This window comes from Globicephala melas, chromosome 4 (assembly GCF_963455315.2).
Source record: "Globicephala melas chromosome 4, mGloMel1.2, whole genome shotgun sequence".
Lineage (NCBI taxonomy): Eukaryota > Metazoa > Chordata > Mammalia > Artiodactyla > Delphinidae > Globicephala > Globicephala melas.
The window spans coordinates 39917883-39989971 of NC_083317.1; positions in this window are offsets into that span (position 1 = coordinate 39917883).

Genomic DNA, 72089 nt, shown 5'->3' on the forward strand with positions numbered 1-72089 from the left:
CAAAGAGAAGGGCTGAGCCTTGGTCTCAAATTATCATACTATATCCAAGCAAAGATTATACTCCCTCAGATGAGAGCGTTAACAGTTAACATTGTGAGAAATCCTCAGATTTTGGATAGTTTTGAAAGTACAGTCAATAGGATTTTCTAAGAGATTCTATGTGGGTTGAGAAAAAGAGAGGAATCAAAAGTGGCTCCATAGATTCACCTGACCAACTGGACATCTGGAGTTACCATCTACTGAGATGCAAGTGGAACACATATGAGAAAGAGTCTGGGAGTTTGAGGCATTTGTTAGACTTCCAAACAAAACTATCAGGTAGTCACTTGGATATATGAGCCTGAAGTTGGGGTGAAAAGTCTGAGTTGAAGGTATACATTTGGGAATTATTGGAAAATATCTGATAGTGAAAGCCTTGGGGCTTGATGATCAAAAGAATGAATGTAGGTAGAAAAGAGAAGGGCTGAGCCTTGGAATCCTCAAAAATTAAGGGACAGAGCAAAGTGGAGATACCAGGAAAGGAGAATGAGAAAGAACAGCCAGTGGAGTGGGAGGACCATTATCTATTTCATCTGGATTACTTTAACAACATCCCTCCACTTTCACACTCTCTCCCTTCCAATCCATATTCCCCAGAGCAGCAAGTGAATTTCTTTGTAAATCACCCTATAACACTGCCTTGCTTTAAATCCTTCTGTGGCTTCTTTTTGTACTTACAAGAATTGGTCTTATATTGCCAAAGTATTCAAAAGCATTGGGAGTCAGTAAACTTTAGCCTGAATGGTTTCTTTTGGCTCTCCTGATTCTGAACTTTGATGATTCTGATATTGAATGATCTGGAGTCTTTCTGCTTTCTTGTCCTGCATACTGCATGGCTCACTTCATATTCGGAGCTCTGTATTCTGAACACCAGCACTATAACTGACAGTTGCTTTAAGTGTAGCTCCACAGAAAAGAACTGAGTCCCTTTGAGTGACAGACTCAATTCCTTTTGGTACACCTCCTAGGTGTTAGTCACTCTTCTGTGTTGTGTGAAGAAGACCTCTTCAAAATGGTCTACTAGCTCTCTTTCTATATCATAGCACTTAAAATTGATTGAATATTTATTGACTTATTGAGCACAGAAAATCATAAGCTAGTTTTCCAAATCAAGTTACCTAAGGTTGGTAGATTACTAACACCTTTTTCAATAGTGCTTTGTAATTAAAATTGTTTCTCCACGACATTATTTATTGCCTTAAGTACTGTTATCAGTTAGACAAATAACCCTGTTTTGGACAATAAAGTCAACATAAAGAAATATGTGTGCTTCTTCCTTTCTAGGAATTTATGTTTACTACTTTACTACTCTTCCTTCTTTTTATATTGTCTCATTTGCAGTTTGAAAAATGTCAAATCAATATTTTATTGAATTCCAGATATATGGTTAGTATGAGATACCAATTTAATTCTTTAACATAAGACTCCTTTGTTTGAGCTGAATGTGCTCACAGATGGTAACATGACTAGAAATGTCTTTTTGAACAGAAAAAAAAAAATACTATCTTAGCAATGATAGTGCCCTTAAAAATGATGTAGGACTTAGAGATGCCTGTCGCTTAATGAAAATTGTGTAATGACTGCTCTGTGAAATGCCTTAGCAGTCAACAGAAGATACCGCTTTATATTTTGCTTACAGCCTTTTCCTTTTCTTTTAAAAATTTCTTTTTTATTTGTTTGTTTGCATATAGATCACTAATAGTAGTGAGTTCCCTTACACAGCTATTGTTTTTGTTTTCCTTCTGAAAATTGTATATCTTCAAGTAACCCGGGGATGCAGCACAATTTTGTCCTGGCCCTTCAGCAAGTCTGACTTCAATATTACATGCTCTCTCCTTCTTCAGTATTCTCTCAGGCAATTACTGAAAAATCCATTTTCCATTTGCTTTACATCTTTTTTATACTTTTATTTGCTGTCACGTATTATTCACTTTTCAGAAGTGTCTTCACTTTACGAAGACAAACAACCACTGTTGCCTAACTCCGTGCTTTGCCATTTTGTTTAGAGCATCCTCAAGGAATTTAAATAGATTAATCTGTCTTAAAAAAAAAAAAAAGCATAACAGATTTCACTGCACGCCAGATCTCCTGGTAAACAATCAGATACTCTCTTATTTCACTTTGAAAAAAAGGGCAAAGAAATGGATCTTTTCTGTGCTCTGATACCTCCAGGTTATCTGCGACTATAGTGCTTGATGGGCCTCTGATAGTTATGGAGCATTAGCTGCTCCATTTAGGAATAGCTCATGTTTACAAATCCACTTAGCGACTAAATTTAGCTCATTTTTTATTGGTTTAAAGGTAAATTATTTCTCTTAACAATGAAATGCCTTTTTAGGATGCTCTTTTCTCTCAAGGGGATACCTTTTATATTTATATAAGACTCTTCATGTTTCTAATGCTTTTTTAAAATATAAATTTCAATGAAGTTGTTATATTAAAAGTCACTTCATCACTTTATTTAAGTACACATTCAGCTGTTCAAACAAATGCTTCTTTGAATGATTCTCTGTCACTTTTCCCAGTACACTGAAAATGCAAAATGAACCTGCTATACCCAAAATTGGCTGTTTTTTATGTATATATATTATGACATATGCATGTATATGTGTATTTTTGCTTCACACTTAGATTTCTGAGTCTTCTTTGACTGATGCTTTTTTTCTTTTCTTTTAATCGAAGTGTAGTTGACTCACAATGTTGTGTTAGTTTCTGGTGTACAGCAAAGTGATTCAGTATATATGTGTATATATATATATATATAGTAAATAGATAGATGATAGATTCTTTTTCATATTCCTTTCCATTATGGTTTATTACAGGATATTGAATATAGCTCCCTGTGCTATACAGTAGGACCTTCTTGTTTATCTATTTTATATAATGTACAGTAATTTGTATCTGTTAATCCAAACTCCTAATTTATCTGTCCCCTACCCGCCTTCTCCTTTTGTAACCATAAGTTTGTTTTCTATGTCTGTGAATCTGTTTCTGTTTTGTAAATAAGTTCATTTGTATCATATTTTAGGTCCCACAAATAAGTGATATCATATGGTATTATGTCTTTGTCTGACTTACTTAGTATGATAATCTCTAGGTCCATTCATTTTGCTGCAAATGGCATTATTTCATTCTTTTTTATGGCCAAGTAGTATTCCACTGTGTATGTGTGTGTGTGTGTGTGTGTGTGTGTGTATCTCACATCTTTATCTTCATGCTTTCTTTAGATTCAATAATCAATCAATCAATCAATCATCCAACTCCTGCCTGGTGGTTATTTCTTCAGACTTTCTGAGACCTATTTCTTTTTTTCCAAACTCAAATCTAGTCCTTATATTACGACCTTATACCTAATTGCCTACAGTTCATTCTTATTTCACAGAGATGCCCAGCTAGATTTACTAAACAACTTCTCTGATCATAAATGGTCACTGGCCACCCACAAGCTATAGGATAAAGTTAATCTTTGCAAGGAAAGTCCCTGTATCTCCTCGGATTTGAAGTTCCACTATTTCAGAGTAAAAATTCACAACTCCTACCAGGCTTGAATCTTCACTGACTTTCCATATGTTTTCCTTTCCATATTCAAATCCTTAGTATTTATGCTTTTTCTCCACCGCTCTTGAAATTTTGTAATGTTTATTTTAAAATAAAAAACTTTTATCAGAGTAGTACACTACAAAAATAAAATATTGCTAAAGAACGTATAATGTGAAAATAGCAACATCTTGCACTTTTTTACTTCATCTAAAATACTGCTTACCAGCATCACCCATTCTCAACTTCTATGGCTACTTTCCCTTTTATGTGTGCATTGATGGACCTTGGCAAAAGCATTTTAGGCATTATCTTCTGAGTTTTCATCTTAATAAGTGATTACTTGGCTCTCCTCTCTTCCCCAATATATTTTTCCTACTCTTGAGTCAGGAATAAATTCTATGCATCCTTTATGTGTACCTTTTAATTTTTTTCCCTAGAGCTAATGATTGTTTCATTTTTCATTTGACATTTTTAGTGTACCCTTTATTAGTTGTCCAAGCCTCAAAAAGCCCTCCACCTGCCTATCTAAAGTTTTATTCATAAGCTCCACCTTCCCAACTCCATTTCTCTTCTTGGACTCATCATTCCTAGGGCCTTCTTTTCTTTATTCCAGTCAGACAGGTTATTTTTTAGGGCTGCTCCACTGCCATCATCTGAATACTCTCTTTGCCCCTATGGTAGACTGTTTACTTGCCAAATCCCAAATTTTATATCCTCATTTTACAGTCCACACTGTCCAATAAATTCTTAATAAAGGGAAGATTAAAAAATAAACATTTTTGAGTCATCACCTGTCTGGAATTTGCATTACTCTATCTTTATACTTGATTGATTGACAGGTATAGAATTCTAAATTGAAAATAATTTGACTTAGACTTTTAAAATAATTCCTCTATCATTGTATTCTTGCTTTCATTTTGGTTGGTGAGACATTCATTGCTATTTGGACTAATAAGCTGATGTATACATTTTTTTCCTCTCTAGAAGGTCTAAGAGTTCTTTTTTAATCCTTGTATTCTAAATTATCCTATGATTTTCCTTGGCTCATGTCTACTTCTCCCCATTTATTGTTCTAGACATAATTTAGCTCACTAAATATAGAGTCTTGTGTCCTTTAGTACCAAGCAATATTCTTATACTTTTATTTTTCTTCTCTATGTTCTCTGTCCTCATTTTCCCTGACATTATCCTTTATCCTGCCACTTAGGAAGCTGCTGGATCTCCTGAACTGATCATATAAATGTACTGCTTTTGTTTCCTATTTTTAAAATCATCCTTTTATTCTCTTTTTAGGATATGTCCTTTAGTTATTTTCCAACAATAATGATGAAATTGTTTTTATCTGTCTCTTAAATTTCCAAGAGTTTTTGTTTATCATCTTATTGTTATCTGCTCATTCCTTATTTATAGCATTTTTGTTTCATAGATACAATATCTCACTTTATCTCTTGGCATCCTGTATTATTCCCTCTGTCTCTTACTGGTCTTTGCTTTGCTCTCTCATTCACGTTTGAGGTTTTTAAAAGAATTATTTCATGATCCTTGAAGATCCAATCATAGTTACTAATTTAATAAATATTTATTGAGCCCCTACTATGTGTCAAGAAACTCTATTCTATGAGACATTGATTAAATAAAAGACAAACCAAAGCAATGCCCTAGGATTTTTTGTTGTTGTTAAAAAGCTAATTGAGGATTCTGGCTTCCGGTAATTGTGGAATTCCTGTCATTAACCTAACCCTCCAAAAATAATGAATAATACTATTTAACCCTGAAAATAATATAAAGAAATACTGAAAACGTTGGAGAACCACCAAAATCAGGCAGAAACAGGAGAGAATCTGATCTTGGAAACAAGGGAGACACAGTGGGAGAGATTTTTACCCAGGTAATCTCACCAGCACCAGCTGATAAAGTTTAAACAGAAAGCTAAACTTTTATTGAACAGATTGTGCAGAGTATAAGGTTCAGAGGGATTGAGTGGGATTGAGAGATGCCAGAATGACTGAAAATTGAAGGACACAATCCTAGAGAGAGAGAGAGAGAGAAAGAGAGAGAAAACCCAAGGAGTCCTGAAATCTAAATACATATAAAATTTCCTCAAATTCTTTGTTAACTCCAAAATTTTTTGCTTGTGCAAAAAAAAACTCCAAGGATCCCAGTAGGAAGCTACAGCTATAAGGCAGACAGTGATTAGGAGAGATTTTAGCTAACCTCTCTTTGTCACCCATATTCACTTTGTTGTACAGCAGAAACTAACACAACATTGGGTGACAGAGTTTTGAGTTCAAGTCCTGCCAAATTAGAGAGACTCAGTAAATACTTTGTTTCCACTGACACCCCAGAAAAGACACACTTTAAAATCAGAGGAGTGGCAAAATGCATGCAAATGAATCACCTGTGTTGCACACTTATTTTTTTTCTGTCCTTGTATAAAAGCAGCCTCACTTCCTCCTACCAATCGGTTCATTTACCTCTGACATTATGGTGACTTCTTTTTTTTTTTCACACCTTTATTGGAGTATAAATGCTTTACAATGTTGTGTTAGTTTCTGCTGTATATTAAAGTGAATCAACTATATGTATACATATGTCCCCATATCCCCTCCCTCTTGAGCCTCCCTACCACCCTCCGTATCCCATCCCTCTAGGTCATCACAAAGCACTGAGCTGATCTCCCTGTGCTATGCAGCAGCTTCCCACTGGCCATCCATTTTACATTTGGTAGTGTATATATGTCAATGCTACTCTCTCTCTTCATCCCAGCTTACCCTCCTCCACCGGGCCCTCAAGTCCATTCTCTACGTCTGCATCTTTATTCCTGCCCTGTTACTAGGTTCATCGGTACCACTTTTTAAAATTCCATACACATGCGTTAGCATACGGTATTTGTTTTTCTCTTTCTGACTTACTTCATTCTGTATGACAGACTCTAGGTCCATCCACCTCACTACAAATAACTCAATTTTGTTCATTTTTATGGGTGAGCAATATTCCATTGTATATATGTGCCACATCTTCTTTATCCAATCATCTGTTAATGGACATTTAGGTTGCTTCCATGTCCTGGTTATTGTAAATAGTGCTGCAATGAACATTGTAGTACATGTCTCTTTCTGAATTATAGTTTTCTCAGGGTAGATGCCCAGTAGTGGGATTGCTAGGTCATACGGTAGTTCTATTTTTAGTTTTTAAAGGAACCTCCATACTGTTCTCCATAGTGGCTGTATCAATTTACGTTCCCACCAATAGTGCAAGAGGGTTCCCTTTTCTCCACACCCTCTCCAGCATTTATTGTTTGTACATTTTTTGATGATGGCCATTCTGACCGGTGTGAGGTGACACCTCACTGTGGTTTTGATTTGCATTTCTCTAATGATTAGTAACATTGAGCACCTTTTCATGCATTTGTTGGCCATCTGTATGTCTTCTTTGGAGAAATGTTTATTTTGGTCTTCCACCCATTTTTGGATTGTGTTGGTTTTTTTTGTGATATTGAGCTGCATGAGCTGCTTGCATATTATTGAGATTAATCCTTTGTCAGTTGCTTCGTTTGCAAATATTTTCTCCCATTCTGAGGGAGAAAATCACAGTAAGATTTATGTGATTTATGTCATAGAATGTTCTCCCTATGTTTGCCTCTAAGATTTTTACAGTGTCCGCCTTACATTTAGGTCTTTAATCCATTTTGAGTTTATTTTTGTGTATGGTGTTAGGGAGTGTTCTAATTTCATTCTTTTACATGTAGCTGTCCAGTTTTCCCAGCACCACTTATTGAAGAGGCTGTCTTTTCTCCATTGTATATTCTTGCCTCCTTTGTCAAAGATAAGGTGACCATATGTGCGTGGGTTTATCTCTGGGGTTTCTATCTTGTTCCATTGTTCTATATTTCTGTTTTTGTACCATACTGTCTTGATTACTGGAGCTTTATAGTATAGTCTGAAGTCAAGGAGCTTGATTCCTCTAGATCTGTTTTTCTTTCTCAAGATTGCTTTGGCTATTCAGGGTCCTTTGTGTTTCCATACAGATTGTAAAATTTCTTGTTCTAGTTCTGTGAAAAATGCCATCGGTAATTTGATAGGGATTGCATTGAACCTGTAGATTGCTTAATTTCTCTTTCCAATTTTTTGTTGTTAGTGTACAGGAATACAAGAGATTTCTGTGCATTGATTTTGTAACCTGCAACCTTACCAAATTCATTGATTAGTTCTAGTAGTTTTCTAGTGGCATCTTTAGGATTTTCTTTGTATAGTATCACGTCATTGGCAAACAGTGACAGTTTTACTTCTTCTTTTCAAATTTGTATTCCTTTTATTTCTTTTTCTTCTCTGACTGCTGTGGTTAGGACTTCCAAAACTACGTTAAATAACAGCGGTGAGAGTGGACATCCTTGTCTTGTTCCTGATCTTAGAGGAAATGCTTCCAGTTTTTCACCATTGAGAATGATGTTTGCTGTGGGTTTGTTGTATATGATTTTGATTTTGTTGAGGTAGGTTCCCTCTATGCCCACTTTCTGGAGAGTTTTTATCATAAATCGGTGTTGAATTTTGTCAAAAGCTTTTTCTGCATCTATTGAGATGATCATATGGTTTTTATTCTTTAATTTGTTAATATGGTTTATCACATTGATTATTTTGCATATATTGAAGAATCCTTGCATCTGTGGGATAAATCCCACTTGATCATGGTGTGTGATCCTTTTAATGTGTTGTTGGATTCTGTTTGCTAGTATTTTGTTGAGGATTTTTGCATCTATGTTCATCGGTGACATTGGTCTATAATTTTCTTTTTTTGTGATATCGTATTCTAGTTTTGGTATCGGGGTGATGGTGGCTTCATAGAATGAATTTGGGAGTTTTTCTCCCTCTGCAATTTTTTGGAAGAGTTTGAGAAGGATAGGTGTTAACTCTTCTCTAAATGTTTGATAGAATTTGCCTGTGAAGCCAACTAGTCCTGGACTTTTGTTTGTTGGAAGATTTTTAATCACACTTTGAATTTCATTACTTATGTTTGGTCTGTTCCTATTTTCTATTTCTTCCTGGTTCAGTCTTGGAAGGTTGTACTTTTCCTAGAATTTGTCCATTTCTTCCAGGTTGTCCATTTTATTGGCATATAGTTGCTTGTAGTAGTCTCTTATGATCTTTTGTATTTCTGCAGTGTCAGTTGTAATCTCTCCTTCTTCGTTTCTAATTTTATTGATTTGAGTCCTGTCCCTTTTTTTCTTGATGAGTCTGGCTAAAGGTTTATCCATATTGTTTATCTTCTCAAAGAACCAGCTTTTAGTTTTATTGATCTTTTCTATTGTTTTGTTTCTATTTCATTTATTTCTGCTCTGATTTTTTTTTTTTTTTTTTTTTTTTTGCAGTACGCGGGCCTCTCACTGCTGTGGCCTCTCCCGTCACAGAGCACAGGCTCCGGATGTGCAGGCTCAGCGGCCATGGCTCATGGGCCCAGCCGTTCCGTGGCATGTGGGATTTTCCCGGACCGGGGCATGAACCCGTATCCCCTGCATCGGCAGGCGGACTCTCAACCACTGCGCACCAGGGAAGCCCTCTGCTCTGATCTTTCCTTCTTCTAATTTTGGGATTCTTTTGTTCTTTTTTTTCTAGTTGATTTAGGTGTGAGGTTAGATTGTTTATTTGAGATTTTTCTTGTTTCTTGAGGTGAACTTGAGTTGCTATAAACTCCCCTCTTAGAACTGCTTTTGCTGCATCCCATAGGTTTTGTATCATCGTGTTTTCATTGCCATTTGTTTCTAGGTATTTTTTTATTTCCTGTTTGCTTTCTTCAGTGATCTCTTGGTTATCTAGCAGCACACCATTTAGCCTCCATGTATGTGTATTTTTTACTGCTTTTTTCCTGTAATTGATTTCTAATCTCATAGTGTGTGGTCATAAAACATGCTTGATATGATTTCAATTTTCTTAAATTTACCAAGGTTTGATTTGTGACACAAAATGTGATCTATCCTGGATAACATTCTGTGTGCACTTGAGAAGAAAGTGTGTTCTTCCACTTTCAGGTGGAATGTCCTAAAAACATCAATTAAGTCTATCTGGTCTATTGTGTCATTTAAAGCTTGTGTTTCCTAATTTATTTTCTGTCTGGTTGATCTGTCCATTGGTGTAAGTGGGATGTTAAAGTCCCCCACTATAATTGTGTTACTTTAGATTTCTCCTTTTATGACTGTTAGCATTTGCCTTATGTATTAAGGTGCTCCTATGTTGGGTGCATAAATATTTATAATTGTTATGTTTTCTTCTTGGATTGATCCCTTGATCATTATGTAGTGTCCTTCCTTATCTCTTGTAACAGTCTTTATTTTAAAGTCTAGTTTATCTGATACGGGTATTGCTACTCCAGCTTTCTTGTGATTTCTGTTTGCATGGAATATCTTTTTCCATCCCCTCACTTTCAGTCTGTATGTGTCCCTAGGTCTGAAGTGTGTTTCTTGTAGACAGCATATATAAGGGTCATGTTTTTGTATCCATTCAGCTAGTCTGTGTCTTTTTGTTGGAGCGTTTAATCCATGTACATTCAAGGTGACTATCGATATGTATGTTCCTATTACCATTTTCTAATTGAGTTGGGTTAGTTTTTGTGGGTCTTTTTATTCTCTTGTGTTTCCCAGTTAGAGAAGTTCCTTTAGCATTTGTTGTAAAGATGGTTTTGTGGTGCGAATTCTCTTAGCTTTTGCTTGTCTGTAAAGGTTTTAATTTCTCCGTCGAATCTGAATGAGATCTTTGTTGGGTAGAGTAATCTTGGTTGTAGGTTCTTCCCTTTCATTACTTTAAATATGTCCTGCCACTGCCTTCTGGCTTGCAGAGTTTCTGCTGAAAGATCAGCTGTTAACCATGGGGATTCCCTTGTGCGTTATTTGTTGCTCTTCCCTTGCTTCTGCTTTTAATATTTTTTCTTGTATTTAATTTTTGATAGTTTGATTAATATGTGTCTCGGCTTGTTACTCTTTGGGTTTATCTTCTATGGGACTCTCTGCACTTCCTGGACTTGATTGACTATTTCCTTTCCCATGTTAGGGAAGTTTTCAACTATAATCTCTTCAAATATTTTCTCAGACCCTTTCTTTTACTCTTCTTCTTCTTGGACCACTGTAATTCGAATGTTGGTACATTTAATGTTGTCCCAGGACCTATGAGACTGTTCCCAATTCTTTTCATTCTTTTTTCTTTATTGTGTTCCCTGGCAGTTATTTCCACCATTTTATCTTCCAGCTCACTTTTCCATTCTTCTGCCTCAGTTATTTTGCTATTGATTCCTTCTAGAGCATTTTTAATTTCAGTTATCGTGTTGTTCATCACTGTTTGTTTGCTGTTTAGTTCTTCTAGATCCATGTTAAATGTTTCTTGTATTTTCTCCATTCTGTCTCTGAGATTTTGGATCATCTTTACTATCATTACTCTGAACTTTTTTTCAGGTAGGTTGCCTATTTCATCTTCATTTATTTGGTCTTGTAGGTTTTTACTTTGCTCCTTTGTCTGTAACATATTTTTTGTAGTTTCATTTTTTTTCTTTTTTGAAGGGTGGGGCTGCATTCCTGTCTTACTGGTTGTTTGGCCTGGGGTGTCCAGCACTGGAGTTTGCAGGCAGTTCGATAAAGCCAGGTCTTCATGCCAAGATGAGGACCTCTGGGAGGCCTCACTCTGATTAATGTTCCCTGGGGTCTGAGATTCTCTGTTAGTCCGGCAGTTTGGACTCACAGCTCCCACCACAGGAGCTCGGGCCCAACCTCCAGCCTGGGAACAAAGATCCCACAAGCCATGTAGTTTGGCAAAAGAAAAAGAAAATGAAGAAAGAAAGAAAAAAAAGGAGGAGTACAATAAAAAAGAATACAAAACAAAATAAAATTAGAAAGATAAAAAATATATTACGAAAAATAAAAATATAATTGAAACAACTGCATCAAGGTAAAATAATACCTCACAACTCCCTTCCCTCACCCTGTATTTAAAAACTTTTCCCTGGGGCTTCCCTGGTGGCGCAGTGGTTGAGAACCTGCCTGCTAATGCAGGGGACATGGGTTCGAGCCCTGGTCTGGGAGGATCCCACATGCCGCGGAGCAACTAGGCCCGTGAGCCACAACTACTGAGCCCACGCATCTGGAGCCTGTGCTCCGCAACAAGAGAGGCCGCAACAGTGAGAGGCCCACGCACCGCGATGAAGACTGGCCCCTGCTGGCCACAACTAGAGAAAGCCCTTGCACAGAAACGAAGACCCAACACAGCAAAAATTAATTAATTAATTAATACACTCCTACCCCCAACATCTTCTTAAAAAAAAAAAAAAACTTTTCCCTGAAATCCTTCAGAGAGTTTGAGCATTTTAAGCACTAGCTACCTGGACTCCTTGCTTGGGGCCCTGCATTAAATGCTGCACTTTCCTTCACCACAACCAAGTGCCAGTAGATTGGCTTTACTGTTCATGGGCAAGCAGACCCATGTTTGGTTCAGTAACACAACCTTTCAAACAACTTAACCTGATTTATAGTCCATGACATCAAATCAGTTGATTATTTGAATCTCTTGGGGCCAGATGCATTTTGGGATCCAGAATTATTTACATTTTTAGAAAAGCTACTTAGTACACATAATATTCAGGTCCACTATCTTATACCAAGATCTATCTAATTTACTAAGATCTATCTAAAACTATCTTTTATAATTATCCAAAAAACTTTGAAAACTGAAATTTTGGTAATCTGGGAGCCAAAGCTATTTTGGTAGCAGAATCTGACTTGACCTGACACATGATTTGTGCCTCAGCTTCCTCTTAGCCATAGGTGATGCTGCAATTCACTGATGTTTTAGTTTATGGTTTTGTAATAAATGACACCATGAAAAGTGTGAAATAGCAAAAGATGCCCCTGTAGGTAACAGAGAAATAGAAAAGGAGGCATCTGCCAATAGTTAGAGGCCAGAAAGTGAGGATATCGCAGAAACTTCAAAACAAGCACACAGTTGAAGACTTTAAAGGATTTCCTGATACAATTAAAAAGACTAAATTAAACCTTATTAGTTCACCAAATATGCATCAGTGAAAGTGCAATTAAGCTAGAGAAAGCTCAGCATTAGAGAAATGCTGATCATTAACAATGATGTGCCTGCTGTGCATTCCTTCAAGGGAAAATTATGGGATGGGAATATTGCTGAAATAGTTACAGTGAAGCAGGAGGATAATTGAGAAGATGATGCTGACTTTGTGGAAAATATTTCTCTGGATATGGTGAAACCATGTTATCAGTTAATTGCTGGCCTTGAGCAAAACTCAAGAGGTCAGATCAGTTGAATCAATTAAAGAAAAGCTGCTCGGAAAGATATCCATGTTAATAGCCCAGATGACATTGAAAGAGGGCTGTACAAAGCTATGGTCCTTGAAAATATGCTATGAAAGAAGTCAATCACAAAAGACCACATACTATATTATTCCATTCATATGAAAATCAAGAATAGAGAAATCTACAGAGACAGAAATTAGATTAATGGTTGCTTAGGTGAGATGGGAATTTAGGGATGATAACTAAAGTGTTCAAAGTTTCTTTCTGACATGATGAAAATGTTCTAAAATGGACTGTGGTGATGATTGCACATATCTGTGAATAGAGAAAAATTCACATTGAATTGTACATTTTAAATGAGTGATTTGTATAGTCGTGAATATCTAAACAAATCTGTTAAGAAAAAAAAGGGCTGAATCATAGTTCATCTCTGAAGAATCCCTTCTTTGACATCTCCTCAGAGGTCCAGTTGCCACAAAATGATAATAAAAGTAGCATGCACTTTCTCCAAGATTCTCAAACTAACAAATTTAATAGTCATTTTTAGTATATATAGATCCAGCAATTTAGCTGAGCTTGAAATTTTATGTGCTTGAAGTTTGGTTTTATTTTAAAAAACCAAAATCATTTAGAGACTATTTACCCCCATTATGTAATTTACCATTTAATTTACTTTTTATTACTATATAAATAAACTGAGATACTATTAATAGTCTTTAATTATACCACTTAGAGTGAATATTCATACATTGTGCTTTAGCAATTCAGATAATGATTGGAGGGTGCCTCTCTAGACTGTGGGTTTTATATAATAGACTGTATACATGTATATAGCTCTAATAAGATTCTCAGTTTTGAAAGAATATCTGGCTCCAGCTTGTGTAAAAGACTGTATGCCTGTGGTATACAACATACCCATAGAGTTCTAGGACACAAGACTCTAACCAGTAGCTCTATAAATAACTTCACTTCAAGTCATATTTTGCCAACAAATGAGTTAGTACCAAATTATTTTTTTAAATGTTTTTCAGAACTTTTAAATTTCAGAAATGCAGAAAAAGAATTATTGATTGCTGCTTTGAACAGAGTGGTAGTTTATATAAATGCTTTCCAATAAATATCTCTATGTTTACAATTTTATATTTTCTAGTAGTCATATTAAGAACAAAAAGAAAAACAGGTGAAATTAAATTTAATAATAGTTTTATTTAACCCAGTATATTAAGAACATGTAATCAATACAAAAATTGTTGAGACATTTTATATTCTTTTTTTATCTTGTGTCTTTTAAATCTGGTGTATTTTTTTACCCTTACAGGGCAACTCAATTTAGACTAGCCACATTTCAAAATCTCAAGAGCGACATATGGCTAGTAGCTACCCTATTGGACAGTGCAGATCTACGTAACTAAATGTGTATGTAGTGTAGTGTGGTGTCTGCATTGGTGAAAAACCTCAAGTCCTACAAAATCACACACTAAAAATAACAGGGCTAATGGAAAACATAAGGATGGAACATGTCACTCAAAACCTATGCAACTTTGGTAAAGTGAACCATAGTAAGTCAGTAATTTGGACCTGGAAAAATAACATGAAATGTTTGGACAGATAGCTCAGATTCCAGAGCAAATTTTGAAAGTGTAGAGTGGTCATACTGGCAATATTTTATATACAGTAGAGAGGGTGTTGTCAAGACAGTATGACTGGAAGTATGTTGTTAGCTATAGGCATTGTTTCTTTGTTTTGTGGGCTGGGGGTTGTAGATATGCTCATTTGCAGTTTTTTGGAGTTTTGGGTTTTTTTTAAATCATTAATGGATGTTGAATTCTGTCAACTGCTTTTCCTGCATCAAATAAAATGATCATATGATTCCTTTAACTAAATTGATTGCTTTTGAATGATGAACCAGCCTTACATTTTAGGGATAAATCCCATGTTATCTTGTATTTATCTTTTAATACATTGCTGAATTCAATTTACTAGCATTTTGTTGAGGAATTTTTCTTCTATGTCCATGAAAAGTATTGGTCTCTTGTTTTCATTTCTTGTAATGTCTTTGTCTGGGTTTGATATGTGAGTGATGTAGACTGCATAAAAATTTTTATTTTCTGAGAGAGAGATTTTGTAAGATTGGTATTATTCCTCCATAAATTTTTGGCAAAAATCACCATTGAAGATATCAGGATTTGCAGGGGCTAGGGTGTGAGGGAAATGGGGAGCTGTTGCTCACAAGATACAAACTTTCACTTATCAGATGAATAAGTTCTGGGGATCTAACGTATAGAGAGTATTGTGACTATGGTTAACACTACTGTATTATATACTTGAAAGTTGCTAAGAGAGTAGACTTTAAATGTTCTTACCACACACACACACACACGCACACATACAATTGCGATTTTGAGGTGATGGATGTGTTGACTAACTTTACTGTGGTAATAGTTTTACAATAAATATGTGTATCAAATATCATATTATACACCTAAAATTTACACAGTTATATGTTAATAATGTCTTAATAAAACTAAAAAAAAAAAAAATCAGGGCCTGAAGTGTTCTTTGATGGAATGGTCATCTGTTTCTTCTTAAGGGAACTTTGATAGTTTATATCTTTCTAGAAATTATTCCATTTTATCTAAGTTATACATCCACATTATTTATCTCAGATAGTATCGAGCTTATGTTTGTTTCTTAAATTTTCTCTTTAAAATTACAGAGAAAGGAAATTTTTTTGTAGAATATCTGGTGCATATCAATGTATACGATGATAATTAAGATACATATTTCTCTTCACTGTGTTGACCTGAAACAAATAAACTGCCAGATATTTCTACAGCAAAGATGGGTTTATTCAGGATCAGCCAGGAAATGTAATTCAGGGTGTGGAACCATGGCGACCCACAAGCAAGTCCCCACACAGAAAGGGAAGGAGAACACTTTTGTAGAGAGGAAAATAAATTTGGGAAGAAGGGCTTAATAAACAAAGAGTTCATGGCTTTTTACTTGGCTGAGTCTTTGCCAGGAAAGAAGAGGCGTCTTTCTTCTCCCTGTTGGGCTCTGCTACGGTCACAGGGTATGGGAGCTCCCCCTTCTGGTCTTCCAACTCTAATTAAATGAGGTTTCCGTTTATTAACTTTTTACAAGTGTACAAATATTTTTTCATAATTAATCTTATTTAACAGGTTACATTAGTTAAATATGGTTTTATGTCAAATTATAAAGTATCCTGTTATTGCTATTTATTTTCTTCCTTTTTTTCCTTTAAATTGCGAATTCAGGTTTGTGTAACAATTTTCTCACCAAACATATGCATAACTTAAAAAACATCTATTTTAATTCCTTATTATGCCATCCAGGATAAAAGTATTAATATAAGATTTTTTAAAAATACCTTGGTTAGAAGTGATTATGGGTGTATCACTTACATTCTGATACAAATATATCAAGAGGGTGGATTATAATTTTCACTTTTATTCTCTCCTTAAAATTTAAGTTACCATTTGGAGTCTTTATATCATCATCTCTGCTACCATTATATATTCAAATACATTTTGTTATAAACTGTAGGCTTGCATTAATATTGTTCATCCATAGTAAATTTCAGCATTGAGCAATATATGCCACAACTTCACTGATTTAGATTGTTTGGAAAGTTATTAATTTATTCAGCAAATTTTATTGATCAACTTTATGTTAGCCTGGTGGCAAGAATTCATTGGTGATCCAAAGCAGTCAAGGTTTTCCTAACTATACAGCACTTAACAGTCTGTTAGTGGAGTCAACCACTAACAGAGTCAATTCACATCAATAAATGTATAGTAAATAGTGGAGTCAATTCACATCAATAAAGGTACAGTAACTATTTTGAAAAATCCTATGAAAGAGACAAATATATTGCCATAAGGCCCCATAACAGGAGGATTTCACCTGGTCAGAGAATTTAGAGGGGGCTTTTCTAAAGAAGTGACACTAGAATGAGATATAAGGAGTGATGAGAATTTAAATGGATAAAGAAGGGATGTAATTTCCAGGTGGGAAAACCAGCCTATGCTAAGGATCTCTGTCTAAGGGAAACTATGTCATGTTAAGGGGCCGTGATGGCTTGTTTAGTTGAAATATTGTCATAAGAGGAAGCAGAGTAAGATGTCAGTAGGGTCCAAACTCCTTGATCATAACAAGGAGTCTTGCCTTTATTTATTTATTTATTTATTTATTTATTTATTTATTTATTTATTGCGGTACGCGGGCCTCTCACTGTTGTGGCCTCTCCTGTTGCGGAGCACAGGCTCTGGAAGTGCAGGCTCAGCGGCCATGGCTCACGGGCCCAGCCACTCTGCAGCACATGGGATCTTCCCAGACCGGGGCATGAACCCGCGTCCCCTGCATCGGCAGGCGGACTCTCAACCACTGCGCCACCAGGGAAGCCCTTGCCTTTATTCTTAGCACTGTGAGGCTGGAGCTCCCCAGCCCCTAACAATGAGAAGCCATTAATTTAGGTTATAACATAATCAGATTTTTGAGAAGTTTACTTTGGACATTGTGTGGGGAACAGGCAAAGACGGGAGTAAGTGCCGGAATGCCAATGTAGCAGAAGAGTGAGGATGGTAGGTTGGCCTGAATAAGGAATGGGGTTGGGAGATAGAAATGGAAGGATTTGAAAGATATTCTGCAGGGAATGTCCATCACTTTGAAATTGGTAGAATATATATGTTGAGATACAGGAAGTGTCATAAGTGGTTTCTAGATTTCTTACTTATGGATTGGATGAAAAGAGTGGTTGCATAAACTGAGATAGGGAAAAATGAAGGAAAACAAGATTTCAGGTAGAGGAGGGGTATGAACAAGATCTTGAACGTGAGGCCTTTGAGATGTCCCAACGGACAAAGCAAATAGGCAGTAAGATACACATCTGGATTTCAGATTTAGAAGAATATGGTCTGAAAATATGAATTTATTAATGTATAGAAATTACTTAGGTTTTATATATTTTAGACAATTGTTGAATAAAGAAAAGGATCTAATATTTATTGACTAACATATGTGAGAAAAAACTGGGTTTCATGTCTCATTCAATTCCTGCAAGTCTGTGAGGTAGATATTATAACCTATACTGTAGAGATGAAGACATCAAGTCTCAGAGAATTTACTTTACCTAAAGGTACACAGAAATGACATGACAGTTGAGATTAGAAGCCAGGTCTTTTACTCCAGATAATTTCCTTTCAGTTAAGACCTCCTCAAATTAATATATCAACTTAAACATTACCAATAACTTGAACCTTAGGGGATCTGCTTTAAGAAATACACGAACATGGTATATAATTAGGATATCAATTATTTTGGTTTTTTCCCCACATATTTACCTTTTGGAGGGGGAATGAGAACATTTAAGTTCTATTCTCTTAGCAAATTTCAATCATAAAATACAGTTTTATATAACTATAGTCTCCATGTTTTACATTAGGTTCTTTGAACTTACTCATCTTATAACTGAAAGTTTGTATCCTTTTAGCAACCTCTGCTTATTTACCCCAGTCCCCAGCCCCTGACAACCACGTTCTCTGTTCTCTGTTTTTACGAATTTGACTGTTTTTGTTTTGTTTTGTTCTGTTTTTCATTCCACATATAAGTGATACCATGTGGTATTTGTCTTCCTCTGTCTGATTTAGTTCACTTAGAATAATGACCTTCAGATTCATCTATTTTGTCACAAATAACAGAATTTCCTTCTTTTTTAAGGCTGAATAATATTCTGTTGTGTGTGTGTGTGTGTTTATGTATCACATTTTCTTTATCCATTCATCTATTGACAGACACTTAGGTTGTTTTCATACCTTGGCTTCTGTAAATAATTCTGCTATGAACCTGGAATACAGATATCACTTTGAGATAATGATTTTGTTTCTTTTGGATATATACCCATAAGTGGAGAGGCTGGAGCATACAGTAGTTCTATTTTTATTTTCTTGAGGAATTTCCATATTGTTTTCCATGGTGGCTACACCATTATACATTCCCACCAACAATGTACAAATTGTTCCCTTTTCTTCAAATCCTTGCCAGCGTCTGTTATCTGCCTTTTCGATAATAGATATCCTAACAGTTGCGAAGTGGTCTCACTGTGGTTTTGGTTTGCATTTTTCTAAGGATAAGTGATGTTGGGCAGCTTTTCATGTACCTGTTGTCCAGCCATTTGTATGTCTTCTTTGACAAAATGTATATTTAAGGCCTTTACCTATTTTTAGAGTGTTATTTGGTTCTTTGTTATTGAGCTATGTGAGTTTCTTGTATGTTTTGGATATTAACCTCATATCGGATATGTAGTTTTCAAATATTTTCTCCCATTCCATAGGTTGTCATTTTCATTTTCTTGATGATTTCTTTTGTTGTGCAGAATCTTTTAAGTCACACATTTATTTTTGCTTTCATTGCCATTGCTTTGGTTGTCAAATCCAAAAAAAGTCATTGCCAAGACAATACCAACTGTTTGTATATAAATACTGAAATATTCGTGTGTACCTAAATATTTTTTCTTAATTACTTCAAATACCCTGTATTCCATTTTTACTTGCACAATTTATGAAAAAAGAGTGTGCTAAGAAAAGATACACTTAATTCCAATCTCTATTCAAATGTTCATGCATTGTGAACCAATGGCCTTCATATTAATGGAACATTGGATAGAGCCACTTATATGGTAACATTTACGTTGAGTTTTTATAGTTATTTGAAATGGATGTCTCAGCTGACATTTTATTTACAAGATGGATACTGACACAGATTCATATGTCAGTGTGGCACCTTGTCTTATGTTTGAAAAACCTGCAGCTTATATTTTCTCTTATGATACTAGTGTCTCTTTAACTGAAAAAGAAAAAATAATAATAATCCAACTGACATAACATTTCTCCAGACTCAATAAGCCTCATTTGTGAGAAGATGTTTTCATAGGGAAGGTGTTTTGTTTCAGTTTGATGTCTTTTTTATTTTCTTTTTTCTACAGTTTTTATATGTTGTCCTACCTTATGGAACAGAAAGCAAAGATTTAGGTAAATTTATTCTGATAAAGGACTATGCTTTCTGCTCATCAATTGTTACGATGTGCTATGCTCACCTTATCTTTATAGCTCCAAGTCTTTATTTGTATTGGTCCTTATCTCCATTTTTTGTGTATTATGTCTAGAAAACTTTTAATCTCACATTCAACCTAAGATCTTTTTCATTGTTACCTGGTATAAATTTCAAGCAAGAAACTACTAAAAGAAAAGTTACAAAAGCATTTAGAGTAAGTTATTTTTCTCTTGAATTTGTGTCAATAATTCCTTATGTAATGATCCTTTTTAATAAAATTTAATGAATGTGCTATTTTGACTATTGAACAAAAATGAAAACGACAATGTACAACAGTTTCTTTTGCTTTTTTTAACTTCTGAAAGTAGAAAGTTTCTTATTGGAATATAAGATATGTTTCAAATTTACTGATAACAGCAGTCATTGAAGTGAAAATAGATGCATGGTGTCTCAGAATCTATTATGAGGACCTGGGAAGACATTTGAAAATATGGGCAAAAGAAATTTAAAAATCAGGGGGTTGGTATTTTGTCTTGAGACTTCAAGGATCCAGAATTGAGTTTATCATACTCCTTGAAATAGGCAGCCTGCCATTAGCTGCCTATATAAGACCTCTGTTTTATTGTCTAATTTTCCCCAACTTATCACTCACCTTTACATTTTAAAGACCTATATGCATTGTTAGGGGAATTCCCTGGTGGTCCAGTGGTTAGGACTCTGTGCTTTCACTGCAGAGGGTGCGGGTTCAATCCCTCATTGGGGAAATAAGATCCCACAAGCCATGTGGCATGGCCAAAAAAAAAAAAAAGATAAAAGATCTATATGCGTTGTTATATTTAAGTCTAGTCTGTTGTTTCTGAGAGCTGCGATCTTCCACCATATATATATATGTAGGTGTGTATATACATATATATTACATATGTATATACAATAGATATGGTATGTATATATCACAATTTACATATTCATTCCCTTAGTGATGGATATTTAGGCCTAATTCCCACCAACATTGTTTAGGTTGTAAAAAAAAATTGCAATAAATATCCTTGATGATATTTACTTGTAGACCTGTGTGAACAGTCCTTTAGGGTACACATTCAAACATGGGATTGTTCTGTTGTAGAGTATATAAATATTGAATTTCACTAAACACTGAAAGTTTGCTGTGCTAAAAAGTTACAACAGTTTTTACTTCTACAAGCTGAGCCTGATGTTCTATTTTTCTTTAAATTATAGATTCCAACTGGTACCTCACTATTGTATATATTTGCATTTCCCTAATGTCGAGCATCTGTTCATATATTTATTTGACATTTAATAGTTCTCTTTTGTGAACAGCTTATTAACAGTGGCCCATTTTTATTGAATTTCCCATTGTTTCTTTGCTAAATTGCAGAGATTCCTTCAGTTTTCTAGATATCATAATCCCTTATCAACAATGTCATTGCAAATATCTTCGATGTCTCCCATCAGTCAACTTTTTTGTCTTTCACTGAACACATAATAATTATATACATCAATATTTTTCATTTAATGTTTGCACTTTATCAGTGTTAAGAAATCAACTATATTACAAGGTCACAAAAATTCATATATTTATTCTTCCTTTTATTTTATAAATTTAACTTTAAAATTTTGAACTTTAATCCACTTGAAATTTATTTACTTATTCATTTTTGGTGTGAGTTTTTTATTTGTTTTTTTCATATAGTGAGCTAAGTCTCCTAACATCATTTACTAAACAACATATCTTTTCTCCATTGATTGGTAATGACATCCTATAACATTTATGCACTAGTCTGTTACTAGGTTCTATATTCCGTTTTCTTTCTATTAGTTTATTCTGTGGCTATCCTAAAATACTTTAAAATATTATGTATTTATAATATTTTATATCATTTTCTAGTTTTTAAATATGGTTTTGACACTCAGAAATTATGTTCTTCCTATATATAATTTAAAATTAGTGCACTAAAAATTTTTATATTTTTCCCCAAAAAGGTCTTGGGAATTATTTATTTATAGGATAGTTATTAATATTTTTAATGGTACCTTTATTTTCTTATCTCTTGATATTCCATACAAATGTGGAGGTATGATTTTTATTTGCATAAATTTATACTGCATTTTGCAATCTTGGTTATATTTTTTAGTTATAGTTGCTTGATTTTTTTGGCTTTCTGGGTTTTAATAACATTGATTTTATGGTGTATAACTAATAATTACTTAAATCTTCCATGACACACATGAATAATTAAATAGATACATATTTATTACAGAAAGTAGCTCTTTTTTAAAAAAAAAGCTCAGGGCTTCCCTGGTGGCGCAGTGGTTGAGAGTCTGCCCACCGATGCAGGGGACACGTGTTCGTGCCCCGGTCCAGGAAGATCCCACATGCCACGGAGCGGCTGGGCCCGTGAGCCATGGCCACTGAGCCTGCGCGTCCGGAGCCTGTGCTCCGCAACGGGAGAGGCCACAACAATGAGAGGCCCGCGCACCGCAAAAAACATAAAAAAATAAAAATAAAAAAAGCTCAGTTTTCTGATTTAATTAAGGGTAAGATTATTTCTTGATAACTTTGTGTATATAAGGTCAAAGTAGGTTTGATTGATTACCCATTAAGTTTCAGAGTCTAACTCTGTAATACACTGGTATGTATTTTCACAAAGAAACAAAGATAACTCTGACATTCAATTATGAAATTATTTCCAAAAATTATTATTCTGTGAAACTCTTTGAAAACATGAAACACAGAATGTAGCACCTTTACTACTAAATATCCCTGGTGAAAAAGGCCTGAGCTACAGATAGAAATTTTGGTATTATCAGCTTATAAATAGATAGTATTTAAAGCCATGACACTGAATGTGGTCACTGATGATGCACTGAGATAGAGAAAAGATTCAAAGACAAAGCCCTTGGGCACTGGACCTTCAGAATCCTGGGAGAGGAGATTCAATTCACAAATGGGGGTGGGGGAGCTGGGGAAGAGCAGCCAGTGATAGGAATAAGACCAGGTGAGCGGGGAGTACTAGAGCCAAGTGAGAAGGTGGGAGTGACCAGGTGTCAGTGTTGAGAGGTCACAAAAGATGAGGACATAGAACTGACCACTGAATTTTTCAACATTTAGGTCATTGGTGATAAAAACAATTTCAGTGGATTGTTGGGGACAAAGCTTGATTGGAGTCGTTCAAGAGAGCCCAGAAAGACAGCTATCAGAGATAGCCAGTACAGACAACTTTTTCTAGCAGCTTTGGTTAAAAATAGTGAAATACAGAAAAGAGAACACACTGAGAGCCAAGATTCCTGGTTTTAAACCCTGCCTCTACCACCTGTTAGCTGTGTGATGTTGCATAAATTTTTTGTTCTATCTCTGCCTTGGTTTTCTCATCTGTAAAATAAGTTTTTCTTATAAGATTATCAGGGAACCAAATGTATTAAAAAATTAAAATATGTAAAGCTCTTACAGCTGTGTCTGACATATAGTTAATGCTATGTAATTTTCAACTACTATTATTATTTAATAAAAGCAGAGAAAGGGAACAAGCAAGATGTGGGTAAGAGGAAGGGGTGTTTAAAAATCTATTTGAATGCTGAGGGGAATGGTTGTATAGCAAAGAAAAGCTGATGATGCAGGAGAGAGGAGAAAGTTGCTCGAGTACTGTCCTTGAGTGGGCTGGAAAGAACAGCATCTAATATTTAAGTGAAGTGTTTGGTTTGTTTATAATACAGAGATTTTATCCAATCCAATATACCCTAGACAGGGGAGGTAGAGTACATGGGGACACTGGATGTAGGTGAGTGTTAGAATGGCAGGAACTTGTGTGTATCCTCCTCTGATTGTTCTATTTTCTCAGTGAGATAGGAAGCAAAGTCATTACCTGTGCATGGGAGGAAGTGTTGGATATTTTCCTTCATGTTTGTATCACTGTGCTTACTGTGTTTCAGAATTAATTAAAGTTTATCAATAGGTCGAAATGTATTTCCTCCTCCACCCAAACAATGAAATTTTGAGCTGCATAGCACAGGGAGATCAGCTCCGTGCTTTTCGACCACCTAGAGGGGTGGGATGGGGGGTGGGAGACGCAAGAGGGAGGAGGTATAGGGATATATGTATACATATAGCTGATTCACTTTGTTATAAAGCAGAAACTAACACACCATTGTAAAGCAATCATACTCCAATAAAGATGTTAAAAAAAAAAAAAAAGAAAGAAATAGAAAGTTTTTCCTTGCTTCCTTGTAGTCTCAGCTGGGAGGTGAGTCAGAGCCAATTAATAAGTGAAAAAGGCAAGGACAAATAAAAATCCACGGATTGTGCCAGGGGTTGATTTTGCCAGCTCAGCATGTCTCTCACTTCCTTCAGCTGTTCAGCTGCTGATTATTTTCATGATGCATTTCCTTTTTCATAAAAGCCTCTATTTTTTCCCCTCTGTGTTGCTTTATTTTGGCTTGTCTTTTATTCCTTCTAAAATTCAGACTGGACACAAATATCAGTTCAATTATTCTAAACATATATATAGATATAAAAGGAAACAGACAAAATGAGAAATCTTAGTTTTTGTCTTGGGGGTTATTTCAGGTTGGAATCCATTTGAACTAGTACAGAAGTTTTCATTTCATAGAAAATCAATAAGAAAAAAGTCCTTGTCAAAAGATGGAAGTACACTAAGTATGTTAACTGCTGATAGTTTTGTGGAAATTTTGGAGCGGATGATTATATTTAGTTTTTTTCAAAGTAGTGTGTCACTTTTTCAAGTTTACACGTTGGTATAAATATTGTGAGTAGTTTCAACACACTGATCAATTTTATTGTAACAAAATCTGTAAAATCTACTACACATTTGGAAATCATTAATAAAAATATGAATAGAGTAAGTTAATCAGTGGTATATACAACTTTTTACATTGTTAAGGAAGTGAGAAATTTAAAACATTAAAAATTGGAAGGAGTCAGACAAGGAAACTAAAATGAATGAGAAAGAACAAAGATCACTTTTAGACTATTGCCTTTGATGAGAGCCAGTGAGACAATGTACTGGATTCCATGGAAAATCCGGTTAGGGAAAAAAAATATATCTTAATTTCTTTCTCTCTTAAGTTCAGCAATGCTCCTTGCTTCTGGAATAAAATTCCAGAGGGAGCAGTCATGTCACAGTATGCCCCCACTCTCGGTCCATAGGAGACTGAAACAATAAGACTGGGGCCAGTGTACCCCTTCCTTGGGAATACTGGATTGGAAACTAGGTAAGGCACCCTAAATCAAACTTTGTGTTACTGGCATCATAAGATTTAAAGCTCCAGAGATGTTCAGAGCCAAATATGTACCATGTAGATTAGAGCATAGTGAAAAAAAGGCAATCTAAAGAAAAACTGACGTTTGGAGAGACTTCTTTTTGGAGGCATTTAGCAGCCTTAATTCCAGTTATTCCTGGAATTAAGGAAAGTCCATGTGCATTTCTTTCCTTGGGCCATGTGATATATTTAATCATTCTTACATTATATTCTTTTTACTTCCCTAGACTCTTCCTAGTTTGGTTTTGCCCCTTACAAACAGTCAAGTGCTCTCTAATATATCCATCCTCAAGGAGATAAAAGTAAGCCAAGAAGACAGAAATAACTTTGATCTAAGTGATTTGGCGACTAGTAGGCAATCATTTTGTTCTGCTCTGCCTGAGGAAATTAGGAAAGGATGGAGAGAAGACAGAATTTACTGAATGTTCTCAATTAGAGTTTCAATCGATTAACAAACAAGCAAGAAAATTATGACATGATCCCTTTCCTTAAGGATCTAACAATTGAGTTGGTAGAAAATTTAAACATAATAACATAATTAAACAAAATATGAAAACAAAATATGTTTATGATTACACGTGTGGTTCAAACTGATACGAGTTTGAAGAAGGGAGAGATGATTCAGCATAATCAGGGAAGCCCCATGGAAGGCATGGACCCTCAAAATACCTTGAAGGACTTTTAGAATTCAGTTCATTCATCCAGACCATTTTCTGGATAATCACTACTATACAAGAAATGGTTAACAATATTAATGATATAATAATGAACAAGATAAGGAGCTTACCCTGGGAAAGCTCTGGTAGAGATACATCTGGAAACAAATTTAAAACTTGGAAAAAAATGAGTCACAACTCTTAGGTTAAAGAATGCTTCTTTTCATCAATATGCAAAGTAATCACAAACATACTTATTCAATATAGACTCAGAATTTTCTTTTCTATTCACAACCTCTCTCATCTCATTTCAGGCTATCATATTTAACTGAGGATGGCTAAAATGGGACTCTCAACTTTTCCACTGGCTCTTTCCATAATGACTTGACATTTTGGTTGTGTGTTTACTTTCTTTGTGTGAGAGCAAGTAAAAACCTGGTTTCTAGGGCAAAGTTTCTTTTAAAAATATCCAGAACTGCTATTTGAGTTTGTAGGCATTCTCTCCCATTATTCTATTTAAGAACGTTTTGTTTTTAAGAAAAAGAGATGTTCTTGGTTTGTTGCAAAGTTTCTGTTATCACAATATTTGTTGAGTGGGCAGCTCCTCCAGCATGACCAATCAAATCCCCACTTACAGAATTTAGTTGGAGGAAGAGATGATCTCATGAGAATCAAAAACAGGGGTGAATTAGGGTCAACACAGTGGAACTGGAATTATTCTGAATTTAAAACGATATGTCAATCTACTGTTACCTATGATTTTCTGTGTTTACTTCTCCCACATTGAGTTGCTGGCTTCCTCACCTTCTCTACAACATAGTTTCTTCTTCCTCTTGATGTAACAAACTCTTATAACTTGAGCTAACTTATCAACCCTCATAAACTAGGCTAACTTATGAATTTTCATAACTTGAGGTAACTCATGAGTTGTCATAGTCTACTTCATGGATTCTGCATTCTTCTAGCTTTAGCTACTATGCCGTCTGCCCAGATCTTACTTCCTCCTGCTAAATTCTGAAAGTGAGGATTTGATTTGCCACCCTGGAGCAACAGTTCATTTCTATTTTAATTACTATGCCCGGGAGAACTATGAGTTTCCAAGCCTTACTCATTAACGTGGGCTTGGCTGGGGCAAGTACCATGATGTCTTACACACCATGGAGACATTTCTTAGGGCAGAATGTTTTAGGCCATCTTCTGATGATACACAGAGGTCGAGTGAAAATAGAGTAAGGGAATGTAACCAGCTTTAAAATGAAAGAACTATTCTATAAATTTCAAACCTTATTTGAAATTTATAGAATATTTACATGAAAATAAGATAAACACTAAACATATATTTAAGTATATATTCAACAATTTCTTCTGTCTTCTCAGAACTTTCTATTATCTATTTTATTTTTCCTTTCCTAGCCTCTGTGGATTAATATCTTCTAGGATTCTTATATGCTGTCCAACATTAAAATATAGGTTATAAAACACTCAATTTTCTTCAAATTCTTTCCTTCCTTTTTTTTCACCAGAAATTTTACCCTTATGAAAGCACTAAGCTATTTTATTTTTCAGTTGCTGAGTTAGTAGAAATTATTCTAAAATATGAAGAGAAAACATTTAGTACAATCAGAATTAATGTTGAGTTTTTTTCCTGTAGTCAAATACTATAAATTATTATAATTCTGATGAATCATCTTGGTATATAACACCATGGTTATAGGAAACTTGGGTGGTAGAATGGAATGGTTCAGCCCAAACAATAATATAATAATAATACCTATGTTTTACTAACCTCCGAGTATTTTATTTTTAAGAATTCTGTGCAAGCTAAACAACAATTTTGACTTATTGACTGAAGAAGAACTTATATACAACATTATGCATGTATACAGATTGGGGGCTGTGCTCCATCATAGATGCATGGGCTAGCATGGCAGCTACCCTCCCTGTGGTCTGGGCATTCCATCAGAATTGAGACACTGAGAGCAGGGACCAGAGTGATAATATACATTCAGATCTTCCTTGAACATGGCTTCCACATCTTACTACTGGAACTTCTCAATGGACTATTCTTCTTCAGCGTCCTTCCTTGTACATCCCAAAATATTTTCCTGAAGAACTTTCTTTATGTTTTAGTTACTTTATGCTAAAAGTCACAATATGCTACCAGATATTGAAGATGTTCTGTCACTTTAAAAAGCATGCATTTAACTGCTAAGGTATTTTATCCATTTCCATGAATGTGGATCTTTCATGGGTTTTCAATCATGGACTTGATGAAGACATTGCCAAATGCTCATTGTTCTTAACAGCAATGCTGCTATGATACAGCTTCTAATTTGTCTTCTGTCAAATCCCTCAATTTTGTGATTCCAAATGTTCACAAGAGGCATTTTCTAACAAAATGTGTTAAGAAACCTGAAATTTTTGTTCTGGTTAAAGAGAATGTAAAGAGTTTTCTCCTACCACCTAATACCAAATACTAAGTATATTATAAAGTCATAATAGTTAAAACAGTGTGATACTAATCTCTGAACAATGGAAATGATAGAAAACACTGAAATAAACCAAAGCGTATTTATATATACTAATCCATAATGTGGCAAGGTAAATGACATTATGGAAACTTATTTAACTATTTGGAAGAAAATATTAGATCCCTACCTTTTACATATAAATTCATTTCTAATGAATTTAAGATTTACTGTAAAAATAACACTACTAAGATAGAACTAAGCAGAACCCTGCAGTGCTCCCCCCACCCCAAGTACAAAACTGAGCAGCTAATGATTAGGACAATAGAGTCACAGACTCAGTGTCTGATGCACATTCCTGACTTGTTTTACAGATACTATAACTGCCACCAGAGGGAAAAAGGCAAACTACTTGATGACCAGACTGTAGCCATGACATAAGCTGCTCCGTCTTGAGCAGTGCTAAATCTATGGCTAGTACAATTCCAAGAACTGGCCTCAAGAGAATGGGATTAACATTATTGCTCATAATAATCTATATCTTTGTGGACATCAAAATAATTGTAGCTTGCTCTGCCCATATATGTAAGCAGGCAACTAAAATTGTCAGCAAAGAGATGCTACAGACCCATGGTGACATCCTTCGCTCTGAGAATACAACACCCTATGTCAGCATGAAGAAGTTACAGAAGATAGAGCTTCGTCCCTAACCCCAAAGAAATGGAGTGATGTTTGACAGTGGGGAAATGAAAGCAGCTCTTTTGCCCCTTTCCTGTTTGCCCATTTCTATTCCCCTCTACCCTTAAAACAATCTAATTATAGGAATGAGTTCACTAAGCAATTGAAACTAACTCCTGACTTATGCTCTCTTGAACGCACACCATGCTTTGTCTAACCTGTTGATTCCGGAGAAAAAGATCTTTCAAAGCACATGTACAAAACATATGTAAGAAAAATTTCAACAGTTTCTTAATGTTTAAAATATTTTGCTTTAAAACAATATAAATAAAATAGGAAATAGAGTAAATATCAGTATCAATAGTTCTCTCTGAATGATGGGATTACTATTTATCTTTTTGACTGATTCCTATTATATATTTCTCTATGATTAATGTATTTTATTTTGTAATTGAAGTTAACGTTAGAGAAAAAAGGCTAATTTATTACTGATTTAGCATATAAAAGCATTGAAAGAATATTTTTCCACAAAAAAAGAAAAAAGAGATATCTGTTGCTTCATATTTAAATTGTCTTCAAGTTTACATTTTCTTACAACTTTCATTCATCAATTCAGTTTGTTATAGATTTCAATTTTAATCCACAGAAAATTTTCACTGATGCTATTTCTTCATGATGATACATTTTACTAGAGTCTATGATTAAAATAATGCTAAATAATGTCTAACAATATCCAGAGTATTTCATTTGTAAATTTCACTGCTCAGAGTAATTTTAATCCTAACAGAAGCTTTGTATTCATCACTCAGCTTAAATTTACATGGAAATAAGAATCTTTAAAAGATATAGTAAATTGTGTTATCATTTTACTATTGACCTTTTCACATTATGGTCACAGAAAGGTTTCCCATGCTTTGTGCCAGCACAATGGCACAGTTATATCATGCTTGAAATGTCCCATCTAAACTGCAGGACTGATACTCTTTCAACCTTTTTTTGCAATCTTTTTTTAAAACTTTTTTCTTAAGATTTTTGATACTGCAACAATCAGAAAATCGGTAACCTTACTGTCCAATGCAATTATAACAATGGTGGGAGACGCAAGAGGGAGGAGATATGGGGATATATGTATATGTATAGCTGATTCACTTTATTATAAAGCAGAAACTAACACCATTGTAAAGCAATTATACTCCAATAAAGATATTAAAAAATAAATAAATAAATAAAATAAAAAGAATGGTAAGTTAATCAGCATTAGGAATAGAAGAAACTTTAAGATGTGACTATTTCTGCTACTCCACTAACTCCAGGCAGAATTTCATCTTGCTGACATAACTATACAGGTATCACTGACATATTTATATATCAGATAGTTTTCCTTTCCTAATACTTCAGCTCAATATTTTTCTCATTTTTTGGAGCAAAAAGTCAAGGTCTTTACTAAAATAAGATTTAGTAGATGATAAAGATGATAGTTTAAACACTGTGCTATTACCTCTAGACTACATATTCTAATGGAGAGTTTTAATTATTTTTACTTTGAAAATATAGAATAATAAATTATTTCAAAGACTCTCACAGTAGTCTCATGATCTCAGAATTTGGCATGAATTGATATATAAAGAATCTAAACTACATTAATAAAATAATTTTTTTGATTTTTAAAAAAAAATGAATTCCAAGCAATACATTCTCCAGCTTGTGGTTTCCAAAAGTATTGTGGAATTGGCATGTCACAGTGAACCTCCTCCAAGAAAATGCTTTTATCTTATAAACATATTTTTCTCCACCTCCCCACCCCCTGGAGAATTCTAAGCAGCATCTTCTATGCTAACTAGATTGCATCCAGATTTTCCCAGTTCCCATCCACATTTACAGGCTCTTTGACTGTCTGCAATCTTGCCCATAAAATACCAATTTGCTCTGTGCTCCCTCAGGCTTTCATTAAGTTATAAAAGCTGAAGGTGGTGACCTTGTGTTTTTTATAACTAGGTATTGTCACAATCTTAATGCTTTTTTTTGTTTTGTTTTGTTTTGTTTTTGTTTTTGTTTTTTGTTTTGTTTTGTTTTTCTTTTTTTTTTTTAAACATCTTTATTGGAGCATAATTGCTTTACAATGGTATGTTAGTTTCAGCTTCACAACAAAATGAATCAGTTATATATATACATATGTTCCCATATCTCTTCCCGCTTGTGTCACCCTCCCTCCCACCCTCCCTATCCCACCCCTCCAGGCGGTCACACAGCACCGAGCTGATCTCCCTGTGCTATGCGGCTGCTTCCCACTAGCTATCTACCTTACGTTTGGTAGTGTATACATGTCCATGCCTCTTTATTGCTTTGTCACCGTTTACCCTTCCCCCTCCCCATAGCCTCAAGTCCATTCTCTAGTAAGTCTGTGTCTTTATTCCTGTTTCACCCCTAGGTTTTTCATGACATTTTTTTTTTTCTTAAATTCCATATATATGTGTTAGCATACGGTATTTGTCTCTCTCTTTCTGACTTACTTCACTCTGTATGACAGACTCTAGGTCTGTCCACCTCATTACAAATAGCTCAATTTCGTCTCTTTTTATGGCTGAGTAATATTCCATTGTATATATGTGCCACATCTTCTTTATCCATTCATCCGATGATGGACACTTAGGTTGTTTCCATCTCTGGGCTATTGTAAATAGAGCTGCAATGAACATTTTGGTACATGACTCTTTTTGAATTATCAACATCACTAATCATTAGAGAAATGCAAATCAAAACTACAATGAGATATCATCTCACACCAGTCAGAATGGCCATCATCAAAAAATCTAGAAACAATAAATGCTGGAGAGGGTGTGGAGAAAAGGGAACCCTCTTACACTGTTGGTGGGAATGTAAATTGATACAGCCACTGTGGAGAACAGTATGGAGGTTCCTTAAAAAGCTACAAATAGAACTACCATATGACCCAGCAATCCCACTACTGGGCATATACCCTGAGAAAACCATAATTCAAAAAGAGTCATGTACCAAAATGTTAATGCTTTTTTAATACATATTTATTGATGATATCTAAAATATTTGGCTTCAAAAAATGCCATTTCCTCCTTGTTGGATCTCTTCCAGTGGGGATCATACAGCTTGGAGTTCTTTGAATGGCAAAATCTTTCCAATATAAGACCTGGAAATAATGGGAAAACTTTTCCTTTTTTTTTTTTTACACCTTTTTAGAATAGAGTTCATTAATCAGATGGTACTTATTTGAATGCAAGTAATAAAAAGTATGTCTAAGTGGTTTTTTAAATGGAGGTTATTTTTCACACTTAACAAAATGTCTAGAAGCAGGGTGTTCAGCAGCTCAATAAAGCCACAAACTCACACAAGAAAACCTTGAATAGGGTTTAACTGTTCACCTCAGCCCAGATGGTGATGTCTGCTTTCTGAGTAGCAGCTGTTCTTATGTATGTCTAACTTGGACTTACAGGAAGAAAAATTACAATTTAATTTGGGGGTATGATATAGCAAAGGGAAAGTTATTTCAGACACAAAACTCACATCTTTCAATAATTAGAGGAATTAAGGGAGGGCAAAAAGCTTACCTCATTTTTATCATTCCCGTTTGTTAAAACACTCTTAAAATGTCACTCCTCAAAAAATAAAAAGGCATGTCTATTAGACAGAATTGGCAGAGGAGGTTGCATGACAACAAGAGTTGATCCCCAGACATAATTCTCTGTACCAGGAATTCTCTGTGAAGAGGAGGCGGCCGTCGGTGACAGATAAAACTTAAGTTTTACCTCTCCTATGACTTGTTTATTTTTGTGTACCTGGACTGTTCAGTAGAAAGTCAAAAGGTTAAGTGAGGTCTCAGGGTGACATCTAATTTAGCAGAAAGTTCCTACTTATCAGTTTCCCATCTTACCCCTTACCTCAGCCTCCTTCCAGCATTAGGTCTGTACCACCTTGGTCCATCTCCTCAAGGCTATTAGAATGAACACTATTAAAGGTTGTTTTATTTTTAATGTTCTGTGTTTTTCTGGTTTACTTATTCTTAAGACACATTCATTAAAAGCAGGATTCTGATTATCATTTGCACACTTAATTTATCTTGCTTGTGAGACAGGTTTAGTAAATATATTCTAGTTGTCAGATGAGCAGGGCTTTCTCATCATGGTACATGCAGTTCATTTACAAACAGCCTTCTTTATCTTTCATCATTTCTCAAGAAGCAAAAAGCACAAAGACAATTTTAAAAATTCCCCATGCATCCTTTATTGACAATGATTTTTGTTTTTTAGATTTCCAGTATTGGTGCTACTGGTAAAATTTACTGGTTTACACGTTTATCATTCTTATTCATGGCCATAAGCAAATTTACATTGTTTGCTAAGGCTGTATATATAAGATATTTGCTTTTATTTGTGCTTCAAATGTGAAGGATATCTGGTCTGATATTTTTTAATCCAGCTAATATTAAGAAAATGAGATAAGTAATGAAGTGGTCACCTAGGATTAGCTGACATAAAGTATGCTTTGGAATCCAGGTTTTGGGAGCTCAAATGACTGCCACTGTGGCATAGTAAGAAATGAAGGAGACTCCAAGGACTATAGGTTGTGAATCAGTTGATTCTAATGGCAATGGATAGCTGAACAGAAGACAATGAAGCTTAACTTAAAAAATTCTCAGATTTTACTTATAATCTTCATGTCACTATGATGCTTTCATAATTATTATTTTAATATCTCATACTTCACAGACCTTAATATAATTAAACATTACCCTTTTACTGTATATTTAAATTTCTTATATTTATTCTATGATGAGTAACCTCTAAATGAAAACGTTCTTGTAAATAGTTTTTTTTTTTTTCTTTTATATCTGAGTTTTTCTTTAGGGAGCATTTGCAGAAATAGAGGGGTTCAAATGGTATAAGCTGCTTTGAGCCCATTAAGTGAATTATATTGCCATTCAAAAGGAACTGCCTCCTGACAGAAACACGATTTCACTGTACCTTCTTTCACTGTTTTGTTTTTGTTTTTGTTTTCTTTTTGTCCACACCATACAGCATGCAGAACTTCCCCGACCAGGGATGGAACCTGTGCCTCCTGCAGTGGAAGTGCAGGGTCTTAACCATTGGACCACAAGGGAGGTCCATCACTGTTCCTTCTTTAGCATTGCACTCTACCAATTTTACTGGACTTTCTGTATTCTACGTTAGTTGAATCAAAGCAATGAATAAGTGGTAAATGTCTTCAAATTGGAGGAATATCTGCACCTTTATATCTTATTAGGTATCTCACAGTTAAGAGATTTCTTCCTCAAGGCTCTCAATAAATGCCAGTTCATTGATCTCTAATATATTCATCTGATATTGGCTGTCTCCTGAGAGGTATCAGTCAATCATTGCATAGTTATGGTTTTCTTTGAAAATCTGATGAATGATATAAAGTTTCTTAGAATAATGGACACATTTACAGATACACAACACCACCACCCCCCTACACACACACAGAATTTAACACAGTTTAGGAAATTGGTGTATTATTTCATGCCCATCCACTTTGACCACCTTAGCCAAAGATGATGGGCTCTGAACAAGTTAAGAGTAACAGAGAGGAGCTTCCCTGGTGGCACAGTGGTTGAGAGCCCGCCTGCCGATGCAGGGGACACGAGTTCGTGTCCTGGTCCGGGAGGATCCCACATGCCACAGAGAGGCTGGGCCCGTGAGCCATGGCCGCTGAGCCTGCGCGTCCGGAGCCTGTGCTCCGCAACGGGAGAGGCCACAACAGTGAGAGACCCGCGTACCGCAAAAAAAAAAAAAAAAAGTAACAGAGAGGATGAAAGGAAAGATCTGTAGCTTCGAGGTGGCTGGGGAGGGTAAGACCAGTCAGGGCTCAGCCCCAGGGATATGAAAACTAGCAAGACAGAGGCTTTCCACAGACTTCCTTTCCTAGTGGAATCCAGGGTGCTAAAAATAACCACAGTTCCTTAAATTTAGACTTACTCTGGATTTAGAACCAGAGCTAATTGGTGCAAAGCTATTCTTTTCTCTATTTTTCTTGACTCTCCAGTTTTCAGTCATAGGACAGGTGTTTAAATATAAGGAAGCCAGTTTTAAAGTTGTGTGTTCACTTGGATCATCTGGGAAGGCAAACGGACTTCCTTCCTTGCTCTCCCCCTCCAGCTCCAGTCTAAGAAAAGCCCTTTTTGGTGGAAGACGTTCTGCAGCTACATCTAGAATAATGACTTCCTTATGCTATTGAGATGGTAATGTATTCATGGCTTCCTACTCACATATTTTCTTCTCACTTTTTTTTTTTTTTAACTTTCAAAATTTTTAGAACATTCTAAATTATTATTCAAAAATATTTTCAATTCAAAGAAATATAATGTGTCATAGTTAATGAGGGAATCAGTCTGATTTTCTGAATCAGAGAATCACAATCTACCCATTCTGCTTAATAGCAAATGAAAGACAATAGCAAATAAAATAATTGACTAAATACAGAAAAAAAATGAAACATATTTATGTTTCTGGCATTTTTACCAGAAAAAAATCTTATTTATATCCTTTCCAACCATGTTTTAAAACTCAGACTTTTATTGTGTTAAATTAAAGAATGCCTTCTATTTTGTTAAAACCAAGGTATAATCAAGTTGGTAGCTTGATGTGGTAGAAATATTTATGTTGGTGATATCTCACTTCTAGAACTGTCAGGGAAAGAACAGGGGAAAATGCATCAGATGTAGGCTGCCGTCAATTTGAAGAGCATTTTACAATCACAGTGTGCCATGCATTTCCTTGGAAATAACCATGTGAGAATATTAATTAGGTTTTTAATACCACAGCACCCAGAGTCTTGTCAAATAGCATCTTGTTAATTTTCCTATAAAGACATTGTGCTGACAGTAGGAATGTTACCGTCTAGCTGTACATGTATAATAATTATTAAAGGGCAACCTGAATCAGGAATCTATGCAATTAAAAAAAAATAAGCGGGCTTCCCTGGTGGCACAGTGGTTGGGAGTCCGCCTGCTGATGCAGGGGACACGGGTTCGTGCCCCGGTCCAGGAGGATCCCACATGCCGCGGAGCAGCTGGGCCCGTGGGCCATGGCCGCTGAGCCTGCGTGTCCAGAGCCTGTGCTCCGCAACGGGAGAGGCCACAGTAGTGAGAGGCCCGCGTACCGCAAAAAAATAAAAATAAAATAAGCTATTTCAAAACTTCTATCAGTGCATACAGCTCACTTCTTCAGGGCTTTTTTAAAGCAATCTCTATACATGAGAGTCCAAAAGGTGATCCAAAAATTAGTGACAAATATCTTGTGATATTTGCGTCTTAAGCTTTCCTCAAACAGTGCCATATGTACACTTACTAATGTACAGTCATAATAAGATTTTCTATCTGTTCCTTCAGTCCAAAGTAAATTAGAAGAAAACAGAAAGAGAAACAGGTAGGCTTCGATAGTAGCAACAAAAATCTCATCTAAAGCAACCTGACAAAGGCAGAGTGAGGGAAAAATTAAAATGCAGAACAGAATTGCTAATCTATACATTACAATTATGGTTCCTTAAAAGATCATGTAAAATTATCAAGAAGTATGTTCAGTATCCTCATTCTGAGTATGCATCAAAGGCATAGAACATTTTAGAACTATTTTAACATAGATAAAATACAAAAAAAATGTGGGTACTAGAGTGCATATGCCTCAGGTATTTAGAAAATTTTACTTATGTAAAATACCTGAGAATTTCATATTGATGAAATACTATTATATTTAAAAATAAAAATGCATGTGATTCAAAAAGAAAATTAAGAGTTGAGAATGATTAGCCAAGTCAGACTTTAGCCAATCTGGTCAATCAGTAAAATAAAAAATTGATATTAAAATATATTTTAAGAATCTATGAAGCAGAATGCTAAATAAATTTTACAAAATATAAAACGTTCACTACAATTATGGCTCTATATAATGTGTGTGTACATAATGTGTATGGCTCTACATATACTTGTGGTGCTATGGTGATAACATAATGGATAAAATCTCTTTTAAATATTCATTTTATATTGTTTAAATAACCTTTTTATAATAAATAATATTCGGCACAAACAACATTCAGCACTAATAATCCAGAAGGTATTTTAAATCATTTATTAATTTATCTATCCATTTATTCCACAACATTTTTGAAAGCCTCTATAAAAGTTATCAAGTCTCTGCCAATAACTGCCTTGTTATCAGAAAGAGACTTTAAAATCTGGTAGAGGGGAGACTGCAGTGTGAGAGGGGCACAAAACAGGAACCCTCCATGGAACAGCACCTTCTCACTGTAGATCATATTGAGTCAAGCTTCCAACTACTACGATAAGACTTGCCAACATTCACTGAAAACTCAAGCCCCAAATCTGTTTAACTATGCATGATATGCTTGAGTAAAGTACTGGCAAATTATGAAAAAGATCAGTACTGTGCATCCAACCGTAAAATATTCATGGACAAACCAAATGTATGTCAGTCAGAAAAAATATTTCACATCCTACTCAGAGTTGGACTCCAAAATAGCTCTAGTGTTCTTAGATGTCCATTCCTGAGAGATGCACAGCAATAGAATATTTGAGAGTTTTTAATGTCACACTACTCTGCTTTCCATAAAGAATATTCAGCACAAAACCATCATCTGGTTATAAAGGGAGCTCCAAGTTAAAGGTACATAACCCAAGGACCAATGACTACCTAGGGATTTACATTGACGAGTAGTAGTAAGCATTTGAAGAAAGGAGGTGAAGCACAATTACAGAATCATGCCTTAAATGTTTAGTTTTCAAAAATTTAATCCCTTAAATATTTCAAACTTAGAGAAAATACAAATTTATGAAAAATACCATTATATCTACTGGCCCCTACGATCTAAGAGATGTTAACAATTTGTCTTGTTTGTTTCTTATTCATGTTGTTTTAAAACTAAAAACATTAAAGAAACAGCCAGTGTTCTAGTCCCCTGGAGTTGGTGGGTATTGTTTGCAAACCTGCCTTTCTATTTTAACATCCATTCACAAGACAGACTATTGTTTTACACTTCTTCAACATATATAAGTGGCATCATATTGAGTGTATCCTCTTGCAGTTCATTTTTATTTTATTCAACATTACAGTTTTGACATTTATACATGTTGATATGTATAGATAATATTTGTTGATTTCTATTGCTAAATAATATTTCATAGTGTGAAAAATCAGTTTCCATCCATTCCATGATTTCACTATTGCAAATAATGCTGCAATGACCTTTACATGACTGACCTAAATGCACACTGAAATCAGAGAGGAGATAGACAGGAAATGGAGAAGGCCTGAAGATGCCAGATCCCTTGTCCCATTCTAACAATTTAAAAACTCTAGTTTGACTCTAGTTAGGAAAAGAGGGCAAGCAGACAGAAGCAAACTGGGTTGGAAATGTTTGAAATTTAGTACATTCACTCTACCTTTTTTAAGACTCTTACAATGAATTGGAGCACAGCTGAGGAAACATGAAGTCTTTCTATTTATGAAACATAGATTCAGAGGTATAGTGGGGTCTGAAAAGAAGTTCAGAACATTTGGTGCACCAAGGATTTTGCAGCTTTGACAACACCAAATCCTAGTCAGAGAAACAGGATTCTCAGCTTGACTGGAGTGATGCATTTCCTAGATGAGACCCAATTACTCACCCAATCTGATGCCAAAGCACTTTAGTATGTACTTTGCAGTACCTCCACCAACAGAGGAGCATACGTTTCCACCCTAGGCTCGGGGCTCAGCCAAAGGACTTATTTTGGTGAATATGATATTAACAGATGAATTTCAAGCAGTAGCTTTAAATATACTTGTGCAATAGGCCTTGCATTCTTACAGTTCTGCCATTGCCAGGAGAAGACCGTGTCATACTCTACCTACCTGTCCCAGCAGAACGAGAGGCAGGTGGAGTAGACCCACTTGGTGATGACTCCCTCCAGTCACCACAGCTTCCCCCATGAACCACAGCATCGCTGAGAATAAATGGTTGTTTTGTTTGGTTCTTTTGAAACCACTGAATTTTGGGATTGGGATTGTTGTACCACAGCATTATCATAGCTATAGTTAGCTGATCCTGTTCATGGACTGAAAGACTCAATCATGTAAAGATGTCAATCTTATCCAAATTAATCTCTAAATTCAATGCAATTCTAATGAGGGCCCTAACAAATTTGTTTTTGTTTTTGAAACTGACAGTAATAATTCTAAAAATTCATAAAGAAATGTAAAAGGTAAGAATATTCAAAGTAATTTGAAAAAGAAGAGCACAGGGCAAGAAAGACTTCCACCAGCAGACAGCAAGACCTATGATAAAACTATAGTGTTTAAAATACTAAAAGAAGAGACAAAACTACCAACAGGTAAGAAAGGTGAGCCAGGAAATAGATCCCCATGTGTACTGTCACCTAATTTATGGCAAGGTATCGGTGAAATTTGGAGGGAAAATGATAACCTTTCAACAAATAGTGTTGGAGCAATTGGATATCCATATGGAAAACAATTGACTCCTGTATAACCCTTTATATAAAAAAAAAAAATCAATCCCAGAAGGATTGCAGATCTAGGTGAGGAATAAACACAAACCAGAATATTTTAGAGTAAAACATAGGAGACTGTCTTCAGAACCATAAACAAAAATTTCTTGAACAAGAGACAAAAAGCACAAATTACCAAAGAACAGAATGATAAATTTAAATATGTTAAAATTAAGAAGTTCTGTTCATCAAAAGACATATTAGCAGAGTGAAAAGCCAGCTCACAAAGTGTGACAATACATTTGCAAAACATCTGCCTAGGGAAAGACTTGTCTTTAAGAAGTGCAAACATTCACATAAGTCAGTAAGAAAAGAAACCCAAGCCAACCAAAAAATGGCAAAAGACTTGAATGCATTTTATACAAGAGGCTATCTAAATTCTCATACACATATGAAATGAAAACACATGAAAATGTGAAAATGGCCAGTTAGTATATGAAAATAGGATTAGTCATCAGGAAAAGGCAAACTCAAACCACAGTGAGATACTGGCGCACACTTGTAAGAATTGCTAAATTAAAAGGACTGACAACACTGAATGTTAGCAAAGATGCTGAACAACCCAAATGCAAAATGGTAAGCATTTTACAAACAGCATTTTGTTTGGTGGCTTCTTATAGAGTTAAACTTTGATCCATACTATGTCCCAGAAATTCCTCTGTAGGTATATCTAGGATATCTTAGAAAAGCAAAACATATGTCCCCAAATGACGTACCAAAAATATCCATAGCAGCTTTATTCTTAACAACCCCAAATTGGAAAGCCCAAATGAACATCAGTAAGAAAATGGAGAAGCAAATTGTGGTACATTTATATGATGAGATACTCCTCAGCAGTAAAACAAAAAAAGTTACTGTTACAATAGCAGGAATGAAACTCAAAACACATTATGCTGAGTGAGAGAAGGCAGACACAAAACAGTACATATGGTATAATTCTGTGTGTTTGACATTCTGGAACAGTCAAAAGTAATCTATGGTGATAAAAATAAGAATAGTAGTTGCCTCTGGAGAGAGTGCACAAGGGAATTAGCTGGAGTGATGGAAATATATATCTTTTTAGGGGCAAGGGCATGGATTATATGAGCATATGCATTTGTCAAAACTCATCAAACTTAAAATCTGTGCATTTAACTCTGTATAAATTATACCCACGGAAAGGCAAAGAAGTATCTTGCCAAACAAAAATGTATATACATGATGATTCTCATTATAGTCTGGAGTTTTAGTTTTGAAATACTGGTGAAATTCCAGCAAACTATAATTAATGTTTGATGAAATATATAAAAAAATTATTGAGTGCATATCATGCTCTTGGTGTTATATTTAGGCAACTACAAAGTTAAAAAGCACTTAATTTATTAAAAATTGAAGTTATAGCATACTTACAAAAGATTTAACACCTGCGAGAAAATTTAGAGAACAAAATTATGTTTGTACTACAATAAATGTGTGGGGCATTGTGATTTATAGCGGTTAGGGGAAGAATTCACCAAAGATGTGGCACTTTCTTGAGTTTTGAAAAACAGCTTTCTTATAGATGGATGGGAGAGTAGATTATAGGACTTTCTAAGGTGGCATTACAGTAGATGCAGAAAGATGGTACTGGAATTTTATGCTTCAGAGTTTAACCCTTGGAAATAACAAATGAAAATGAAAAGATTTTTACGCAAATGTATAAAGTGATCTCTTCATATTACATACATACTTAAACTCAATGGAAAAATGAAATAATTCTTTAAAGTTAATTGAGCAATGGGCTTCTCCCTTGTGGCACAGTGGTTAAGAATCCGCCTGCCAATGCAGAGGACACATGCTCGAGCCCTGGTCCGGGAAGATCCCACATGCCGTGGAGCAACTAAGACCGTGCGCAACAACTACTGAGCCGGTGCTCTATAGCGTGAGAGCCACAACTACTGAAGCCTGTATGTCACAACTACTGAAGCCCATGCGCCTAGAGCCTGTGCTCCACAACAAAAGAAGGCACTGCAATGAGAAGCCCGCACACTGTAACAAAGAGTAGCCCCCGCTTGCAGCAACTAGAGAAAGCCCGCATGCAGCAACAAAGACCCAACACAGCCAAAAATAAATAAATAAGTAAATAATTTTTTTAAAAAATTAATTGAATAATATTTTTTCTCAGGACTTGTTAGATGTCCATTGCTAAAGTAACTTAACGTAGTAGGTCATAATTTTTACTTTATTTATTTATTTTACTTACTTATACAGGAGGTTCTTATTAGTTATCTATTTTATACATATTATTGTACAGATGTCAATCCCAATCTCCCAGTTCATCCCACCACCACCCCCATTTCCCACCCTTGGTGTCCATACATTTGTTCTCTACATCTGTGTCTATTTCTGCCTTGCAAACCAGTTCATCTGTACCATTTTTCTAGATTCCACATATATGCGTTAATATATAATATTTGTTTTTCTCTTTCTAACTTCACTCTATGACAGTCTCTAGGTCCATCCATGTCTCTATAAATGACCCAGTTTCGTTCCTTTTTATAGCTGAGTAATATTCCATTGTATATATATACCACAACTTCTTTATCCATTTGTCTGTCAATGGGTATTTAGGTTGCTTCCATGACCTGGGTATTGTAAATAGTGCTGCAATGAACATTATGGTACATGACTTTTGAATTATGGTTTTCTCTGGGTATATGCCCAGTAGTGAGATTTCAGGGTCATATGGTACTTCTATTTTTAGCTTTTTAAGGAACCTCCATACTGTTCTCCATAGTGGCTGTATCAATTTACATTCCCACCAACAGTGCAAGAGGGTTCCCTTTTCTCCACACCCTCTCCAGCATTTGTTGTTTGTAGATTTTCTGATGATGCCCATTCTAACTGGTGTGAGGTGGTACCTCATTGTGGTTTTGATTTGCATTTCGCTAATAATTAGTGATGTTGAGCAGCTTTTCATGTGCCTCTTGGCCATCTGTATGTCTTCTTTGGAGAAATGTCTATTTAGGTCTTCTGCCCATTTTTGGATTGGGTTGTTTGTATTTTTAACATTGAGCTGCATGTGTTTTATATAGTTTGGAGATAAATCCTTTGTCCGTTGATTCTTTTGCAAATATTTTCTCCCATTCTGAGGGTTCTCTTTTCTTCTTGTTTATAGTTTCCTTTGCTGTGCAAAAGCTTTTAAGTTTCATTAGGTCCCATTTGTTTATTTTTGGTTTTATTTCCATTACTCTACAAGGTGGGTCAAAAAAGATCTTGCTGTGATTTACATCAAGGAGTGTTCTTCCTACGTTTTCTTCTAAGAGTTTTATAGTGTCTGGTCTTACATTTATGTCTTTAATGTATTTTGAGTTTATTTTTGTGTATGGTGTTAGGGAGTGTTCTAATTTCATATGTTTATATGTACCTGTCCAGTTTTCCCAGCACCACTTATTGCAGAGGCTGTCTTTTCTCCACTGTATATTCTTGTCTCCTTTATCAAAGATAAGGTGACCATATGTGCATGGGTTTATCTCTGGGATTTCTATCCTCTTCCATTGATCTATATTTCCGTTTTTTTGCCAGTACCATACTGTCTTGATTACTGTACCTGTGTAGTATAGTCTGAAGTCAGGGAGTCTGATACCTCTAGCTCTGTTTTTTTCCATCAAGATTGCATTGGCTATTTGGGGTCTTTTGTGTCTCCATACAGATTTCAGATTCTTTGTTCTAGTTCTGTAAAAAATGCCATTGGTAATTTGATAAGGATTGCATTGATTCTGTAGATTGCTTTGGGTAGTATAATCATTTCCACAATATTGATTCTTCCAATCTAGGAACATGGTATATCTCTCCATTTTTTGTGTCAGCTTTTATTTCTTTCATCAGTGTCTTATAGTTTTCTGAGTACAGGTCTTTTACCACCTTAGGTAGGTTTATTCCTGGGTATTTTATTCTTTTTGTTGCAAAGGTGAATGGGATTGTTTCCTTAATTTCTCCTTCTGATCTTTTGTTGTTAGTGTATAGGAATGCAAGAGATTTCTGTGCATTAATTTTGTAACCAGCAACTTTACCAAATTCATTGATTAGCTCTAGTAGTTTTCTGGTGGCATGTTTAGTATTATCTGTGTATAGTATCATGTCATCTGCAAACAGTGATAGATTTACTTCTTCTTTTCCAATTTGTATTCCTCTATTTCTTTTTCTTCTCTGATTGCTGTGGCTAGAACTTCCAAAACTATGTTGAATAATAGTGGTGAGAGTGGACATCCTTGTCTTGTTCCTGATCTTAGAGGAAATGCTTTCAGTTTTTCACCATTGAGAATGATGTTTGGTGTGGGTCTGTTGTATATGGTCTTTATTATGTTCCAGTAGGTTCCCTCTATGCCCACTTTCTGAAGAGTTTTTATCATAAATGTGTGTTGAATTTTGTCAAAAGCTTTTTCTGCTTCTATTGAGATGATCATATAGATTTTATGCTTCAATTTTTTAATATGGCATATCACACTGATTGATTTGTGTACATTGAAGAATCCTTGCATCCTTGGGATAAATCCCATTGATCATGGTGTATGATCCTTTTACTGTGTTGTTGGATTCTGCTTGCTAGTATTTTGTTAAGTATTTTTGCATCTATATCCATCATTGATATTGGTCAGTAAGTTCCTTTTTTTTTGTAGTATCTTTGCCTGGTTTTAGTATCAGGGTGCTGGTGGCTTCACAAAACGAGTTTGGGAGTGTTCCTTATTCTGCAATTTTTAGGAACAGTTTGAGAAGCATGGGTGTTAGCTCTTCTCTAAATATTTGATAGAATTCACCTGTGAAGCCATTTGGTGCTGGACTTTTGTTTGTTGGAAGATGTTTAATCACAGTTTCAATTTCATTACTTGTGATTGGTCTGTTCATATTTTCTGTTTCTTCCTGGTTCAGTCTTGGAAGGTATACCTTTCTAAGAATTTTTTCCAGGTTGTCTATTTTATTGGAATACAGTTGCTTGTAATAGTCTCTTATGATGCATTGTATTTCTGTGGTGTCCATTGTAACTTCTCCTTTTTTATTTCTACTTTTATTGATTTGAGTCCTCTCCCTCTTTTTATTGATGACTGTGGCTAAAGATTTATCAATCTTGTTTAACTTTTCAAAGAACCAACTTTTAGTTTTATTGATCTTTGCTATTGTTTTCTTTGTTTCTATTTCATTTATTTCTGCTTTGATTTTATGATTTCTTTCCTTCTAGTAACTTTGGGTTTTGTTTGTTTTTCTTTCTCTAGTTCTTTAGGTGTAAGGTTAGATTGTTTATTTGAGATTCTTCTTGTTTCCTGAGGTAAGATTTTATTGCTATAAACTTCCCTCTTAGAACTGCTTTTGCTGGATTGTCATGTTTTCTTTGTCATTTGTCTCTAGGAATTTCTTGATTTTCTCTTTGACTTCTTCAGTGATCTCATGCTTATTTAGTGATGTATTGTTTAGCCTCCATGTGTTTGTGTTTTCTTCGTTTTTTTCCCTGTAATTTATTTCTAATCTCACAGCATTGTGGTCTGAAAAGTTGCTTGGTATGATTTCAATTTTCTTAAATTTACTGCAGCTTGATTTGTGACCCAAGATGTGATCTCTCCTGGAGGATCTTCCATGTGCACTTGAGAAGAAAGTGTAATCTGCTATTTTGGGATAGAAGGTCTTTTTTTTTTTTTGTGGTACACGGGCCTCTCACTGTTGTGGTCTCTCCTGTTATGGAGCACAGGCTCTGGACGCACAGGCTCAGCGGCCATGGCTCATGGGCCCAGCCACTCCACAGCATGCGGGATCCTCCCGGACCGGGGCACGAACCCGTGTCCCCTGAATAGGCAGGCGGACTCTTAACCACTGCGACACCAGGGAAGCCCGGAATGTCTTTTAATATCAATTAAATCAATCTGGTCTATTGTGTCATTTAAAGCTTGTGTTTCCTTATTAATTTTCTGACTGAATGATCTGTCCATTGCTATAAGAAAGGTGTTAAAGTCCCCCCACTATTATTGTGTTACCACCAATTCCCTCTTTTATAGCTGCTAGCATTTGCCTTAAGTATTGAGGTGCTCCAAACACACCCATTAACACAGAGGCAGCCTAAAATAATAATAAGGGCACAGACACCCCATAACACACTGCTGGACGTGGTCTTGCCCACCAGAAAGACAAGATTCAGGCTCACCCACCAGAACACAGGCGTTAGTCCCCACCACCAGAAAGTCTACACAACCCACTGAACCAACCTTAGTCACTGAGGGCCAGCACCAAAAACAACGGGAACTAAGAACTTGCAGCCTGCAAAAAGGAGACCCCAAACACAGTAAGTTAAACAAAATAAGAAGACAGAGAAACACACAGCAGATGAAGAAGCAAGGTAAAAACCCAGCAGACCATACAAATGAAGAGGAAATACGCAGTCTTCCTGAAAAAGAATTCAGAGTAATGATAGTAAAGATGATCCAAAATCTTGGAAATAGAATGGAGAAAATACAAGAAACGTTTAACATGGACCTAGAGGAACTAAAGAGCAAACAGTGATGAACAATGCAATAAATGAAATTAAAAATTCTCTAGAAGAGATCAATAGCAGAATAACTGAGGAAGGAGAACAGATAAGTGACCTGGAAAATAAAATAGTGGAAATAACTACTGCAGAGCAGAATAAAGAAAAAAGAATGAAAAGAATTGAGGACAGTCTTAGAGACATTTGGAACAACATTAAAGGCACCAACATTCAAATTATAGGGGTCCCAGAAGAAAAGGAGAAAAAGAAAGGGACTGAGAAAATATTCGATGAGATTATAGTTGAAAAATTCCCTAATATGGGAAAGGAAATAGTCAATCAAGTCCAGGAAGCACAGAGAGTCCCATACAGGATAAATCTAAGAAGAAACATGCCAACACAAATATTAATCAAACTATCAAAAATTAAATACAAAGAAAAAATATTAAAAGCAGCAAGGGAAAAACAACAAATAATACACAAGGGAATCCCCATAGGTTTAACAGCTAACCTTTCAGCAGAAACTCTACAAGCCAGAAGGGAGTGGCAGGACATATTTAAAGTGATGAAAAGGAAAAGCCTACAACCAAGATTACTCTACCCAGAAAGGATCTCATTCAGATTCAACGGAGAAATTAAAACCTTTACAGACAAGCAAAAGCTAAGAGAATTCAGCACCACCAAACCAGCTTTACAACAAATGCTAAAGGAACTTCTGTAGTCAGGAAACACAAGAGAAGGAAAAGACCTACAATAACAAACCCAAAACAATTAAGAAAATGGGAATAGGAACATACATATCGATAATAACCTTAAATGTAAATGTATTGAATACTCCAACCAAAAGACAGCTTGGCTGAATGGATACAAAAACAAGACGCGTATATATGCTGTCTACAAGACACCCACTTCAGACCTAGGGGCACAAACAGACTGAAAGTGAGGGGATGGAAAAATATATTCTGTGCAAATGGAAATCAAAAGAAAGCTGGAGTAGCAATTTTCATATCAGACAATATAGACTTTAAAATAAAGACTATTACAAGAGAAAATGAAGGATGCTACATAATGATCAAGGGATCATTCGAAGAATAAGATGTAACAGTTGTAAATATTTATGCACCCAACATAGGAGCACCTGAATACGTAACGCAAATCCTAACAGCCATAAAAGGGAAATCAACAGTAACACAATCATAGTAGGGGACTTTAACACCCCAATATTTTTTTTTGTGTGTGTGTGGTATGCGGGCCTCTCACTGTGTGGCCTCTCCTGTTGTGGAGCACAGGCTCCAGACGTGCAGGCTCAGCAGCCATGGCTCACGGGCTTAGCCACTCCATGGCATGTGGGATCTTCCCGGACCGGGACACTAACCCATGTCCCCTGCATCAGCAGGCAGACTGTCAACCACTGCGCCACCAGGGAAGCCCTAACACCCCACCTTTATCAATGGCCAGATGAACGGAAATGAAAATAAATAAGGAAACACAAGCTTTACATGATACATTAAACAAGAGGGACTTAATTGATATTTATAGGACATTCCACCCAAAAACAACAGAACACACTTTCTCAAGTGCTCATGGAACATTTTCCAGGATAGATCATATCTTGGGTCACAAATCAAGCCTTGGTTAATTTAAGAAAACTGAAATCGTATTAAGTATCTTTTCCGAATACAATGCTATGAGACTAGATATGAATTACAGGAAAACATTGGTAAAAAATACAAACACATGGAGGCTAAACAAAACACTAGTTAATAACCAAGCGATCACTGAAGAAGTCAAAGAGGAAATCAAAAAATACCTAGAAACAAATGACAGTGACTACACGACAATCCAAAACCTATGGGATGCAGCAACAGAGGTTCTGAGAGGGAAGTTCATAGTAATACAATCCTACCTCAAGAAACAAGAAACATCTCAAATAAACAACCTAACCTTACTCCGAAAGCAATTAGAGAAAGAAGAACAAAAAAACACTAAAGTTAGCAGAAATAAAGAAAGCAAAATATCAGATTAGAAATAAGTGAAAAAAAAATAAAATGAAGGAAACAATAGCAAATATCAATAAATCTAAAAGCTGGTTCTTTGAGAAGATAAACAAACTTGATAAACCATTAGCCAGACTCATCAAGAAAAAAAGGGAGAATATGCAAATCAATAGAATCAGAAATGAAAAAGTAGAATTAACAACTGACACTACAGAAATACAAAGGATCATGAGAGATTACTACAAGCAACCATATGCCAATAAAATGGACAACCTGGAAGAAATGGACAAATTCTTAGAAAAACACAACCTTCTGAGACTGAACCAGGAAGAAATAGAAGATATAAACAAACCAATCACAAGCACTAAAATTGAAACTGTGATTAAATATCTTCCAACAAACAAAAGCCCAGGACCAGATGGCTTCACAGGTAACCTCTATCAATCATTTAGCGAAGAGCTAATACCTATCCTTCTTAAACTCTTCCAAAATATAGCAGAGGGAGGAACACTCCCAAACTCATTCTACAAGACCATCATCACTCTGATACCAAAATCAAACAAACATGTCACAAAGAAAGAAAACTACAGGCTAATATCACTGAGGAACACAGATACAAAAATCCTCAACAACATACTAGCAAACAGAATCCAACAGCACATTAAAAGGATCATACACCATGATCAAGTGGAGTTTATCCCAGGAATGCAAGGATTCTTCAGTATATGCAAATCAATCAATGTGATAAATCAAATGAAAAAATTGAAAGAGGAAAACCATATGATCATTTCAATAGATGATGAAAAAGCTTTTCAGGGAGATCGGGGAAGATGGCGGAAGAGTAAAATGCGGAGATCACCTTCCTCCACACAAATACCACAGAAATACATCTACAAGTGGAACAACTCCTACAGAACACCTACTGAACGCTGGCAGAAGACCTCAGACCTCCCAAAAGGTAAGAAACTCCCCACGTACCTGGGTAGGGCAAAAGAAAAAAGAATAAACAGAGACAAAATAATAGCTACGGGACCTGCACCAATGGGAGGGAGCTGTGAAGGAGGAAAGGTTTCCACCCACTAGGAAGCCCCTTCCTGGGCAGAGACTGCGGATGGCGGAGCGGGGAAGCTTCGGAGCCACGGAGGAGAGCACAGCAACAGGGGTGCAGAGGGCAAAGTGGAGAGATTCCCGCACAGAGGATCAGTGCCAACTGGCACTCACCAGCCCGAGAGGCTTGTCTGCTCATCCGCCAGGGCGAGTGGGGCTGGGAGTTGAGGTTCGGGCTTCGGTTGGAGCACAGGGAGAGGACTGGCGGCGTGAACACAGCCTGAAGGTGGCTAGTGTGCCACGGTTACCCTGGAGGGAATCCGGGAAAAAGCCTGGAACTGCCGAAGAGGCAAGAGACATTTTCTTCCCTCTTTGTTTCCTGGTGCGTGAGGAGAGGGGATTAAGAGCATTGCTTAAAGGAGCTCCAGAGATGGGCGTGAGCCGCGGCCACCAGCGCGGACCCCAGAAACGGCCATGAGACACTAAGGCTGCTGCAGCCGCCACCAAGAAGCCTGTGTGCAAGCACAGGTCACTCTCCACACTTCCCTTCTTGGGAGCCTGTGCAGCCCTCCACTGCCAGGGTCCCGGGATCCAGGGACAGCTTCTCCGGGAGAACGCACGGCACGCCTCAGGCTGGTGAAACATCGCATCGGCCTCTGCCACCGCAGGCTCACCCCACACTCCGTACCCCTCCCTCCTCCCGGCCTGAGTAAGCCAGAGACCTCGAATGAGCTGCTTCTTTAACCCCATCCTGTCTGAGCGAAGAACAGATGCCCTCCGGTGACCTACACGCAGAGGCGGGACCAAATCCAAAGCTGAGCCCCGGGAGCTGTGCGAACAAAGAAGAGAAAGGGAAATCTCTCCTAGCAGCCTCAGAAGCAGCGGATTAAAGCTCCACTAACAACTTGATGTACCCTCCATCTGTGGAATACATGAATAGACAACGAATCATCCCAAATTGAGGAGGTGAACATTGAGAGCAAGATTTATTATTTTTTCCCCTTTTCCTCTTTTTGTGAGTGTGTATGTGTATGCTTCTGTGTGAGATTTTGTCTGTATAGCTTTGCTTTCACCATTTGTCCTAGGGTTCTATCCGTCCGTTTTTTTTGTTTGTTTGTTTGTTTGTTTCTTTTTTGCTTTATAAAAATTTTTTTTCTTAATAATTTTTTTATTTTAATTATTTTATCTTATTTTATTTTATCCTCTTTCTTTCTTTCTTTCTTTTCTTTCTTCCTCCCTCCCTCCCTCGCTCCCTCCCTCCCTCCCTCCATTCTTTCTGTCTTTCTTTTCTTTCTTCCTCCCTCCCTCACTCCCTCGCTCTTTTCTTTCTTTCTTTCTTTCTTTTTTTCTTTCTTTTCTTTCTACCTTTTGTCCCTTTTATTCTGAGCCGTGTGGATGAAAGGCTTTTGATACTGCAGCCAGGAGTCAGTGCTGTGCCTCTGAGGTGGGAGAGCCAACTTCAGGACACTGGTCCACAAGAGACCTACCAGCTCCACATAATATAAAGTGGTGAAAATCTCCCAGAGACCTCCATCTCAACACAAGCACCCACCTTCACTCAACGACCAGCAAGCTACAGTGCTGGACACCGTATGCCAAACAACCAGCAAGACAGGAACACAACCCCACCCATTAGCAGAGAGGCTGCCGAAAATCATAATAAGTCCAGACACCCCAAAACACACCACCAGACGTGGACCAGCCCTCCAGAAAGACAAGATCCAGCCTCATCTACCAGAACACAGGCACTAGTCCCCTCCACCAGGAAGCGTACACAACCCACTGAACTAACTTTAGCCACTGGGGACAGACACTAAAAACAACAGGACTATGAACCTGCAGCCTGCAAAAAGGAGACCCCAAACACAGTAAGATAAGCGGAACGAGAAGACAGAAAAATACACAGCAGATGAAGGAGCAAGATAAAAACCCACCAGACCTAACAAATGAAGAGGAAATAGGCAGTGTACCTGAAAAAGAATTCAGAATAATGATAGTAAAGATGATCCAAAATCTTGGAAATAAAATAGAGAAAATTCAAGAGACATTTAACAAGGACCTAGAAGAACTAAAGATGAAACAAGCAATGATAACAACACAATAAACAAAATTAAAAATACTCTAGATAGTATCAATAGCAGAAAAATTGAGGCAGAAGAACGGACAAGTGACCTGGAAGATAAAATAGTGGAAAAAACTACTGCAAAGCAGAATAAAGAAAAGAATGAAAAGAACTGAGGAAAGTCTCAGAGACCTCTGGGACAACAATATATGCACCAACATTCGAATTATAGTGGTTCCAGAAGAAGAAGAGAAAAAAAAAAAAGGGACTGAGAAAATATTTGAAGAGATTATAGTTGAAAACTTCCCTAATATGGGAAAGGATATAGTTAATCAAGTCCAGGAAGCACAGAGAGCCCCATACAAGATAAATCCAAGTAGAAACACACCAAGACAAATATTAATCAAACTGTCAAAAATTAAACACAAAGAAAACATATTAAAAGCAGCAAGGGAAAAACAACAAATAACACACAAGGGAATCCCCATAAGGTTAATAGCTGATCTTTCAGCAGAAACTCTGCAAGCCAGAAGGGAGTGGCAGGACATATTTAAAGTGATGAAGGAGAAAAACCTCAACCAAGATTACTCCACCCAGCAAGGATCTCATTCAGATTTGATGGAGAAATTAAAACCTTTACAGACAAGCAAAATTTGAGAGAGTTCAGCACCACCAAACCAGCTTTACAACAAATGCTAAAGGAACTTCTCTAGGCAAGAAACACAAGAGAAGAAAAAGATCTACAATAACAAACTCAAAACAACTAAGAAAATGGGAATAGGAACATGCATATCGATAATCACCTGACATGTAAATGGATTAAATGCTCCCACCAAAAGACACAGACTGGCTGAATGGATACAAAAACAAGACCCATATATATGCTGTCTACAAGAGACCCACTTCAGACCTAGAGAACATACAGACTGAAAGTGACGGGATGGAAAAAGATATTCCATGAAAATGGAAACCAAAAGAAAGCTGGAGTAGCAATTCTCATATCAGACAAAATAGACTTTAAAATAAAGACTATTACAAGAGACAAAGAAGAACAAGGGATAATGATCAAGGGATTGATCCAAGAAGAAGATATAATAATTGTAAATATTTATGCACCCAACATAGGAGCACCTAAATACATAAGGCAAATACTAACATCCATAAAAGGGGTTATTGACAGTAACACAATAATAGTAGTGGACTTTAACACCCCACTTTCACCAATGGACAGATCATCCAAAATGAAAATAAATAAGGAAACACAAGCTTTAAATGCTGCATTAAACAAGATGGACTTAAGTGATATTTATAGGACATTCTAACCAAAAACAACAGAATAAACATTTTTCTAAAGTTCTCATGGAACATTCTCCAGCATAGATCATATCCTGGGTCACTAATCAACCCTTGGTCAATTTAAAAAAAATGAAATTTTATCAAGTATCTTTTCCAACCACAATGCTATGAGACTAGATATCAATTACAGGAAAAGATCTGTAAAAAATACAAATACATGGAGGCTAAACAATACACTACTTAATAACGAAGTGATCACTGAAGAAATCAAAGAGGAAATCAAAAAATACCTAGAAACAAATGACAATGGAGACACGACGGCCCAAAACCTATGAGATGCAGCAAAAGCAGTTCTAAGAGGGAAGTTTATAGCAATACAATCCTATCTCAAGAAACAGGAAACATCTCAAATAAACAACCTAACCTTGCCCCTAAAGCAGTTAGAGAAAGAAGAACAAAAAAACCCCGAAGTGAGCAAAGGAAAGATAAAGATCAGACCAGAAATGAATGAAAAAGAAATGAAGGAAACAGTAGCAAAGATCAATAAAACTAAAAGCTAGTTCTTTGAGAAGACAAACAAAATTGATAAACCATTAGCCGGACTCATCAAGAAAAAAAGGGAGAAGACTCAAAGCAATAGAATCAGAAATGAAAAAGGAGAAGTAACAACTGACACTGCAGAAATAAAAAAGATTATGAAAGATTACTACAAGCAACTCTATGACAAAAAAAATGGACAACCTGGAAGAAATGGACAAATTCTTAGAAATGCACAATCTGTCAAGACTGAATCAGGAAGAAATAGAAAATATGAACAGACCAATCACAAGCACTGAAATTGAAACTGTGATTAAAAATCTTCCAACAAACAAAAGCTCAGGACCAGACGGCTTCACAGACAAATTCTATCACACATTTACAGAAGAGCTAACACCTATCCTTCTCAAACTCTTCCAAAATAAAGCAGAGGGAGGAACACTCCCAAACTCATTCTACGAGGCCACCATCACCCTGATACCAAAACAAGACAAGGATGTCACAAAGAAAGAACACTACAGGCCAATATCACTGATGAACATACATGCAAGAATCCTCAACAAAATACTAGCAAACAGAATCCAACAGCACATTAAAAGGATCATACACCATGATCAAGTGGGGTTTATTCCAGGAATGCAAGGATTCTTCAATATATGCAAATCAATCAACGTGATACACCATATTAATAAACTGAAGGAGAAAAACCATATGATCATCTCAATAGATGCAGAGAAAGCTTTCGACAAAATTCAACACCCATTTATGATAAAAACCCTGCAGAAAGTAAGCATAGAGGGAACTTTCCTCAACATAATAAAGGCCATATATGACAAACCCACAGCCAATATTGTCCTCAATGGTGAAAAACTGAAACCGTTTCCACTAAGATCAGGAACAAGACAAGGTTACCCACTCTCACCACTCTTATTCAAAATAGTTTTGGAAGTTTTAGCCACAGCAATCAGAGAAGAAAAGGAAATAAAAGGAATCCAAATCTGAAAATAAGTAAAGCTGTGACTGTTTGCAGATGACATGATACTATACATAGAGAATCCTAAAGATGTTACCAGAAAACTACTAGAGCTAGTCAATGAATTTGGTAAAGTAGCAGGATACAAAATTAATGCACAGAAGTCTCTGGCTTTCCTATACACTAATGATGAAAAATCTGAAAATGAAATCAAGAAAACACTCCCATTATCATTGCAACAAAAAGAATAAAATACGTAGAAATAAACCTACCTAAGCAGACAAAAGACCTGTATGCAGAAAATTATAAGACACTGAAGAAAGAAATTAAAGATGATACAAATAGATGGAGAGATATACCATGTTCCTGGATTAGAAGAATCAACATTGTGAAAATGACTCTACTACCCAAAGCAATCTACAGATTCAATGCAATCCCTATCAAACTACCACCGGCATTTTTCACAGAACTAGAACAAAAAATTTCACAATTTCTATGGAAATACAAAAGACCCCGAATAGCCAAAGCAATCCTGAGAACGAAAAACAGAGCTGGAGGAACCAGGCTCCCTGACTTCAGACTTTACTACAAAGCTACAGTAATCAAGACAGTATGGTACTGGCACAAAAACAGAAATATAGATCAATGGAACAGGATAGAAACCCCAGAGATAAACCCACGCACATATGGACACCTTATCTTTGATAAAGGAGGTGGGAATGTACAGTGGAAAAAGGACAGCCTCTTCAATAAGTGGTGCTGGGAAAATTGGGCAGGTACATGTAAAAATATGAGATTAGGTCACTCCCTAACACCATACACAAAAATAAGCTCAAAATGGAATAAAGATCTAAATGTAAGGGCCAGAAACTATCAAACTCTTAAAGGAAAACATAGGCAGAACACTCTATGACATACATCACAGCAAGATCCTTTTTGACCCACCTCCTAGATAAAAGGAAATAAAAACAAAAATAAACAAATGGGACCTAATGAAACTTCAAAGCTTCTGCACAGCAAAGGAAACCATAAACAAGTCCAAAAGACAACCCTCAGAATAGGAGAAAATATTTGCAAATGAAGCAACTGACAAGGGATTAATCTCCAAAATTTACAAGCAGCTCATGCAGCTCAATAACAAAAAGACAAACAACCCAATCCAAAAATGGGCAGACGACCTAAATAGACATTTCTCCAAAGAAGATATACAGACTGCCAAAAAACACATGAAAGAATGCTCAACATCATTAATCATTAGAGAAATGCAAATCAAAACTATAATGAGATATCATCTCACACCAGTCAGAAGGGCCATCATCATAAAATCTAGAAACAATAAATGCTGGAGAGGGTGTGGAGAAAAGGGAACACTCTTGCACTGCTGGTGGGAATGTGAATTTGTACAGCCACTATGGAGAACAGTTTGGAGGTTACTTAAAAAACTAAAAATAGAATACCATATGACCCAGCAATCCCACTACTGGGCATATACCCTGAGAAAACCATAATTCAAAAAGAGTCATGTACCAAAATGTTCATTGCAGCTCTATTTACAATAGCCAGGAGATGAAACCAACCTAAGTGTCCATCACCGGATGAATGGATAAAGAAGATGTGGCACATATATACAATGGAATATTACTCAGGCATAAAAAGAAACGGAATTGAGCTATTTGTAATGAGGTGGATAGACCTAGAGTCTGTCATACAGAGTGAAGTAAGTCAGAAAGAGAAAGACAAATACCGTATGCTAACACATATATATGAAATTTAAGAAAAAAAATGTCATGAAGAACCTAGGGGTAAGACAGGAATAAAGACATGGACCTACTAGAGAATGGACTTGAGTATATGGGGAAGGGGAAGGGGAAGCTGTGACAAAGTGAGAGAGAGGCATGGACATATATCCACTACCAAATGTAAAATAGATAGCTAGTGGGAAGCAGCTGCATAGCACAGGGAGATCAGCTCAGTGCTTTGTGACCACCTAGAGGGCTGGGAGAGGGAGGCTGGGAGGGAGGGAGATGCAAGATGGAAGAGATATGGGAACATATGTATAACTGATTCACTTTGTTATAAAGCAGAAACTAACACACCATTGTAAAGCAATTATACTCCAATAAAGATGTAAAAAAAAAAAAAAGCTTTTCACAATATTCAACACCCATTTACGATAAAAAGCCTCAAGAAAGGAGGCATACAAGGAACTTATTGCAACATAATAAAGGCCATATATGACAAACCCACAGCCAACATCATTATCAATGGTGAAACACTGAAATCATTTCCACTATGATAAGGAACAAGACAAGGTTGTCTACTCTCACCACTGTTATTCAACATAGACTTGGAAGTTGTAGCCACAGCAATCAGAGATAAAAAAGAAATAAAAGGAATCCAAATTGCAAAAGAAGTATTAAAGCTATCACTCGTTGCAGGTGACATGATAATACAAACAGAGAATCCTCAAGATGCTACCAGAAACCTACTAGAGCTAATCAATGAATTTGGTAAAGTAGCAGGATACAAAATTAATGCACAGAAATCTCTTGAATTCCTATACACTAATTATGAAATATTTGAAAGTGAAATCAAGAAAACACTCCCATTTACCATTGCCACAAAAAGAATAAAATATCTAGGAATAAACCTACCTAAGCAGACAAAAGACGTGTATGCAGAAAATTAAAAGACACTGATGAAAGAAATTAAAGGTGATACAAATAGATGGAGAGATATACCATGTTCCTGGATCGGAAGAATCAACATTGTGAAAATGACTCTACTACCCAAAGCAATCTACAGATTCAATGCAATCCCTGACAACCAGCAATGGCATTTTTCGCAGAAATAGAACAAAAAATTTCACAATTGGTGTGGAAACACAAAAGACCCAAACAGCCAAAGTAATCCTGAGAACGAAAAACGGAGCTGGAGGAATCAGGCTCCCTGACTTCAGACTATACTACAAAGCTACAGTAATCAAGACAGTACGGTACTGGCACAAAAAGAGAAATATAGATTAATGGAACAGGATAGAAGGCCCAGAGATAAACCCATGCACCTATGGTCACCTTATTTTTGACAAAGGAGGCAAGAATATACAATGGAGAAAAGACAACCTCTCCAATAAGTGGTGCTGGGGAAACTGGACAGCTACATGTAAAAGAATGAAATTAGAACACTCCCTAATACTATACACAAGAATAAACTCAAAACGGATTAATGACCTAAATGTAAGGCCAGCCAGTATAAAACTCTTAGAGGAAAATAGGCAGAACACTCTATGACCTAAATCACAGTAAGATCCTTTTTGACCCAACTCCTAGGGAAATGGAAATAAAAACAAAAATAAACAAATGAGACCTAATGAAACTTCAAAGCTTTTGCACAGCAAAAGAAACCATAAACAAGACCAAAAGACAGCCCTCAGAATGGGAGAAAATAGTTGCAAATGAAGCAACTGACAAAGGATTAGTCTGAAAAATTTAGAAGCAGCTCAGGCAGCTCTATACCAATAAAACAAACAACCCATTCCAGAAATGGGCAGAAGACCTAAATTGACATTTCTCCAAAGAAGATATACAGATTGCCAATAACACATGAAAGGATGCTCAACATCACTCATCATTAGTGAAATGCAATTGAAAACCACAATGAAATATCACCTCACACCAGTCAGAATGGCCATCATCAAAAAATCTACAAGCAATAAATGCTGGAGTGGGTGTGGAGAAAAGAGAACCCTCTTGCACTGTTGGTGGGAATATAAATTGATACAGCCACTATGTAGAGCGGTATGGAGGTCCCTTAAAAAACTGAAATTAGAACTACCATATGACCCAGCAATACCACTAGTGGGCATATACCCTTAGACAACTATAATTCAAAACGAGTCATGTACCACCATGTTCATTACAGCTCTATTTACAATAGCCCAGAGATGGAAACAACCTAAGTGTCCATCATCGGATGAACAGATAAAGAAGATGTGGCACATATATACAATGGAATATTACTCAGCCATAAAAAGAAACAAAATTGAGCTATTTGTAATGAGGTGGATGGACCTAGAGTCTGTTACACAGAGTGAAGTAAGTCAGAAGGAGAAAGACAAATACCATATGCTAACACATATATATGGTATTTAAGAAAACAAAAATGTCATGAAGAACCTAGGGGTAAAACAGGAATAAAGACACAGACCTACTAGAGAATGGACTTGAGGATATGGGGAGGGGGAAGGGTAAGCTGTGACAAAGCGAGAGAGTGGCATGGACATATATACACTACCAAACGTAAAACAGATAGCTAGTGGGAAGCAGCCGCATAGCACAAGGAGACCAGCTCGGTGCTTTGTGACCACCTAGATGGATGGGATAGCGAGGGTGGGAAGGAGGGAGACGCAAGATGGAAGAGATATGGGAACATATGTATATGTATAAATGACTCACTTTGTTATAAAGCTGAAACTAACACACCATTTTAAAGCAATTATACTCCAATAAACATGAAAAAAATTTAAAAAAAAAGATGAGGCACATATATACAATGGAATATTACTCAGCCATAAAAAGAAATGAAGTTGAGTTATTTGTAGTGAGGTGGATGGACCTAGAGTGTTTCATACAGAGTGAAATAAGTCATAAAGAGCAAAACAAATACCGTACGCTAACACATATATATGGAATCAAAAAAAAAAATGGTTCTGAAGGACCTAGGGGCAGGACAACAATAATGATGCAGACGTAGATAATGTACTTGAGGACATGGGGAGGGGGAAGTGTAAGCTGGGACGAACTGAGATAGTGGCATGGACTTATATATACTACCAAATATAAAATAGATAGCTAGTGGGAAACAGCCGCATAGCATAGGGAGATTAGCTCAGTGCTTTGTGACCACCTAGAGGGGTGGGATAGGGAGGGTGCAAGGGAGATGCAAGAGGGAGGAGATATGGTGATATATGTGTATGCATAGCTAATTCCCTTTGTTATAAAGCAGAAACTAAGACACCATTTTAAAGCAATTATACTCCAATAAAGATGTTAAAAAAATGTATTGAGGTTCTCCTATGTGGGGTTCATATATATTTATAATTGTTATATCTTCTTCTTGGATTGATCCATTGATCATTATGTAGTGTCCTTCCCTGTGTCTTGTAACATTCTTTATTTTAAAGTCTATTTTACCTGATATGAGTATTGCTACTACAGCTTTCTTCTGATTTCCATTTGCATGGAATATCTTTTTCCATCCCCTCACTTTCAGTCTGTATATGTCCCTAGGTCTGAAGTGGGTCTCTTGTATACAGCATATAGATGGGTCTTATTTTTGTATCTATTCAGCAAGCCTGTGTCTTTTGGTTGTATCATTTAATCCATTTACATTTAAGGTAGTTATCTACATGTATGTTCCTATTACCATTTTCTTAATTGTTTTTGCTTTGTTTTTGTAGGTCCTTTTCTTCTCTTGTGTTTCCCACTTACAGATATTCCTTTAGCATTTGCTATAGAGCTGGTTTTGTGGTGCTGAATTCTATGAGCTTTTGCTTGTCTGTAAAGCTTTTGATTTCTCTGTCGAATCTGAATGTGATCCTTGCCAGCTAGAGTAAACTTATTGGTAGGTTCTTCCCATTCATCACTTTAAATATATTGTGTCTCTCCCTTCTGGCTTGTAGTGTTTCTGCTGAGAAATCAGCTGTTAATCTTATGGGAGTTCCATTGTATGTTATTTGTCATTTTTCCCTTGTTGCTTTTAATAATTTTTCTTCATCTTTATTTTTTGTCAATCTGATTACTATTTGTCTCGGCATGTTTCTCCTTGGGTTTATCCTGCCTGGGACTCTCTGCACTTCCTGGATGTGGCTGACTATTTCCTTCCCACATTAGAGAAGTTTTTGAGTATAATCTCTTCAAATATTTTCTGGAGTACTTTCTCTCTCTCTTTCCTTGGACCTCTATGATGCTAATGTTGGTGCATTGAATGTTGTCCCAGAGGTCTCTTAGGCTGTCTTCATTTCTTTTCATTCTTTTTTCTTTATTCTGTTTCATGGCAGTGAATTCCACTATTCTGTCTTCCAGGTCACTTATCTGTTCTTCTGCCTCAGTTATTCTGTTATTGATTCCTTCTAGTGTATTTTTAATTTCAGTTATTGTATTGTTCATCTCTGTTTGTTTGCTATTTAATTCCTCTAGGTGTTTGTTCTTTAATTCTTCTAGGTCTTTGTTAAACATTTCTTGCATCTTCTTGATCTTTGCTTCCATTCTTTTTCTGAGGTCCTGGATCATCTTCACTATCATTATTCTGAATTCTTTTTCTGGAAGGTTGCCTATCTCCACTTCAATTAGTTGGTTTTTGGGGGTTTTATCATGTTCCTTCATCTGGTACATAGCCCTCTGCCTTTTCATTTTGTCTATCTTTCTCTGAATGTGGTTTTCGTTCCACAGGCTGCAGACCAGGCTGTCTAAGAGGCTTGTGCAAGCTTCCTGATGGAAGGGACTGGTGGTGGGTAGAACTGGGTGTTGCTCTGGTGGGCAGAGCTCACTAAAACTTTAATCTCGCAGCTTCCCTGGTGGCACAGTGGTTGAGAATCTGCCTGCCAATGCAGGGGACACGGGTTCGAGCCCTGGTCTGGGAAGATCCCACATGCCGTGGAGCAACTATGCCCGTGAGCCAAAACTAGTGAGCCTGCGCGTCTGGAGCTTGTGCTCCGCAACGAGAGGCCGCGACAGTGAGAGGCCCGCGCACCACGATGAAGAGAGGCCCCCGCTCGCCGCAAGTAGAGAAAACCCTCGCACAGAAACGAAGACCCAACACAGCCAAATATTAATTAATTAATTTAAAAAAATATCACAGGAAAAAAAAACTTTAATCTGCTTGTCTGCTGATGGGTGGGGCTGTGTTCCCTCCCTGTTGTTTTTTTGGCCTGAGGCAACCCAACACTGGAGCCTACAGGCTCTTTAGTGGGGCTAATGGTGGACTCTGGGAGGGCTCACACCAAGGAGTACTTCGAGCACTTCTGCTGCCAGTGTCTTTGTCCCCGTGGTGAGCCACAGTCACCCCCACCCCCCACCTCTTCAGGAGACCCTCTGACACTAGCAGGTAGGTCTGGTTCAGTCTCCTGTGGGGTCACTGCTCTTTCCCCTGGGTCCTGATGCACATACTACTTTTTGTGTGCCCTCCAAGAGTGGAGTCTCTGTTTCTCCCAGTCCTGTCAAAGTCCTGCAATCAAATCCCACTAGTCTTTGAAGTGTGATTCTCTGGGAATTCCTCCTCCCGTTGCCGGACCCCCAGGTTGGGAAGCCTGACATGGGACTCAGAACCTTCAATCCAGTGGGTGGACTTATGTGGTAATAATTATTCTCCAGTTTGTGAGTCACCCACCCAGCAGTTATGGGATTTGATTTTATTGTGATTGTGCCCCTCCTACTGTCTCATTGTGTCTTCTCATTTGTATTTGGATGTGGGGTATCCTATTTCATGAGTTTCAGTGTCTTCCTGTCAGTGATTGTTCAGCAGTTAGTTGTGATTCCAGTGCTCTTGCAAGAGGGAGTAAGCACATGCCCATGTCCTTCTACTTCACCATCTTGAACCAATCTCCAAAATTTTTAAATTTAAAAAACATGGAAATACACAAGCTAAATTTGCAATATTAAGTTGAGCTCTAATTACTTTGGATAAATAAATATATTATTTGTATGTTTACATGATATCACATATCCAAGTGAAAAGTTAAAAATCGATTTAGAAAAACTCAGTGTGTGAACAGTGAGTTACAGACAAAGACAGGACTCAGAATGGAAATCTATGGGGAAAGATTATGAAAAGATAGTGAACAGTAGGCAACAAGAAAGCAGGTAGAGCTCTGAGGAATAAAATCACCTCAGGAAATAAATAGATACCAGTCTTTTCAATTTCTTATACCATTTTATTTTTATTTTATTTTTAAATTTTATTTATTTATTTATTTTTCAGCCGTGCCACACAGTATGTAGGATCTTAGATCAAACCTGGGCCCCCTGCAGTGGAAGCACAGAGTCTTAACCACTGGACTGCCAGGGAAGTCCCAAATAGATACTGGTCTTAAAAAAAGGAACGTCACATATTCAATTTTAAGTTACTGCCTGTACTCTGCTGTGCTTTAACCCTTTTAAATAATTTCTATGACTTCAATAAGAATCTGACATACTAAAAAAAAAATTGTATTAGTAGAGGAAATAACTCTGCCAACTGAAGCAGGAAATTGGAGTAAGAGATGACCAGGAAAAATATAGTCTGAGCCCACCTGTTCCAAGCCTCTTTGGAAATATTAGGAAGGGGTCAGGATATCCTCCACAGCACTTAATATGCACTCAGGTATGTCTAATTATCCGAAAAAATAGTGTCACCTTGAGAGCTGGATTACTTGTGAATTTTCAGGAGGTAGAAATGGGTTAAACAGATAAAACAGCTGGACAACTAACTTACTTTTTTTCCTCAAATGGTTTGTCAAATAGACCACATACAGTTTAAGGGTTTTCAATAACCTCAATTACTCCCCAAATGTCCTCTTCATATAATAAGTGAGTTTAAAGAGTTTCACATGATAGTTTCTGTGAATGCAGTAAATATTTTGAGTTCCCAGGCTTAAAACTCTGAGGTTTCATTGCAGGTTACAAATGCATTACTCATATATGCAACTTATTTATTATTGAATAGCCTGTTTACTAAAGGGTGCAAACTAGCAGGTTTACTTTACTCAGGTTAAGAGCTTCCAGTCTCTAATGTTCACGGGGAATGATGAGGAAAATAAGCAATGCACTCTATAATCCAGAAGTCCTTTCCAAGTATAATTTTCCTTTCCTGGATTTTTCTTACATAGCTCTCAGGGTTTGTTATTGCTGGAATGATTTTGCTATCTTTTACTAAATTCTACACCTTTCTTCACAATACATAGGTACTTTGACTAAAATCACAGCCATAGGAAAATTTTAATCCAACATCATTTAAATGTGACTAAGACCTAGAATTTCAAAACCTAGAAGAATTCTGATAATTTTTACAGAATAATGCTCCAATAATCATTTAAAATACCTCAGTGACTCTGAAATGCACTGTACATATGTGGGGTGTGAATTCATAAGACATATACTTACATATACAAAGACTATAGCATTCTTTATTTTTCAATAACTGAATTTAATCTTGAGGCCCTTTCTACCCAATAGCAGAAAACAATTTTTGTCATTTATGAGTTAACACTGTCATTTCAATTCTCAGCTCAGTCAAATAAGTGGTTCCCCACTTCCTCCTCCCTCCACGCCCATGGGTATGACCTAAGTTCCCAGTGGTGGGGACTTCTTACACAGAGTCATGGCACCAGAGGGAGATTTTGTTCTTTGGTTAGGGTCTTTTCTTAGTGGTATCTGAGAGATGCATGTTGCCTGGCTGACTCTTGGTCCTCATCACCTCTCCACACTGGTGTCTACTGAGGCACTGATCTCACCTGTTGTCCACCAGAATGTCCCATGCTGCTTTCTGCCACAGCATCACCTTATGGCAAGTATGAGACACTTTTATGTCCACTGAATCTTATCCCCTCAGAGTGTCTGATGCTCTTCCCCCACGTGCTGAGAACATAGGAATTTGGGGATTTATTCAGGTACTTTCTGCCTAAACTCACCACGTAGTTATTTCTACATTCCTGAAGGCACCTGGAAGCTACTGAAGGCCATCATTTCCCAGGGGCCCAAAAGTGTCCTCTCGGACACCCAACTTGATGTCCTCCTCCCTTGGAGTCAAGCACAGCTAGTTGGATGATACATACCTCCAGTTCTTTCTTAGAACCATTTACAAGCACCTAATACTCCTAATTCTTTTTCAATTCTACCCTGAAGTTTCTCTTTGTCTTTCTTTCTCTCTCAGAGAAAATTCTTATTTGTTCCAAATTTTCTGCCTTAAATGTGGATCATGATTTAGGTATTCAATGTAAAGAATTAGCTGACTGGTTTACTGGTTCCTTCTGTGTCAGCTCTGTCTTGGGTCAATAGCAGCCCCATATCCATCAATTTAAGTGTGAGTTCAGAGCTAAACAAAAGAGGAAGGGGTGAGAGAAGGGAAAGGAGAGCACATTTTACATCTGCTAATATTTGATGATAGCCATTAAGCAACATATGTAAAGGGATATCGCAAAAGGGAAATGTATATTATAAAGGATTTTATTTTGCAGTGGTGTATCTTCTCTGGTCCATGTTAAAGCACCATAAAATCTTCAAAATGAAGTACAAGAAATGTTCTGAAACAAAATATTGACTGTTCTCTCCCAGTAAACAGACTTATCAGAGTCGTGTTTCTTTTTCCCCTTGAATGAACATTTTTCTTTTTCTCATTAGTACTCTGAAGACAAAGTTCAAGAATAAAATTTAATTCTGCCTACTATAAAATTAAATTAACTAAATGGCTGAAGCCACATAACCCCAGCGAAGGAAATACCAGGTAGAATCTACAAATCTGTTGACTGATTTGCCAATCCACTTTTGATTCACTAAGTTGACTACTCCTCTAGTTTATAATTATTCTTCAGCAAGCAAATTACATTTCCCTTCTGCACATATGTTATCTCCATTTGCAGCATTCAAATAGAATGTTATTACCAGATGTATATGGATCTCAAAACGAAGTGGAATTCAGCATTGAACTGCACAAACCATTGGCAAGTTTTTAAAGATATAAACTGATATTTTATAATATTTAAGGACCAATGAATGTAGATGGCAATGAGAACACGAAAAGGTCAACCCTTGACTATCTTATGAAAGTCTAACTTCTCTACTGATGACAAACACCTTTTTACCCCACTGTGTTGCATGCTATGAAGACCAATAACTGCAGTTGTTCATTAGTCCATATTTAATCTCACCTGCATAAGGCTATCCCTCTAGAAATTCTCTCCCCTCTCACCTGAAAACTTTTGTTTTGTCTTTCCAGCATTACTCCTATCAGAAAACAAACATGGTGTAATTTCTCTTAAAAATAAAACTCTCATAATCCTACATCTTCTTCCAACTATCAGCCTGTTTCTCTGCTCCCCTTTATTAAAAAATTCTTGAAAACGTCTGCCGTTATATCTGTAATTCCTCTCTTCCCATTTCTCTCTAACCCCTTCCAGTTAGGCATTAGGCTCCATCATCCAATTAGACTGCTTTTGTCAAGACCAACAATGAGTCTGCACGGCAACATTCAATGGTCAATTCTCAGTTCTCACCTTACTTGGCCTATCAGTGCCATTCTTTTCCAAATAGAATACTCTTCCTTCCTTGTTACACATAATTTACTTGACTTTCCAAGACCCAGACTCTCTTGGTGTCCCTGCTCCCTCACTAGCTACCTCTTTTCCATCTATATGGATATTCCTTTTCACCATCTCAATGTCTAAATATTAAGTGTCTCAAGGCTCAGGTGTGGAAGTCTTCTCTTTCTACACTCATTCCCTAGGTCAGTGATTGTTATGGATTGAATTGTGTCCCCACCAAAATTCATATGTTGAAGTCCTATCCCCCTGACCCCCAGCATGATGGTATTTGGATATGAGGCCTTTGGGCAGGTAATTAGGGTTAAATGAGGTCATAAGTGTGGGCCCTAATTTAATGGGATTGTGTCCCTATAAGTGGAGGAAGGAGGTAACAGAGAGCTCTCTCACTCTCTGTGCATTTGCTGAGAGAAAGGCAATGTGAGGACACAGAGGAAAGGTGGTCAGCTACAAGCCAAGAAGAGAGGCTTCACCAGAAACTGATCATTCTGGAAGTCCAACTGATATTGGATTTCTAGCCTTCAGAATTGTGAGAAAGTGAGTTTATGTTGTCTAAGCCAGCCATTCTGTGGTTTTTGTAATGGCAACTTGATCAGACAATTCTAATGCTTCTTAAGCTTTAGCTGTGTCAGTCAATATCCTTGGAAGACAGGCAAAAACACAGAACGCTGCGATCCACCCCTTGCAGTTTATGACACAGTAGAATTTGCCTTTCTAACAAGTTCCCAAGTGATGCTGATGCTGCAGGTGGTCTTCCAGGGTGCCATAACACAGACTGGCTCACTTAAACAACAGAAATTTATGTTTTCACATTTATGGGGTTTAGAAGTCCAAAATCAAGGTGTCATCAGGTTTGATCTGAGGAGTCAAACCTCTGCCTTACACCTCTCTGTGCTCTCAGATGATTCTTTTTGTATGCATGCACACTCTTGGTATCTCTTCCTTTTATTGTAAGCCCTATTGGACTAGGATTCCACCCATATGACTTCATTTAAAACTCCTGAATTATCTCTTCAGAGGCCTTACCTCTAAATACAACCACATTCCATCATCAACTATAAGTCCAATTTTTCATCTAAATAACACCTAAATCATGTATGTGTCAAACTCGAAATACGTTACATCCTGGGGCAAAATTCCTCTTTGGCTGTGAACCTGTGAAACCAGACAGGTTATGTGCTTACAAAATACAATGGTGAAACAAGCATAGGATAGATATTCTCATTCTGAAAGGGAGAAATCCGAAAGGAAAAAGGGGGTAAGGTGTCCCAAGCAAGTCCAAAACCTAGCAAGGCAAATTCCAATAGACTTTAAAGCTCTAGAATAATCCTCTCTGGCTCAGTTCTCTGCACTCTGGGCCTACTGAGATGACAGTCCCTTCTTGAATCCCCTCAGCCTCAGGTGCTGGCCTTTCCTCTGAGTCCTGGACAGCAGCCTTGACCCCTGAGTCACTAGGTGGCAACAGTTCAGCCCACTGAAACCAAGAAAGGGAAAGTCTTGTCCCCAGGACCTGCATCATTTGGGCCCGTGGTGGGAGTGGCTTCCTTGCCAATCTCTTCAGGCTTCAGGATCATTCTTCCCTTTTCTTATAACACATGCTAGCATCCAGACAGTTCTATTGTCCCATCTTGTACTGTCCCAGAAGCACAATGGTCTCCCTTCATTCTGCACTGTCATTGTTCCCAACCTGGCAGTATTTCTGCTGATATAACCTGATCTCTATTCCTGACTTCTGCTGAGATGTCTCCTTAGATCTCTGAGTCATACCCATAATCTCTCTATCAAATGGGTTTCCAGCCACACCCTGGATATTCTCTCCAGAACACTTCCTCATTTTTTTGGAATATGGATAAGCTGATAATTTTCCAAATCTTCAAGTTTTATTTCCTTTGTACTAAATCAGTTTCCTTAATTTATCTCTTCTCTTGCATTTTACTATAAGTTGCAAGGAGAAACCAGGCCACACCTTTAACCCTTTGCTAAGAAATCTCCTCAGATAAATACCCAAATTCATCACTTTTGACTTCTACTTTCCACAAAAAACTAGAGCACAAATCAGCCAAGTTCTTTGTGATTTTTTTAAACATCTTTGTTGAGGTATAATTGCTTTACATTGTTGTGTTAGTTGCTGCTGTATAACAAAGTGAATCAGCTATACGTATACATATATCCCCATATCCCCTCCCTCTTGCATCTCCCTCCCTCCAACCCTCCCTATTCCACCCCTCTAGGTGGTCACAAAGCACCGAGCTGATCTCCCTGTGCTATGCGGCTGCTTCCCACTACCTATCTATTTTACAGTTGGTAGTATATATATGGCAATGCCACTCTCACTTTGTCTCAGCTTACCCTTCCCCTTTCCCATGTCCTCAAGTCCATTCTCTATGTCTACATCTTTATTGCTGTCCTGCCCCTAGATTCATCAGAACCATTTCTTTCTTTTTTTTTTTTAACATTCCATATATATGTGTTACCATACGGTATTTGTTTTTCTCTTTCTGACTTACTTCACTCTGTATGACAGACTCTAGGTCCATCCACCTCACTACAAGTAACTCAATTTCATTTCTTTTTATGGCTGAGTAATATTCCATTGTATATATTGCCACATCTTCTTACCCATTCATCTGTCGATGGACACTTAATGTTGCTTCCATGTCCTGGCTACTGTAAATAGTGTTGCAATGAATACTGTGGTACATGACTCTTTGCCATTTTATAGCAAGGACTGCCTTTCCTCCAGTTTCCAATAACATGTTCCTTATCTCTGTCTGAGATCTCACCAGAATCACATTTATCATCCGTATTCCTAACAATAGCCTATTCAAGGCAATCTAGGCTTTTTTTTTAGCATGCACCTCAAAACTCTTTCCACCTCCAACCATTACCCAGTTCCAAAGTCACTTTCAAATTTTCTTTATATTTTTAAAGCAGTACTTCACTTCACTCTCCCAAAATCTGTGTCACTTGGGGTTTTCCAGAGAAACAGAACAACCAATTTGATATATAAAGAGAGAGGAAAGCTTTATTTTAGGGTATTGGCTCAAGTGATAATTGAAGCTGGTAAGTATAAAACCTGCATGCTGAGCTGGCAGGCCAGAGACCCAGGAAAGAACCAATACTGCAATTCAAGTCTAAAGCCCAAAGAGCCAATATTATAGTTCAAGTTTGAAGACTGTCCCTGCAGAATTTTCCTTGCTCAGGGTAGGTCAGTCTTTGGTGCTATTGAGGCCTTCAACAGACTAGATGAGACCCATCTACATTACAGAGGGTAATCTGCTTTACTCCAAGTCCAATGATTTAGATGTTAATTTCATCTAAAAACACCCTCACAGAAACAATCAGAATAATGTTTGATAGCACATTTGGACAACATGGGCCAACCAAGATGACACCTAAAATTAACCATCACAGTATACAAACATATCAAACTTAGGAAAGAATACTTATAACTCTTATATTTTCTGCCACTGACCATGTGGTTGCAGCTAGTATTTATAACTATGCTCTCCCAACAAACATAACATCAATCAAATAAGAGTCTTTGGGGAGGGTGATTTTGGTGCTGAGGCATAAGTATTTTTAAAACCTTCTCCAGGTGATTTTAATGTATAACCAAGGTGAGAACTACTGAGTAAGAAAAGACTCATGGCATAGCTGTTAACTGCTGCCACTGATATTTGGCTTACTTTGAGTAGGGAGAGTATGGTAAAGAATTTATAAGGACTTCTCTTCCCTTAAGGAGAAGTGGAGTTTTCCTTCATTGCAGGAGGTAGGAAGGGATATGACATTCTGAATAGGGTTACGGGAAGACACAGATTATTGACTAAGGGTAGAGGGCAGGATACTCAAACCTGTAGCTTGGAATGAAAGAAATGCCTATTGGGAGCTCCTCTCCTTGGGAATAATTTTCTGAGACCCAAGGGAAAGTCCTGGTGGCTGAATGTTTAACATCTTTCTTCCTAAAGGTAGTCACCCTCTGAGACTCTCCTATTTTTTCAGTTAAAAATGTATGTTTGCCTGCAGAGTTGGTGTTAATTCTGGCAATGGAGGGAGGAAACTGGTTTTAGGAAATGATGGGTTCTAGGTAATATGTAGTTATGTCTTGAAACACCTTTGACAATCAAGAGAACCAGAGGTTCTTGAGAAAGACCTGTGAAGCTAGGAGTAAGCCTTCCTTCTTGAAAATGAGAGAAAGGAGAGAGAGAACAGAAGTAACACCGAGCCTGTCTATTGCTCTAGTCTAGATTACAGATATTGTCTGTTAGAAGGGGAAAGGGCACTGCGAATATATATTATGTATATTTTAAGATTTGTTCAAAATGCTTTTGTCCATAAAACTAAATATATGTGATAAATCAGATATTAATTTTAAAATGATACTAATAAGTCAAAAAGGCTTATATATCATTTACTTTCCCAAGCTCGTTTAAGTTTACACATTTTTTTATTTTTAATAAACTGATTCAGTGAGTTTACCTTTTTAAAATTCCAGATATAAATATCATATAGTATTTGTCTTTCTCTGTCTGACTTATTTCACATAGCATAATGCCCTCAAGATTCATCCACATTGTCACAAATGGCAGAATTCCCTTCACTCTTACGGCTGAAAATACTATTGTGTATATGTATACTACATCTTTTTTAATCTATTCATCCATTGACAGATACTTAGGTTGTTTCCTTACCTTGGCTATTGTTAATAATGCTGCAATAACACGGTAGTGAAGATTTCTCATTGAGATCCTGTTTTCCTTTCTTTTGGATATATACCCAGAAGTGGGATTGCTAGATCATATGGTAGTTCCATTTTTAATTTTTTGAGGAATCTCTATATTGTTTTTGTAATGGCTCTACCAATATACATTCCCACCAAAAGAGCACAGAGTAGAATGGTGATTACCAGGGACTGAAGGGTGGGAGAAATGGTCAAGTGCACAAACTTTCAGTTAGGAGAACTGGGAATCTTATGCACAGCATTGTGATTATAGTTAACAATATGTATTATACACGTGAAAATTGCTAACAGAGTAGATATTAAGGGTTCTCACTGCACCAAAGAAATGGTAATTATGTGATATGATGGAGGTGTTAGCTAACACTGCTATGGTGGTAATCACATTGCAATATATAAGTGTATCAAATCAATATGTTGTGTTAAATTTACACAAGATTATATGTCAATTATATCTCAATAAAGCTGGGGAAACCAGAGTTAAGATGATGCATTTAACACTATATCATCATAATGAATCAAGTTGATGCATTAATTTCAATGGATTAGTAATTCTGAAACTACTTTCCACAGAATAGGCAAGCAAAGAACACATCTTTCCCTATTATTCCTCTTTCCCTTCCTTCTCCCTATAGGAAATCTGAACCATATTAATTCAAAAGTGATATTATTTCCAGGAGAGGTCTTCAGGGAGACATATCTAGCAATTCAAATGCACTTAAACCTACAGTTTTTTATATCAAACTTTTTTCAGTGAACATGTATAACTGTCTTATCTCTATCATTCACCAAATTAAATCCATATATATCCTAAGGCACCTTGAAATCCCCCTTTTCCTCAACACTGAAAGACACTTTTCTGCTACTGTTTTTTGTCATTAATCTAACTAGAGCTGTGAGAATGCTCAACACATATTAAAGTTTTCATGATGAGTTTCACTACCATGAATCAAATTAAATGCAGGAAGAAGTTATTCTTCTCCATAATGATCTTCCATTGTACTTGGTTATTTTAATTTATTTGGAGACAAATTTATTAAATTGTCTTGAAAGAAATTGCAGTTTCTTTAGTGGCAAATCATTCCCTGGTACAAGTACTCATGGGAGGGTTCCTTCAGCAGCAATGAGGTTATTAATAGCTTCTTGTGATACCAGTCTCATAGTCATAGTAACCATCTGATGGAACCACTCCTGGGCATGATTATAAAGCTCCAGTTGTTTCAATAAGAAAGGCTAACTCTAAGAATTAGTTTATCACTATCAGCTATTAGTTTATCACTATCAGCTATAGTTTATCACCTATCAGCTATTATGTGATGCTCACTTCTGTGTTTCAGTTTCTGAGAGGCATAAATATCTTCTGGCAAGCTTCACCTCCTCAGTTCATTCTTTGGTAAAGACTCTTCACATTTTTTCATTGGATTAATATGTCATTCTAATATTTTAGTGTATATTTTATTAAATTTTCATGAACTTTCATTTCCAACATTATTAGAGATGCTCTAGGAGCTGTAAAATATGAGTTTCATCTAGAGAAAATATTGTTTTAGTCATCTTCTAGTAAAACTTATATGGACTCTAGAAGCCAATATTAGTTTATAGAGATTGAAAGCTTTTCACACTCCTTCATCAAGGAAAGTTAAGACTAACTGAAGAATCTCTTGTTTACAGTTCAATACATGCCAGAGTTTCTGAATTTATCTGTGAATCATATGCACGTCTGGAAGGCAAAAGACCCTTTTTACTCTGAGAATCTCTAAAAGCATCATATTAGCAAGCAAAAATAACACCAATTTAAAGTATTCGGGCATTTTGTCAGCTCTCCAAACAAATATAAATCATCCATTGGTGTCCATGATTTTGCTATTAGTGATTAAGCTTTCGGGTCATTTCTTTTCTAAGGCGTGTCATTTCATAGACTTATGATAGTTAGAGAGCAAATTAAGACTCAAACATCAGAGTGAGCATATTTTAATCAGATATTATACCCTCATAATTTAGGACTTAGACTAATCATGCTCTTTGAGACTCTGAAAAAAAGAAAATGGGATTAGAAAGAGAAGGCTGAGAC